This window comes from Triticum dicoccoides, chromosome 7B, assembly GCF_002162155.2.
Source record: "Triticum dicoccoides isolate Atlit2015 ecotype Zavitan chromosome 7B, WEW_v2.0, whole genome shotgun sequence".
NCBI lineage: Eukaryota > Viridiplantae > Streptophyta > Magnoliopsida > Poales > Poaceae > Triticum > Triticum dicoccoides.
The window spans coordinates 419,576,716-419,648,804 of NC_041393.1; the positions used below are offsets into that span (position 1 = coordinate 419,576,716).

Genomic DNA, 72,089 nt, shown 5'->3' on the forward strand with positions numbered 1-72,089 from the left:
TTCTTCTCTCTCTTTGATTCTCAATACCATGTTCTCCTCGATGTTCTTGGAGATCTATCCAATGTAATCTTCTTTTGCAGTGTGTTTATCGACATCCGATGAATTGTTGATTTATGATCAGCTTATCTATGAATATTATTTGAATCTTCTCTGAATTCTTATATGCATGATTTGATATCTTTGTATTTCTCTTTGAATTATCGGTTTGGTTTGGCCAACTAGATTTGTTTTTCTTGCAATGGGGGAGGTGCTTAGCTTTGGGTTCAATCTTGCGTGATTTCACCTAGTAACAAAGTACGGGTAGCGAGACATGTATTGAATTGTTTCCATCGAGGATAAACATATGGGGTTTTTCGTCATATTGCTTGAGTTAATTCCTCTACATCATGTCATCTTACCTAAGGCGTTACTCCGTTCTTTATGAACTTAATACTCTAGATGCATGCTGGATAGTGGTCGAGGTGTGGAGTAATAGTAGTAGATGCAGGCAGGAGTCGGTCTACTTCACATGGATTTGATGCCTATATTTCATAATCATTGCCTTGGATATCGTCATAACTTTGCGCTTTTCTATCAATTGCTCGACAGTAATTTGTTCACCCACCGTATTATTTGCCTTCATGAGAGAAGCCTCTAGTGAAACCATGGCCCCCGGGTCTATTTTTCATCATATTAGTTTCTTATCTTCTATTTCCATCATATTTGTTTCCAATCTACTATTTTTGCAATCTTTTATTTTCAGATCTATAAACCAAAAAACCCAAAAATATTTTATCTTTTGTTTAGTTTTATCTATCTCTATCAGATCTCACCTTTGCAAGTGTCTATGAAAGGATTGGCAACCCCTTTATCGCGTTGGGTGCAAGTATTTGATTGTTTGTGTAGGTACATCTATTGGGGACTTTCTCGTTTCTCCTACTGGATCGATACCTCGGTTCTTAACTGAGGGAAATACTTATCTCTACTATGTTGTATTACCCTTTCCTCTTCAAGGGAAAAACCAGTGCATGCTCAAGAAGTAGCAATAAGGTGGATGGATCCACAGCGACCCAGGTAGTTTTGGGATACTACTCAGGCTTCCAGTAGGACCCATCAGCATTCATTTTCCTCTCAAAACCAACACCATCTTTTCTAGGGTTTCGGTTCAGAATCTTCTTCTTGAGGACATCACATAGAGTCTGATCCCCTTTCAGGCTTTTGTACATGCCTGTTTCAAGCAATGTCTTCAACCTAGCATTCTCATCAGCAATAGTAGTGGTATCCTCATATGAGGGATTAGTTACCACATCAGCAGTTGAAGATATTGCAACTTCAGAAGCATTTGAACATTCAGCAGTAGAGATAGCATTATCACACTCAAGACATTTTAATCAAGGTGGCACAAACTCTTCCTGAGCAGTACTAATCTGTTGAGCGAGTAGTGAATCATTTTCCTTTTGAAGATCTTCATGAGACGCTCTCAGTTTATCTAGATCTTGATTCCTTTTGAAGATAATCATAGGAAAGCTTCTCATGATCAGCTGAGAGGGTTTCATGATGACTTGCTAGGTCCTCATACTTAATTTGAAGATTTTTGATGTCTTCGATCAAGGACTGAGTTCGATTCATTTCCTCGTCCAGTAGGTCATCGCTTGTGTCTAACAATTTTTGAATCTTTTCCATAGCAGTTTGTTGCTTAGTTGCAATTTTAGCGAGGGTTTTATAACTGGATTTGGATTCACATTCAGAGTCATCTTCACTAGAGGTCTGAAAGTAAGCATCTCGCAAGTTTACCGTAGCACCTCTTGCCATGAAGTAGTAGGTAGGAGTAGATTCGTCGTCATCATCGGCTTTAGTGTTGGCGACGTGACCACTTTCTTCAGTGTTGAAGATGGACTCGGCGATGAATGCAGAAGCTAGAGCGATGCTTGCCACGCCTAAATCAGACTCCTCTCCAGACTCCACTTCTACCTCCTTAGATGCAGACTCCTCCTCTGAATCCATTTCCTTCCCAATGAACACACGAGGCTTGCCAGATGAGCTCTTCTTGTGAGATGAAGACTTTGAAAAAGACTTTGAGGATTTCTTCTTATTTTTGTTGTCAGAATCATATTCCATGTTCTTCTTATTTTTCTTGGCTTCATGTTCCCATTGAGGACATTCATATATGTAATGGCCTGGTTTCTTGCATTTGTGACAGATTCTCTTCTTGTAGTCACGAGTGGAAGCCTCAACATTTTTGGAGCTGGATTTTGAAGACTTTCTGAACTGATTCTTCTTGGAGAATTTCTGGAATTTTCTCACAAGCATTGCTAGCTCTTTGTCAATGACTTCAGGATCATCATAACTGCATTCAGACTCTTCAACTGAGGAAATAGCCTTTGCCTTCAAAGCACGGGATCGGTCATAATTGGGGCCATAAATATCTCTCTTCTCGGATAGCTGGAACTCATGTGTATTGAGCCTCTCAAGTATGTCAGATGGGTCGAGATCCCTGAAGTCAGGACATTCTTGGATCATCAATGCTAGAGTGTCGAATGATCTATCAAGTGATCTCAGTAGCTTGTTCACAACCTCATGCTTGGTGATCTCAGTGGCGCCAAGAGCATGCAATTCATTGGTGATATCAGTAAGATGGTAAAAGGTTTGCTAGCCGTCTTCGTTGTCAAGCCATTTGAAGCGGTTGAAGATATTGCGAAGCAAATCATTTCTTGAGTCTCTCTGAGTTGAGACGCCTTCGTTGACCTTGGACAGCCAATCCCAAACTAGCTTCGTAGATTCCAAAGCACTCACTCGGCCATACTGCCCTTTGGTGAGATGACCACAGATGATGTTCTTAGCGGTTGAGTCCAGTTGCGCGAATCTCTTCACGTCAGCAGCGGTGTCACCTTCACCGACTTTGGGAACTCCAGTCTTAACGACATACCAGAGGTTGTTGCCAATGGCTTCAAGATGCATGCGCATCTTATTCTTCCAGTAGGGGTAATCAGTGCCATCAAAGATAGGGCACGCATCGGATACCTTGATTATCCCTGCAGTCGAGATAGCTAAAACTCTAGGTGGTTAGACTGAATCACACAGAACAAGGGAGCACCTTGCTCTGATACCAATTGAAAGTGCTAGTTATTGGCTAGAGGTGCAGTGAATAGGCGATTTTTATGAAAGTCTTCAAGACAGGCAATGTCTTCGAAGACAGACAACCAAATACAACCTACATAGTATACAATGAAGATAAACTACACTAGCCATACCATAGTCTAGGAAATAGTACTAAGTAAACACGAAGACAAATAGCAGCTAGGTAGAGTGGATTAGATTAGGAAGATAGTATGAAGCCAAATAGGTTAAACAGAAAGAATGTCTTCACACAGTGAAGTCAAACAGAGCAGACAACCAATGACTTCATGAAGCAAAACTGTAAGTAAAGGTAAAGTGATACAACCAGTTGCTTGACAAAGACAAGGATTTGGTAGACCAGTTCTAGTTGCTGTCACAACTGTACATCTTGTTAGGGAGGCTGAGATTGAACTCAGAAGACCGCGTCTTCACCTTATTCCCCTTGAACTAAGGACACTTAGTCCTTGCCCAATCACCCTGGTAAGTCTTCAAGGTAGACTTCCAAACCTTCAAAGACTTCGTTCACCGGCGATCCACGATGACTCTTGGATCCTCAGAACGCGACGCCTAACCAACTGGAAGATACACAGTCTTCAAGTGTAATAAGTCTTCAGATCACGTGGACAGAAAGACTTCAGTGATGCCAAACAGTCTTTGGTCTTTGGGTGTTTTGGGCTTTGTACTTGCAAGGATTCTCTCTCAAAGGCTTCGGAGGTGGGTTGCTCTCAAGTGACAAAAGCCGTGCACTAACTCTGAGTAGTCACCGATTTATGGTGGAGGGGGTGGGCTATTTATAGCCAGGATGCAACCCGACATGATATGTCCGAAATGACCCTGGGTCACTAAGGGACTAACACGTGTCCAATGGTCGAATTTCAAACACATGCGGCAACTTGACTTGGGCTACAAGCCAAGCTGACCGATCCAACTCTGGATAAGATTTTCTCTCATTGTCTTCACTCGAAGACATAGGATTTGGGTTGAGCATCACATCAGTTTCTCTCTGGAGCCCACTTAACAGTTTGGTGGTTCCTATGACTCAAGGAAGAAGAAAATGAAACTATGAAAGAAACTACGTCTTCGCACTCCATTATCTTCAAACGAATGTCTTCACACATCATTATCTTCGACGTGAATGTCTTCGCGAACCACCATTGTCTTCAATGTCTTCATACATTTTTAGGAGTCATCTCTTGTAGGTAAACCGAATTTATGAGGGACGTCTACCTGTGTTTGCCTGCGAGTCTCACAAACACATTAGTCCCTCAACCACGTTTGTCATCAATACTCCAAAACCAACTAGGGTGGCACTAGATTCACTTACAATAACAACAATGCATGAAAGATTTTAGCAAAGACTCAAATAATATTCATGGATAGAACTGATCATAAACTCACAATTCATCGGTTCCCAACAAACACACCGCAAAAAAGAGTTACATCAAATAGATCTCCAAGAACATCGAGGAGGACATTGTATTGAAGATCAAAAAGAGAGAAGAAGCCATCTAGATGCTAACTACGGACCCGTAAGTCTGTGGTAAACTACTCACGCATCATCGGAGGGGCAACAAGGATGATGAAGAACCCCTCCGTGATCGTTGCCCCTCCAGCAGAGGGTCGAAAATGGCCTCTAGATTGGATCTCATGGTTCTGGATCTTGCGACGGAGGAAAAAGTCTTTCGTCGACTCCCCTAGGGTTTTGGGGATTTTAGTGTATTTATAGAGGCAGAGGTAGGTCAAGGGGGTGCCTATGGGCCCCACTACCCACCAGGGCATGCCTGAGGCCCATGGCGCCCTGGTGTCTAGTGGGCCCCATAGGCCTCCTCTCGTGTCCTCTAGAAGCTTCCTTGGTGTCTTCTGCCCAGAAACAAATCTCCAAAAAGTTTCGTGGCATTTGGACTTTGTTTGGTATTGATATTCTGCAAAGTAAAAAACAAGCAAAAAACAACAACAGGCACTCGACACTATGTCAATAGGTTAGTCCAAAAAAATGATATAAATTTGCTAGTAAATGTATATAAAACATCCAAGTTGATAATATAACAACATGGAACAATAAAAAATTATACATATCACCTATTATTTTCTCGTGAAATAGGAATTTATAGTGTTGAGGTTAGGGTCAGCGGGCCTCATGGGCCCCACGAGCCACCAGGGCGCGCCCGAGGTGGCTGGGCACCCCTTGGTGCCTCGTGAGAAGTAGGTGGCCCCCTCCAATGGGTCTTTGCTCCAGTATTTTTTATTTATTTCATAAAAAATCTCCAAAAAGTTTTGTCCAATTTCGAGAATATTTCTGCACAAAAAACAACACCATGGTAGTTCTGCTGAAAACAGCGTCAGTCCGGGTTTGTTTCATTCAAATCATGCAAATTAGAGTCCAAAACAAGAGGAAAAGTGTTTGATAAAGTAGATACGACGAAGACATATCAACTCCCCGAAGCTTAACTCATTGCTTGTCCTCAAGCAATTTAGTTAACAAACTGAAAGTGATAAAGAAAAACTTTTAGGAACTCTTTTGTTCTTGTATCTATACTTTTAGGAGTACCTAGGTTTTCAGCAAAGATCATAACTAACAATGCAAATGATAACTCTTAGAATTTATATTCACTCATACCAATGGCATAATCAACTAGCGAGCAATGATAATATATCTCAAATGCCAACACTTTGTCAAAACAATCATGATATAATATGACAACATGGTATCTCGCTAGCCCTATTTGAGACTGCAAAACATAAATGCAGAGCACCTCCAAAGTTCAAGCAATGACTAAACATTGTAAGTCATGGTAGAAGAGATCCTGTCATGATGCACACAATATTAACTATACACAATGCATAAGAATGACAATAGTGCTTTGAGGACTGGTGCTTGTTTGAGAAGGTGTTGAGTCAACAATACATGTAAAATAATATAAAATTAAATACATAGACTCATGTGTGTCCAGTTTATCTATAAGTTTTTATTGTTCCATGCTGTTATATTATCAATCTTGGATGTTTTGTATACACTTCCAGGCAATTATATATCATTTTTTGGGACTAACCTGTTAACTTAGTGCCCAGTATCAGTTGCTGTTTTTGCTTGTTTTTTGTTTCGCAGAATATCAGTACCAAACGAAGTCCAAATGCCACAAAACTTTTTGGAGATTTTGTTCTGGAAAAAGAGACACTAGAAGCTTTAGGGTAAGACCAGACAATGAACCATGGGCCCACAACATACCTGGGAGCGCCCAGGGGGTTAGGCGCGCCCTGGTATGTTGTGGGGCCCACATGGCTCTGTTTGACCTAATTCCGCCACTATAATGTCTCTAAAATCATGAAACCAACACAGGAGTGCATGAAATACTTTTTTCGCTGCCACAAGTTCTATAACCACGAGATCCCATCTAGAGGCCTTTTCCGGCACTCTGCTAGAGGGGGATTCGACCATTGAGGGGGCTCTTCATCATCCTTGCTACCCTCTGATGATGCATGAGTAGTTTACCACAGACCTACACTCCATAGTTAGTAGCTAGATGGATTATTCTCTCTATTTGATCTACAATACAATGTTCTCCTAGGTGTTCTTGGAGATCTATTCGATGTAATGACTTTTTGCAGTGTGTTTGTTTGGATCCGATGAATTGTGAGTTTATGATTAGATCTATCCATGAATATTATTTGAGTTTTCCCTGAACTCTTTTATGCATGACTATTATAGCCTCGTATTTCTTATCCGATTTATTGGTTTGGTTTGGCCAACTAGATTGATTTATGTTACCATGGGAAGAGGTGCTTTGTAATGGGTTCGATCTTGCGGTGCTCAATCCTAGTGACAGAAAAGGACATGACATGCAAGTGTCATTGCCATTAAGGGTAAAAAGATGTGATTTATTTCATACGCGAGTTTATCTTGTCTACATCATGTCATCTTGCTTAAGGCATTACTTTCTTCCATGAACTCAATACACTAGATGCATGCTGGATAGCGGTCGGTGTGTGGAGTAATAGTAGTAGATGTAGAATCATTTCGGTCTACTTGTCTCAGACGTGATTCCTATATACATTATCACTGACTTGGATATCGTCATAATTATTTGCTTTTCTATCAATTGCCCAACAATAATTTGTTTACCCACCGTATGCTATTTTTATGAGAGAATCCTCTAGTGAAAACTATGGCCCCCGGGTCTATCTTTTATCATCTATTAAAACTAAAAACACCTTGCTGCAATTTTCCTTTATTTTATTTTATTTTGCATTTTTGTCTGATCTATCTATCAAAAACTATACAATTTAATCTTGCTCGTAACCGTCAAGGGATTGACAACCCCTTGTTCGCGTTGGGTTGCAAGTATTTGTTGTTTGTGTGTAGGTGTTGTTCACTAGTCGTTTCTTGGTTCTCCTACTGGATGGATAACCTTTGTTGCACAACTAAGGTAAATACTAATCTCTATCTTACTACATCATCCTCTCCTCTTCGGGGAAATCCCAACACAGCTCACAAGTAGCAGGAAGAATTTCTGGCGCTATTGCCGGGGAGACATCATCAACAACTATCAAGTACCTACGCATAAACTTTCATCTTCTTGCATTTACATTATTTTCCATTTGCCTCTAGTTTTCATCTCCCCCACTTATAAAAAGTTTTTACAAAAAATACAAAAATATTTTATATTTTCCTTTTTCTCGTTTACTTGCTTGCTTGTTTCCTTTACCTTCTTATGCGCACTTAAAACAGAAAATGAAAGAGAAAAATTAAGATGACCATGGATCCACTTAAAGTTTTCTACTTGGATCATCTTTGATCTATATTTTCTCGTGCTGAAACCCCGACAAGTTTAGTTGAGCAAAAATCATTAGATGACCATGCTCATTTTTTGTGCCACTGTTTGTCTCAAAAAGGGAGACTCTTATGGAATCAAATAAATTGTTTATGATGCTATGCTTGGAATCTATGTGAAATTTATGATTTTACTTGTTGCTCTAAGAATTCTCGGAAACACCTTCCCTACCTATGTGAGTTTAATGATAATGAAATCTTGTCTTCTTATGCCAAGAGTGTTTGTAGTTACTATGATATTGAACAAAATTGAAGAATTTTTTGCTTTTAAGGGTTCTTATGAAGTTGCCTCTTTGATTTGGAAGTATGATATCACTCTCTACAAATCTAATTTTTTGACATGCTTAAATATTGCTATGAAAACTATGCTCCTAATGCCTATGTTAGTGAATTTATTAAGAGATTGTTTGCTACTTTGAAACAAAAAAGCGATATGCATAAGTCTATAGGTAATATTGATTTTGTTGATTCGATTGGAATATACCCTCTTGATGAACGCGATGCTTGCTATTCTTATGGCCATGATGCCAATATTAATGATGCTTATGGAGATGAATTTGCAATAGTTCCTTATGTTAAAAATGAAATTATTGCTATTGCACCCACACTTGATAGCTCCTTGAATGAAAAGCACGATTGCAATGATATTATTATAAATTCTATTAATGTCAATTGTTTTGGTGATATGAAAAACCCAAGCTTGGGGATGATGATTTTGGTATGTTCACTACTTATTGCAATGATCATGATTGGGGTGATAATGATTCTTATGATCCTAAAAATTTATTTAAGCCTCATGATGAATATGTTTGCAATAGTATTAAAAGTAGGTTTGGAAGAGTGTCAACTTTTGGTAAAAATAATCCCACATATTTGGAGAGTGTTCAATCTTATGAATTTTTTTATAAAATTGGGTTTGGAGAGGTCATGGCTTTAGTTGATGTTAATCCCACTATCTTGGAAGATTATAAAACTTTTATGGATGTAGATCATGAAGAGAAACTTTTACATGATAGCTATATTGTTGAATTTGATTATGATCCTACATGTAATTATTAGGAGAGATGAAAATATGGTTGTAGAAATTTTCATGTTACTAAATTACCTCTCGTTATGTTGAGATTGTCAATGTATTATTCCTCTCCTTTGCATATGCTAGATATTTTTTGTCTTGATAATTATTTTGCATATAGAATGCCTATGCATAGGAAGTATGTGAGACTTAAATGTGTTTGTCGCATGTATTATGATGCTCTCTTTGTGCTTCAGTTCTCATCTTTCATGTGAGCATCATTGAAATGTCAAGCCTATCTTAGTGGCTATAAAGAAAGAGCTTGTTGGGAGATAACCCAATAGTTATCTTTTCTATTTCTTGTGTGCACACAATTATGCTACTGTTATGATTGTGTTTTAGTGTTTAAATTAGTGTTTGTGCCAAGAAAAGCCTTTGGGATGATTTGGGTGATAGTTGCTTCGATTTTGTGCATTAACAGAAACTTTTGCGCCCAGTAGCAGAATTGTGAAATTTTGCTAGAGCGTGATAAAATTTTGAAGTTTCTACACAAGATTGATATAACGGTAATGCCTCCTTTCTTAGGGACAACAGTAATGCTTCCTTTCTTAGGGACACAATGAACATGACTTACCCATCTACTATCAGCTATGGGATAAATTATACCTACTTCCAGAAGTTTTAATATTTTAGTTCTTACACCTCTTCCATCTTAGGATTTAATCATCATTGATGATTGATAACTCCCTTAGCATCGGGCTCCATATTAATCTTGTGCTGACATAGAGTGGGACTAATGCCCTTAAGATCATCAAGAGTATATCCAATAGCGGCATAGTGCTTCCTCAGAGTTTTTAGTAATCTCTTTTCTTCATGCTCTGAAAGGTTGGCACTAATAATAACAGGATATATCTTCTTTTCATCAAGATAAGCATATATCATTGTATCAGACAATTGTTTTAATTCAAACACAAGATCACCTTTAGGTGGAGGAGTACCTCCAACTGTTTCAACAGGCAAATTATGTTTCAGGATAGGTGGTTGATCAAATAACATCTGATCTATTTCATTTATTTCATTCATATGCATATCGTTTTCATGCTCTAGCAAATATTGTTCTAATGGGTCTGTAGGAGGTATGGGAATAGAAGCAAGACCAATAATTTCATCCTTACTAGGCAATTCTTTATCACGAGGTTTTCTATGAAAATTAGAGAAATTAAACTCATGAGATATATCACCAAAGTTGACACTGACAATTTCTTTAGCTCAGTCAATCTTAGCATTAACGGTGTTCAAGAAAGGTCTACCAAATATAATGGAACGAAAATCATCTTGTGGAGAACCAAGAACAAGAAAATCAGTAGGGTATTTTATTTTTCCACACAGGACTTGAACATCTCTAACAATCCTAGGCGGTGTAATAGTATCTCAACTCGCAAGCTTAATATTAACATCAATATCTTCTATCTCAGTAGGTGCAATATCATTCATAATTTCTTGATATAAGGTAAACATGATAGAACTCACACTAGCACCCAAATCACATATGATATGATAAAATGATCTCCTATCTTAACTGAGACAACATGCATGCTAGCAACATAGTTATTATTGTCTTTAGTATCGGGTTTAGCAATTCTAGTAGCTTCATCACAGAAGTAAATAACATGCCCATCAACATTATCAACCAAGAGATCCTTAACCATAGCAACATTAGGTTAAACTTTAATTTGTTCAGGGGGGTCTAGGTGCTCTAATATAACTTTTGTTAACCATAGTTGAAACTTTAGCATGTTCCTTTATCCTAACAGGGAAAGGCGGTTTCTCAATATAAGCAGTAGGCACAAGTGGATCAACATTGTAATTGATAGTTTCATCTTTACCTATAGTGGGTTCTTCAATCTTTTCTTTAATAGGGGGATGATATTTAAACCACTTCTCCTTAGGGAAATCAACATGAGGAGCAAATGATTCACAAAAGGAAGCTACTATCTCAGAGTCAAGTCCATATTTAGTGCTAAACTTATGAAAAAACATCGGTATCCATAAAAGATTTAACACAATCAAACTCAAGTATTATACCTACCTCATTATCTTTGTTGAGTTCCCAATATTTAGATTTGCGTTTAATTTTTTCCAGAAGATCCCATCTGAAGTCAATAATTTTCTTCATAAAGGAACTAGTAGAAGAAAAATCGAGCATGGTTGAGCATAAAAATTATGTAAGATAATTTCTCTTGAGAGCTCATGATTGGGGCATGTGTACATCATGTATTGAAGCCTCCCCACAAGCTTCAACGATGCTTTATCCTACACGAGACCAAAAATTATATATATAATTCCGATCACGATTACCAGATGCATAGGATAAAACTTTTGATGAAATTCCTATTTCAATCTGTTACAATCCCAAACTCCAATATCATCACATAGCCTATTGATACGTCTCCAACGTATCTATAATTTTTGATTGTTCCATGCTATTATATTACCCGTTTTGGATGTTTATGAGCTTTACTTTACACTTTTATATCATTTTTGGGACTAACCTATTAACCCGAGGCCCAACCCATATTGCTGTTTTCTTGCCTATTTCAGTGTTTTGAAGAAAAGGAATATCAAATGGAGTCCAAACGGAATGAAACCTTCGGGAAAGTTATTTTTGGAACGGAAGCAATCCAGGGGACTTGGAGTGCACGTAAGGGAAGCTTCGAGGTGGCCACGAGGCAGGGAGGCGTGCCCTCCCCCCGCTAGGCGCGCCCCCACCCTCATGGCTCCCCTGACCGAATTCTTTCACCTATATATGTCCATATACCCTAAAAACATCGGGGATAACAATAAATCGGGAGTTCCGCCACCGCAAGCCTCTGTAGCCACCAAAAACCAATCGGGACCCTATTTCAGCACCCTGCCGGAGGGGGATCCCTCACCGGTGTCCATCTTCATCATCCCGGCGCTCTCCATGACGAGGAGGGAGTAGTTCACCCTCGGGGCTGAGGGTATGTACCAGTAGCTATGTGTTTGATCTCTCTCTCTCTCTCTCTCTCGTGTTCTTGAGGTGATACAATCTTGATGTATCGCGAGCTTTGCTATTATAGTTGGATCTTATGATGTTTCTCCCCCTCTACTCTCTTGTAATGGATTGAGTTTTCCCTTTGAAGTTATCTTATCGGATTGAGTCTTTAAGGATTTGAGAACACTTGATGTGTGTCTTGCCGTGCTTATCTGTGGTGACAATGGGATATTCACGTGATCTACTTGATGTATGTTTTGGTGATCAACTTGCAGGTTCAATGAACTTATGCATAGGGGTTGGCACATGTTTTTGTCTTGACTCCCCGGTAGAAACTTTGGGGCACTCTTTGAAGTACTTTGTGTTGGTTGAATATATGAATCTGAGATTATGTGATGCATATCGTGTAATCATGCCCATGGATACTTGAGGTGACATTGGAGTATCTAGGTGACATTAGGGTTTTGGTTGATTTGTGTCTTAAGGTGTTATTCTAGTACAAACTCTATGATAGATCGAACAGAAAGAATAGCTTCGTGTTATTTTACTACGGACTCTTGAATATATCGATCAGAAAGGATAACTTTGAGGTGGTTTCGTACCCTACCATAATCTCTTCATTTGTTCTACGCTATTAGTGACTTTGGAGTGACTCTTTGTTGCATGTTGAGGGATAGTTATATGATCCATTTATGTTATTATTGTTGAGAGAACTTGCACTAGTGAAAGTATGAACCCTAGGCCTTGTTTCCTACCATTGCAATACCGTTCACGCTCACTTTTATCGTTAGTTACCTTGCTGTTTTTATATTTTCAGATTACAAAATCCTATATCTATCATCCATATCGCACTTGTATCACCATCTCTTTACCGAACTAGTGCACCTATACAATTTACCATTGTATTGGGTGTGTTGGGGACACAAGAGACTCTTTGTTATTTGGTTGCAGGGTTGTTTGAGAGAGACCATCTTCATCCTATGCCTCCCACGGATTGATAAACCTTAGGTCATCCACTTGAGGGAAATTTGCTACTGTCCTACGAACCTCTGCACTTGGAGGCCCAACAATGTCTACAATAATAAGGTTGTGTAGTAGACATCACCTATACCATGTCAATGCCTTTCCCTTCAAACATAAAGGGAAAACCTTCTTCTTAACTTCATCTCCGGGTAGACCTGCAAGCTTAAATAATCTACAAACTTCATCCACACAGATTAGGTGCATATCAGGATGTATTCTTCCATCTCCTACATAAGGGTTAGCTAGCAGTTTCACTATCATACCCGGAGGAATCTCATAATAAATATTTTCAGTAGGCATAGTAGGTTGAGGGGCAACTCTTTGTGCCTCCGGTCGAGGTGGAGATACTCCGAACAAACCCCTCTAAGGATTACTTTCCATAGTAACAAGTGACAATAAATTTCAGCATTCCACATAAATGTTTCCTTACCAAATTCCACTCACCAAAAGGCATAAGAATTGTATTATAAATTGAAATAACAGTCCATAATGCAATAAATATCAACATAAAAACATGATGTAAAATGGACATATCAGCAGCCAATTATATGGAAATAAAATTCTCCTCTATGTTATCATGTATATGGTTTAATTTTCCACCTTAAACATTTGTTCCTGCAAGAAAAAAAGGTAAGTGAGATTTTAAAATCATTGATTTTATTAGTCATTCGTGAGGAAATTGAAGTGATAATATAAAAAACATCTGAGAATATCCAGTTTAAAGAGAGTTAAAAATGAGTGTAAATCCACTCATCAACTAATAAGTAACGATAAAACTAGAAGGTAATGAGTTCGTAGCTCATATAACATGCGGTCAAAAGTGACTATTGTGGCCTCGGGGCTCGACCCAACCCATCACCTTGTACCATCTTTTTGGGTCCACGTAGTATCTTATCTATACTTACTAATAAAGGGATTAGTGCTTCAGCCCGTCTAGCGCTGTTTTGTGAAAAAGCCGGTCGGTGTCAAAACCGGTGGATCTCGGGTAGGGGGTCCCGATCTATGCGTCTTAGTCTGATGGTAACAGGAAGCAAGGGACACAATGTTTACCCAGGTTCGGGCCCTCTCGATGGAGGTAAAACCCTACTTCCTGCTTGATTAATATTGAAGATATGAGTAGTACAAGAGTAGATCTACCACGAGATCGTAGAGGCTAAACCCTAAGAGCTAGCCTATGATGGTATGATTGTAATTGTGATCGGCCTTCTAAGGACCAACCTCTCCGGTTTATATAGACACCGGAGGGGGCTAGGGTTTACATGGAGTCAGTTACAAGGAAGGAAACACAATATCCGGATCGCCAAGGTTGTCTTCCACGCAAAGGAGAGTCCCATCCGGAGACGGGCCGAAGTCTTGAGTCTTGTATCTTCACCCTTCAACAGTCCGGACGATGTATACAGTCCGGTTGTCCAGATACCCCTTAATCCAGGACTCCCTCAGTAGCCCCTGAACCAGGCTTTAATGACGATGAGTCCGGCGCGCAGTCTTGTCTTCGGCATTGCAAGGTGGGTTCCTTCTCTGAATACTCCAAAGTAATTATCAAACATGTAGACCGTGTCCGGATCCACAAAATGATCTTCACATACCGCTATAGAGAGAGAACGATATTTCACAAATGCAATCTGCTGACAACTTTTTAGACAACATGACATGTCATTAAGGTCGGGTTATTATTCGAACCGTTCTCCTACAACCAGCCCGAGGCGGTTTTCTTGACACGTCTTGTCAAAGCGGAGATCGTGCGCCCTTATCACGGGATTCTCATCAATACGGGTATGGGTAATCCCACCATGCCATCAATCGTGGCGCTTGGGAGGGGAGCGATTCCCAACGGGCGAGTGGGGGGGGGGCGCACCACTTTCGTAGCCTCTATAAAGGGATAAGAGTTCCCCATTTTTACCCACGCCTTCTTCCTCCTTTGCCCACTCTTGCCCTCTCGAGCTCCAGCACCCTAGCCCAAGTCTTCTCCGCACAGCTAAACATGTCCGGAGCAGGAGGCAAGTGGGTGGCTTCCACCGTGAAGGAGAAGGATATCGCAAATCTTCGAGCGGCCGGATACTTGGCCGCAAACATAGCGCACCGGCTACCAGACGACGGGTAGGTCATTCCAACCCTAGGACCCCACGAGAGGGTCGTGTTTCTCGCCCACTTCGTTCATGGACTGGGGTTTCCACTTCACCCCTTTGTCCGCGGGCTCATGTTCTACTACGGGCTAGATTTCCATGATCTAGCCCCGAACTTCGTCCTCAACATCTCGGCGTTCATCGTCGTATGCGAGGCCTTCCTCCGCATCAAGCCTCATTTCGGCTTGTGGGTGCAAATCTTCTGCGTGAAGCCGAAGATTGTGAGCGGCCAGCAAGCGAAGTGCGGAGGAGCCATGGTGGGCAAGATGCCTAACGTCACGTGGCTTGACAGTTCCTTTGCGGAAATCGTGAAGGGGTGGCATTCGGGGTGGTTCTACATCACCGAGCTGCGCCGCGCCAACTGGGCGGCGGCCCCCGAGTTCCGATCCGGAACCCCCATGCGGCTCACCTCCTGGAAAAAGAAGTGCCTGTCCTGGGGCGAATCTACAGAGCTGACCGGACTCCAGACCTGCATCAAGAGCATGAAGGACAAGAACATCAAGCTTGTCAACGTGATCTAGGTCATGCTCATTCGCCGAATTCTGCTGTGCCAAAGGTGGGCATTCAATCTTTGGGAGTTCGTCCCGGCCGAACACCAGATGCTTCAGAGGCTCTACGGCATGAAGCACAAAGACGCATGGAAGGCGTTGTTCAAGGCCTCCGAAGTACCTCCTCCCACATCCGAGGACCATGGGCTCCACGCCGCGCGACCTCCTAGTCAGGTGAGTTTTCAGGCTACCACCAGATTCGGTTCTTCCCAATATATTCATGGGGGAGCCTTAAGTAATTGTGCATATTTGCTCAGGATTATGTGGAGACAGCGGAGTCGATTGATTGTCCGGCTCCGCTGCCAGAAAGCCCAGCTGATGCTCTCCTGACGGAGATGCTGGTCCCGGTGTCCTACAAGGTGCCGGAGAAGAAGGCCGATAAGAAGGCCCCGGGGATCCGAAAGGGTCTCCGACGTAAGGTTGCGCTAGAAGTCTCGTCCGAAGATGACGAGGCACACTCCTCCCCCAAAGGGGAGGAAGAAGAAGGAACCACCCCACCCGGAGAGGGTGAGGGGCCCGAGAAGGCGAACCAGGGGGCCGGGAAAGGCCCTCGGCGCAAGGCCGTCATACCCACGTCGTCTGACGATGACGAGACAGATTCCTCCCGCGGAGGCGGGGGGAAGCAAGAAGAAACTCTACCTCCCCGCACTGAGGAGAAAAAGAGAAAAGCCGCCCCGGAGGGGGAGGCTGGGACATCCAAGAAGGGAAAGGTGTCCCTTTCGGACTACTCCGCCACGACCGCCCATAGCGAGGATGGGTGGCTGCCCAGGGGGAAGCCCCTAGTGCAATCGTAAGTATCCGCGCTCTATCATGACTTTACTTCTCAGTCTTTTTATAACACCGAACATATATGCAGTCCGGCCAGGGTTCATCCCGAGGTATCTTCTTCGGATGGGTCCTTGAGCGATTCAGCGATGAACTCGCTCCCGACGACCACTACTCCTCAGCCCGCGGATGACACAGAGGAGTTGTCCTGAAGGCTCCCAGAGCGGGGGGAGGTGACTCTGGAGACGCCCCGAGGCGGGATTCCAGATGTCGGACACGAGGGGTTCAAGATCCCCGCGGATCATACCGATGAGAGCCGCAGCAAGCCGGACTCTCATCCGGATACTGTGTCGGAGCCTTCAATGGCTCCGGATGCGGGAAAGCGGCCACTCGCTAGGGAGGGCGAGCCGTCCGTGCCGATGATTTCCGTCACGTGAGAGGCGTCGGATAGTCTGCTGGAAGCGCTTCGCGGCGCTTCCATGGATGATGAGCACCGTACTCTTGTGGGTGTGGTGATTTAGAAGGTTCTGTCCGCCAAGAGCGGACTGACCGAAGCGTGTACCAGCCTCCTGACGGGCTTTGAGGTAAGTAATAAAAATGTATGAAATTACCACCCGATAGGTAGTAGCCCCTGATACTCTGTTTGGTGTTCAGAAGGAAAAGCCAAACAGAGGGTCAATTATAATCCACAGGAGTCTAATAATAAATATTCATGTGAATAAGCAGGTTGTGCTACTTGCCGCTGCTTCCCGCACAGCCGAGGTTGCCAAACTAAAGCGGGACCTGGAGCATGCGTAGGGAGAGCTCGACCTCACGAGGAGGCAGCTTGAAGAGAACAAGGGTAAGTGATTCCCCGCTCTTATGTATTTAAGGATAGACAAAATTGGTTAGTCTAACGCCAAAGCGTCATGACTGTGTAACAGGGGCCACCGCCGAAGTGGCGTCCCTGAAGAAAGCACTGTCCGAGGCCAAAGACAAGGCGGCCTTGGAATGCAAGGAGCGCAAAAAGCAAAGTGCTAGAGTGGGCGAGGTACAACAAGAGCTCCGGGACCTCGGCAAGAAGTTCGAGTCCGTGGAGCATGATCTGAAGATGAAAGAGGTCGAGCTTGCGAAGGCCCTTGTGACTATGAAAGACGCCAAGGCCAAAGCCAAGAAGGCACATCAAGAAATCCAGGAGGCCAAAAAGATAGCGGCGGGTAAGAAATTCTTTATGCAAAGCAAACATGTGGAGGAGGCGTTTCTTTTACTTACCCGAATTCGGAGCTCTCCAGGGGCATTCGCAGATCTGCCACGCAACGTACCAGATGCCGCGGAGTTCTACCGTGCCCAGGAGGGGAGCTCAACGGAGAAGCTGTTCTGGTCCCAGTATACTGGGGCCAAACACCCAATGCCTCTGAGTGACCAACTGAAGCAGTTGGTCAAACTCCACAGGGCGGCCGAAGCAGCTATGAAAGATTGCATAGTCCGGATGTGGCCTGGCGAGCCCCTGCCGGCTAGCTACTTCGGCCAGATCAAGCGGATGGTGAATGCCTGTCCGCGGCTCGAAGTCATCAATCGATCCGTTTGCATTGAAGGTGCCCGCCGGGCCTTTGCCCGCGGGAAGGTGCATTGGGGCAAGCTGGATGCGGGGAAGCTGGTGAAGGACGGGCCGCCGGAGGGCAAGGCGCATCACTATCCGGAGAAGTATTATGATGGCGTTATGAAGGGCGCTCGTCTCATGGCCGATGAATGTACCAAGGACACCATTTTAGAATGAATTCACTTCTGTCATGTTTGTAATTTAAGGACGAAGTTACTTGCGTTATATAGCGCTTTTGTTATTTAAAATATTACCTTCTGTGCGGCTGTTTATAAAATTCTGAAAGTAGGCCAGTCGTCAGCTTCTGCCCCCACGTAACTAGTACTGGGGTGTTCGTGGAAAACCCGGACACTCTTTATCCAAATGTTTGGTCCCTTAAGGAGGTGTCCGGTGCAGCGAACAAGGCAATCGGACTATGCGGCTTTATTACTTTCACTTAGCCATAGAAGTCTACAATTTTAAATTTCGGCGAAGCCCCTAGAATCTAGAAGGCAGAATTGGGGCGCTATATACGTCTAGATCGGATGAAGCCGATTTATCACATAAAGTGGAAAAATCTTTAAGGATTTTAAGACCTCTCGAATAGCGACCAGCTCTCGCCACATCATGCCAGTCAGTTTTCGGCTTTCTCTACTGAGGTGCTCGTCCGGAAGAACCGGGACACAATTGCAGTAGTTCTCCCTGCGCTACCTTAGACGATATAATGGAACGTAAGGTACCAAAACAAGGGAGCTGGGCTAACCCAACTGTAGACCCAAGACATGATTCAGAGCTGATGCATATAGTGCTATAAGTTCGGGGTGCCGCACTGTTGAAAGTGTTCGGACTTGTATTGCCATATTATGGGGCGCCATAGGAAGCCCCTGGCAGACTGAAGTACCAAGGTGTACGGATGCAATATCAAATAAACATTTCTGAGAAAAAAAATTCTCAAATAAGACTGATAAGCTGACGCTATATGTGATCTCCCATTAATGAATAATACGTTTAAGCGTATGTTTACAATGAATGCATTAAGCGGAGATAGATAGGACTATTTGACATGTCCTATCCAGGGGTAGGTCGCGTATAGATAGATAAAACAGGTATAACGATCGTAAATAGATTCCACCTGGGTGTGTCCTTCTGTGCGCAAATCCTGTTGCCTCCTTGGTTTTCTCTCCTATATAGGTCCGTCAATCCGGCTCTTCTGAAGGGGCTGCACTAAAGCAATGTCCTGAAAGGTGAAAGGGAAAGATTATGAAGGTTTGCTGCGGTGATACCGCACTGTTTGACTGAGTCACTGTTGCGCCTCCGCCTGTGCCCATGGTATTTTGAGTGCGTAATTGTGTACGCGTGGCGTGAATGCTGCTTTAATGGGGTTTGAGCGAAGGCCGGACTGCTAATCACGCTCTTGGCGTGCCTGATGATCCTGTTGCGGGGTGCTCCAGACTCGCTTGGCGGTGCTTGATGTTGTCGTCGCCGGATTGGTGGTTTGCCGGAGGAGGCCGCATTGTACTTCTGCCGCGAGGGCTGCAGTATGTTCTTCTGTACAAAGAGAGCGGTCCATGTTTCCATTGACTGTTATGACCCCACGCGGGCATGACATCTTGAGCTTGAGGTATGCATAGTGTGGTACCACATTGAATCTAGCGAATGCGGTTCGTCCAAGCAGTGCGTGGTAACCACTACGAAAAGGGATGATGTCGAAGATTAACTCTTCGCTTTGGAAGTTGTCCGGAGGTCTGAAGACCACTTCCAATGTTATGGAGCCCGTACAGCGGGCCTCTACTCCAGGAATTACACCTTTAAAGGTGGTTTTGGTGGGCTTGATCCTTGAAGGGTCGATGCCCATTGTGCGCACTGTGTCCTGATAAAGCAGATTCAGGCTGCTGCCGTCGTCCATAAGGACTTGCGTGAGGTGGAATCTGTCGATGATTGGGTCTAAGACCAATGCGGCTGAGCCGCCATGATGGATGCTAGTAGGACGATCCCTACGATCAAAGGTGATCGGACAAGCTGACCATGGGTTGAACTTGGGGGCGACTGGCTCCATCGCGTAGATGTCTCGTAGTGCTCGCTTCCGTTCCCGCTTGGGGATGTGAGTGGCGTACATCATGTTGACCGTTTTCACATGGGGGGGGGGGGATTTCTTCTGTCCCCCTGTGTTCGGACGCCGGGGCACCTCGTCATCATCGCTGTGCAGCCCCTTGTCCTTGTTTTCAGCGTTTATTTTGCCGGCATGTTTGAATACCCAGCAGTCTCTGTTGGTGTGGTTGGATGGCTTGTCCGGGGTCCCATGAATTTGGCACGAGCGCTCCAGTATACGGTCCAGACTGGACGGTCCCTGATTGTTTCTTTTGAACGGCTTCTTCCGCTGACCGGACTTGGATCCGCTGAATCCGGCGTTTATTGCCGTGTCTTCAGTGTTGTCGCCGTTGTTCTGTCGCTTATGTCTGTTGCGTCGTGGCTTGCCGTTATTGTCGCGGACAGCCGAAGTGCCAGAATGTGGCGTGGTGCCGCTACGAGCCAACCAGCTGTCCTCGCCCGCGCAAAAGCGGGTCATTAGTGTTGTGAGAGCTGCCATGGACTTGGGTTTTTCCTAGCCGAGGTGTCGAGCGAGCCACTCGTCACGGATATTATGCTTAAAAGCCACCAGGGCTTCAGTGTCCAGACAAGCGACTATTTGGTTCTTTTTAGTTAGGAACCGAGTCCAGAATTTCTTGGCTGACTCTCCGGGCTGTTGAGTAATGTGGCTCAAGTCATCAGCGTCCGGAGGTCGCACATATGTGCCCTGGAAGTTGTCGAGGAATGCGTCTTCCAGGTTTTCCCAACTGCCAATGGAATTTGCTGGCAGGATGTTTAGCCAGTGTCGGGCTGGTCCTTTGAGCTTAAGGGGAAGATACTTGATGGCGTGTAGATCGTCTCCGCGGGCCATGTGAATGTCGAGAAGGAAATCTTCGATCCATACTGCGGGGTCTATTGTGCCATCGTATGATTCGATGTTTACGGGTTTGAACCCTTCTAGGAATTCATGATCCATCACTTCGTCAGTGAAGCAGAGGGGGTGTGCGGCGCCTCTGTGCTGAGCTATGTGACCACGTAGTTCGAATTGGTCTGGGTTGGTGTGTTCGGCCCGGCCGGACTTGTTGATGATGTATCCGGCGTGATGGTCATCATCACGCGCTGGGGCGCGCCCCCGCGATCCGTTGATCGATCTTGGCTGTCCTGCTTTGTTTTCCAGAATATCTTGCAGGTCTTGCCTATTGCCCCGGGCTGTAGTGTATTGGCATGGGGGTGCGGGCTGGTATTCGGGCTGATATCCTGTTTTATATCAGCCACGGGGTGGCCGGTCAGCCGTTTGGCGCTTGAGTCCGTATTCCTCGGCTGCCAAGACTTCAGTCCATCTATCTGTGAGCAGGTCTTGATCAACTTGGAGTTGCTGCTCCTTCTTCTTCAGGCTCCTCGCAGTGGCAATAAGCCAGCGCTTGAAGCGCTCCTGCTCCACGAGATCCTTCGGCACGCCGAACTCGTCGTCGCCGAGGCTAATCTCGTCTTCGGAGGGGGGCATATAGTTGTCCTCCTCCGGATATCCGTCAGTCACCTGTTCGTCTGGGCTGACCTTCTCATCTTCCTGTTCGGCCTGCTCGAAGGCAGGCTGGTCAGGGTTGTATTCCTCTTCGGCACCATCCGGATTGCTTTCATCTCCGGGGCCGGTGTTGCTGTGGCGGGGCTTGGAGCGGAGCCGACGACACCCATGCTTTGCTTTTCTCCCTGAGGGGTTATCCTCCATTGCCTCGTCGCCATTGGTTTCCTTCGGAGTGTCCACCATGTATATATCGTATGAGGAGGTGGCCGTCCACCGCCCTGTTAGCGGTGGCTCCTGTAATTCTCCTGCATCGTCGTCCATACCGTCGATGTCTTCGGAGTCGAAGTCAAGCACGTCGGTTAAATCATCGACCGTGGCAATGAAGTGGGTGGTGGGTGGGCAACGAATTCCTTCATCGCCCGCTTCCCACTCAAGCCGGACATAGTTCGGCCCAGAGCCTCCTGACAAAGAGAGAGACTTTAATGAGTTAAGCATGTCGCCGAAGGGCGAGTGCTGGAAGATGTCCAACCAGGCTCGGCTGGCTCGAGGGTGTGCGGACCGGAACCAACAACCGGATACGAGTCCGGGGGCCCGGGGTTACAGGCTTCACAGAGGTGAGACCTGTGTTCGACTCCACGGCCGATGAGTGTGTGGTCTGCAAGGCGGGGTCCACCCCTCCGTCCTTAGGCAACCCAACTTGCTCCGAATTTAGATCCGAGGCTACTGCAGGGGTGATATCCCGAGCTTTGTCCCACAACAGGTCTAAGCCATGCTCGTCGTGACTGTTTGGTGCTCCTGGCGCAGGCCCAAATCCGTCGAAGATCAAGTCTCCGCGAATATCCGCTGTGTAGTTCAAGTTTCCGAACCTGACCTGGTGGCCGGGGGCATGGCTATCGATCTGCTCCAGATGGCCAAGCGAATTGGCCCATAGTGCGAAGCCGCCAAACACGAAGATCTACCCGGGGAGAAAAGTCTCCCCCTGGACCGTGTTGTTCACGATTGAAGGCGCCATCAAGCCCTGTAGAGACGACATAGAGGAACTCTCAATGAAAGCACCAATGTCGGTGTCAAAACCGACGGATCTCGGGTAGGGGGTCCCGATCTGTGTGTCTTTGGCTGATGGTAACAGGAAGCAAGGGACACATTGTTTACCCAGGTTCGGGCTCTCTCGATGGAGGTAAAACCCTACTTCCTGCTTGATTAATATTGAAGAGGCTAAACCCTAAGAGCTAGCCTATGATGGTATGATTGTAATTGTGATCGGCCTTCTAAGGACTAACCTCTCCGGTTTATATAGACACCGGAGGGGGCTAGGGTTTACATGGAGTCGGTTACAAGGAAGGAAACACAATATCCGGATCGCCAAGCTTGTCTTCCACGCAAAGGAGAGTCCCATCCGGACACGGGCCGAAGTCTTGAGTCTAGTATCTTCATGCTTCAACAGTCCGAACGATGTATACAGTCCGGCTGTCCGGATACCCCTTAATCCAGGACTCCCTCAAAGCCCTCGCCTTTTTAGAAAATCAAACCGCAATACAACTTTAAGGTAGATTTTCGCTTTTGTACAAAACCACTTGCTATTTCTATGAATGAACCTGTAGTCTAGTTTAATTTAGATTTTCGCTTTTGCATTAAAACACCTGATGTTTCTGTTAATTAAATGTAATCCAATTAGTTAGATTTCACTTGTCAAAAATATCCTTATATTTTAAATTGTAACTCAAATTTAACTTGTTATATATAGGATTTGATTAGAATCTGAATATGATCTTATTTTAACTATTAACTATTTTTAAAATGTTATTTAAGTGCAACCATAATCAATAGTGCATGATCCATGTTTCTTTCATACTAGTGGCGATCTGGATTTGAAATAAACACCTACGCAAAACCAGATTGGAGACAAAAGAAACCATCTATAACGACAAGGGCGGAGATGGGCCGCGGGCACCCAGGGCCCAGGCCCGGGGCGTGGAAACTTTAACAGGCTATAAATATATATGTGTTTATGCACGTCTGGGTGCAACCCAAAGAAAAAGAAGAGGCCCAAAGCCATGCTCGGCTGTCTTACTAGTACGTCTCCAATGTATCTATAATTTTTTATTGTACCATGCTGTTATATTATCGTTCTTGGATGTTTTACAATCATTTTATAGCAAATTTATATCATTTTTTGGGACTAACCTATTGACATAGTTCCCACTACCAGTTATTGTTTTTTGCTTGTTTTTCACTTATATTATTTTGAGTAGTATAAGAGTAGATCTAACACGAGATCGTAGAGGCTAAACCCTAAGAGCTAGCCTATGATGGTATGATTGTAATTATGATCGGCCTTCTAAGGACCAACCTCTCCGATTTATATAGACACCGGAGGGGTCTAGGGTTTACATGGCGTCGGTTACAAGGAAGGAAACACAATATCCGGATCGCCAAGCTTGTCTTCCACGCAAAGGAGAGTCCCATCCAGACACGAGCCGAAGTCTTGAGTCTAGTATCTTCACGCTCAACAGTCCGGATGATGTATACAGTCCGGCTGTCCGGATACCCCTTAATCCAGGACTCCCTCAAAGCCCTCGCCTTTTCAGAAAATCAAACCACAATACAACTTTAAGGTAGATTTTCACTTTTGTACAAAACCACTTGCTATTTCTATGAATGAACCTGTAGTCTAGTTTAATTTAGATTTTCGCTTTTGCATTAAAACACCTGATGTTTCTGTTAATTAAATGTAATCCAATTAGTTAGATTTCACTTGTCAAAAATATCCTTATATTTTAAATTGTAACTCAAATTTAACTTGTTATATATAGGATTTGATTAGAATCTGAATATGATCTTATTTTAACTATTAACTATTTTTAAAATGTTATTTAAGTGCAACCATAATCAATAGTGCATGATCCATGTTTCTTTCATACTAGTGGCGATCTGGATTTGAAATAAACACCTACGCAAAACCAGATTGGAGACAAAAGAAACCATCTATAACGACAAGGGCGGAGATGGGCCGCGGGCACCCAGGGCCCAGGCCCGGGGCGTGGAAACTTTAACAGGCTATAAATATATATGTGTTTATGCACGTCTGGGTGCAACCCAAAGAAAAAGAAGAGGCCCAAAGCCATGCTCGGCTGTCTTACTAGTACGTCTCCAATGTATCTATAATTTTTTATTGTACCATGCTGTTATATTATCGTTCTTGGATGTTTTACAATCATTTTATAGCAAATTTATATCATTTTTTTTGGACTAACCTATTGACATAGTTCCCACTACCAGTTATTGTTTTTTGCTTGTTTTTACTTCGCAGAATATCGGTACCAAATGTAGTCCAAATGCAGCGAAACTTTTTGAAGAATTTTTCTGAACCAGAAGAAACAAGATGGGCCAAAAAAGTACCAAAGGGGTGGCCCGATGGGAGCACAACCCCCAAGGGCGCGCCCAGGAGCCCAGGCGCGCCCTGCTGGGTTGTGCCCACCTCCCGCACAACCACTTCGCTCTATAAATACCCCAATATTCCAAAAACCCTAGGGGAGTCGACAAAACACAATTCCAGCCGCCGCAAGTTCCAGAACCTAGAGATCCAATCTAGACACCATCACAGAGGGGTTCATCATCTTCATTGGTGCCTCTCCGATGATGCGTGAGTAGTTCATCAAAGACCTGCGGGTCCGTAGTTAGTAGCTAGATGGCTTCTTCTCTCTTTCTGATTCTCAATACAATGGTCTCTTGGAGATCTATTTTATGTAACTCTTTTTGCGATGTGTTTGTTGGGATCCGATGAACTTCTAGTTTATGATTAGATCTATATATCCATCAAAGTTATTTGAGTTTCTGATCTCTTATATGCATGATTACTAATAGCCTCGTATTTCTTCTCCGAATCTTTGGTTTAGTTCGGCCGACTAGATCGATTTTTCTTGCCATGGGAAGAGGTGCTTTGTGATGGGTTCAATCGTGCGGCGTTCTTTCCCAATGACAGAAGGGGCAGCAGGACATGCATGTATCGTTCCTATTAAGGAGAACAAGATGGGGTCTATTCCTACATGAATAGATATCATCTACATTATGTCATCTTTCTTATTGCATTACTCTGTTTCTCCATGAACTTAATACACTAGATGCATGCCGGATTGCGATCGATGTGTGGAGTAATAGTAGTAGATGCAGGCAGGAGTCGGTCTACGAATCTTGTATGTGATGCCTATATAATGATCATTGCCTAGATATCGTCATAATTATTCGATGTTCTATCAATTACCCAACAGTAATTTGTTTACCCACCGTGTGCTATTTCTTGAGAGAAGCCACTAGTGAAATCTAGGGCCCTCGGGTCTATTTTCCCATCATATATTTGCAGATCTATATTGCTATTTGCCTTTTTCTTTATTTGCATTTTTTAGATCTATATTATCAAAAACCCAAAAATACCTCGCTGAGTTTTATTTGCCATTATTTGCATCTATCAATCTACCACAATTTTTAATCCGTCAACTTGACAATTTCTGGCACCATTACCCGAAAGGGATTGACAACCCCTTTTCACGTCGGGTTGCAAGTATTTGTTCTTTGTGTGGAGGTAGGGTTTACATAGTGTTGCTTGGTTCTCCAACTGGTTCGATAACCTTGGTCTCATAACTAAGGGAAATACCTACTGTAAATGTGCTGCATCATCCCTTCCTCTTTGGGGAAATACCGACGTAGTTCAAGCAACGTCAGAAGGAATTTCTCGCGTCGTTGCCGGGGGGACATCATCAACATATATCAGGTTCCTAATCACAGGTCTCATCTCCTTGCAATTTACATTATTTTCCATTTGCCTCTCATTTTCATCTTCCCCATTTCACACAAAAATGCCGTTTTATTCGACTTCTTTTTCGTTCGGCTTTTCTGGTCTGATTTGTTTGCAATCTTGCTTGCGTAGTCATGATGACTCAAGAAAACATGAAGTTGTGTGATTTTTCCAATACCAATGACAATGATTTTATTAGCACGTTGATTGCTCCTCCCGCCACTTTTGCGGAATTTTGTGATATTAATGCCGCTTTGTTGAATCTTGTTATGAAAGATCAATTCTCCGGTACTCCTAATGAGGATGTCATGTCCCATCTAAACACATTCATAGAATTGTGTGATATGCAAAAGAAAAAAGATGTGGACAATGAAATTGTGAAGTTGAAATTATTTCCTTTCTCTTTGAGGGATCGCATAAAAAATTGATTTTCTTCTTTGCCTCGCAATAATATCGATTCATGGGATAAGTGCAAAGATGCTTTTATTACCAAGTATTTTTCGCCCGCGAAAATTATTTCCCTTTGAACTCAAATCATGAATTTTAAGCAACGGGAGCATGAATATGTTGCACAATCTTGGGAAAGAATGAAATTGACGCTAAGAAATTGTCCTACTCATGGTTTAAATCTTTGGATGATCATACAAAAAAATATGCAGAATTGAATTTTGTTTCTAGAAATCTTTTAGATTCCACCGCGGGTGGCAATTTTACGGAAATTACTTTGGGTGAAGCTACTAAATTGCTAGATAATATCATGGCAAATTATTCACAATGGCATAACGAAAGTGCGCCTACTAGTAAAAAAGTTAATTCGGTTGAAGAAATTAATTCTTTGAGTGAAAAAGTTGATGCTCTTATGAGAATGGTTGCTATTAAAAGTGCGCCTATTGATCTTAATGATGTGCCTTTGTGTACTTTGACTGAACAAAGTAGTTATGTCGTAGATGTGAATTTTATCTCGCGAAATAATTTTAAGAACAATGCTTATAGAGGTAATTTTAATCCTAGGCCTTTTCCCGGAAATTCCTATAATAATTATGGTAATCCCTATGGTAATTCTTCTTACAATAATAAGAGGAACCCCTCTGATCTTGATAATGTTAAAGAATTTATCAATACTCAAAAGGTTTTCAATACTACGATAGAGGAAAAGTTGAATAAGATTGATGATATGTCTAGAAGTATTGATATAATTTCTCATGATGTAGAAAAGTTAAAAAAAATTGTACCCAAGTTTTATGAATCAATTAAGGTTCTATATGTTTTTATGGATTAAACTAAGAAAGGAACCGCTATGCTAAGAGCTAAAAGAGAATTTTTAGAAAGAGCGTTTTCTAGTGATTGCTTTCATAATAATGATGAAGAGCTTAAAGTAATTGGTGTTTCTTCTATTGATTCCTTGTTTAGTAAAATTAAAATTGTTGATAAAGGGACTGGAGAATAGTCAACTTTAACTAGAAGGCATGTCGATAATTTGGAGGGTGAAAATCTTGATGAAAAGATCGATAAAAGTGGGTTTCGAGAGGTCAAAACTTTAACTAGTGATGTGCCCACTCTTTTGGATAACAAAGACTTTAATTATGATAGTTGCTCTTTGATTGAATGTATTTCTTTGTTGCAATCCATGATAAATTCACCTCATGCCTATGAACAAAATAAAGCTTTTACTAAACATATTGTTGATGCCATGATGAAAGCTTTAGAAGAAAAGTTGGAACTAGAAGTTTCAATTCCTAGAAAATTACATGATGAATGGGAACCTACCATTAAAGTCAAGATTAAAAATTATGATTGTTTTGCTTTATGTGATTTGGGTGCTAGTGTTTCCACAATTCCGAAATATTTATGTGATGTGCTTGGCCTTACCGATATCTAAGAATGTTCTCTTAATATGCACTTGGCGGATTCTACTATTAAAAAGCCTATGGGAAGAATTAACGATGTTCTTATTGTTGCAAATAGGAATTATGTGCCCATATATTTTATTGTTCTGGATATTGATTTCAATTTGTCTTGTCCAATTATACTTGGTAGACTGTTTTTACAGACTATAGGTGTCGTGATTGATATGAAAGAAGGCAATATTAAACTCTAATTTCCACTAAGAAAGGGTATGGAATACTTCCCTAGAACAAGAATTAAGCCACCATATGAATCAATCATGAGGGCATCCTATGAATCAAAAACTAAAGATGGCAATGCTTGACTCTATGAATTATGCCTAGCTAAGGGCGTAAAACTATAGCGCTTGTTGGGAGACAACCCAATCTTTATCTTTTTTGCCTTTTGGTTTTCTTGATGTTTTGCAATAAATATACAAATATGCCTCTTATTAGATGTGTTTTAATGATTTAATTAGTTTTTGTGCCAAGCTAAGCCTTTGGGATCATTATGGGTGATGGTTGATTTGATCTTGTTGAAAAAAAGAAACTTTCGTGTCCAGTAAAATAACTTTCATAAATCATAGAAACATGATTTTGCTCTAACTTCTTTACACACGATTTATATATAAATTTCCCATGTTGTCCTAATTTTTTAGAATTTTTGGAGTTACAGAAGTATACGAAGTTTCCTGGTAACTACAGACTATTTTGTTTTTGACAGATTCTGTTTTCGTTGCATTTGTGCTTATTTTGATGAATCAGGGGTTATAACCCATGGTAAAGTTATAATACAGTAGGTATAATGCAATAATAAAATATTAATGGGTCTGCAACAATACTTAGAGTAGTGATTTGCTTTCTTAGACTAACGGATCTCACGAAGGTTTTGTTAAGTTTTGTGTGATTAAAGTTTTCATGTTTTGGGTGAGATGACGATGGATGGAGGAATAAGGAGTAGCAAGAGCCTAAGCTTGGGGATGCACCATGGCACCCCAAGATAATATTCAAGGAGAAACAAGCAACTAAGCTTGGGGATGCCCCGAGTGGCATCCCCTCTTTCTTCTAACGACCATCGGTATTTTACTTGGAGCTATATTTTTATTCATCGCATATCATGAGTTTTGCTTGGAGCTTCTTGTATTATATGAGTCTTTGCTTGCTTTGTTTTTTAGTTTTTCACAAGTATCCTTTCTGGAAACACCTATTTGAGAGAGCCAAAATTATGCTACGATTTATTAGAATTGCTCTTTATGCCTCACTTAATTTTTCTGAGCTATGGAATTGCTCTAGTGCTTCACTTATATCTTTTTGAGCATAGTGTGCTTTAATATTTTTGAAGAAATTCTTTCATGCTTCACTTAGATTTATGTAAGTTTTAGTAATTTTGAAGAAATTCTCTCATGCTTCACTTATATTATTTTGAGAGACGAAAAACAATTTATGCTCATATTCTTCACATAGATTTGTTTGAGCTTGTCAAAAGCAATTGCAATATGTAAAACTAGTCCCAAAGTGATAGATATTCAAGAGGGATATAATAAAAACTTTCATGAAGATCATTGGACAAAATAAACTTGATTCTTTGTAATAGTTTTGAGATATGATGATAGTGATATGTCAGTCATGTTGGTGAGTAATTATGCTTTACTAAGAATATTGGTGTTAAGGTTTGTGATTCCCTATGCAAGCACGAAAGTCAATAGTCATGCAATCAAATTAAATCCTACTTGTGGTGCATTATTTGGTGTTAGTTATGCTTAATTCTCGCTTATGAGATTTTTCATTTCTTGGTTGGTTGCTAGCCTCCACTTGTACTAAGTAGAGGTACTACTTGTGCATCCAAAATCCTTAAAACCAGTTTTGCCATATGAGTCCACCATACCTACCTATATGCGGTATTTTCGTGCTGTTCTAAGAAAATTTGTATGTGCCATCTCTAGTTTCAAAATAAATTTCCTTTTTTTGTGCTCGTACCGCTCATGAAGCGGCAGAGGGTGGCCAATATTTTCCATGCTAGATGTGTTATTCTCAAGATGAGTGTTTATTTCTTGTCATTGCACAAGAGTACGACAGTAATAGGGATGCCCAGTCCCGAAATGAAAAAGAAATTTACTTTATGTTGTCAAATAATAAATTCCTTGGAAAGCGTTGGTATGGAATGCACCCGTGGATACGGCTAGCCATGGATTGTGAAAGAATGGTGGAAAAAGGAATAAACTTTATTTTCTATTTGGGAACCGCCTATGATATATCTAGCATGGAAAGTGTTGGGAATTACTCGGTCGTTTTCGTTGATGGGAAAACTATGCCTCTCAAAAAAAATATCTCTCAATTTAAGCTTTGAGCTCTGCCACCTCTACACATCCCTACTCCCTCTGCGAAGGGCCAATCTATTTACTTTATGCAATTTTTATTTTTGTTTGCATCTCCATCTTCTCTTATAAGCACCAACTAAGGGGCACTATGATCGTACTTGAGCATTGGATGTAGCTAATATGCGAGCCTGTTTCATGAATGGATCAATGATTGAGCATGATGGGCTAGGGATAACTTGCTTTATTGTTGATATTTTGAAAGACATGGTTTCTTGTTGATATGCTTGAGTATTTAAATCTTCATGTCAAAACTAGACTATTGATTTGAATCATATAGTCCATGCTACTAAAGAAAAGAATATGTGATGAACATGTTAGGCAGCATTCCACATCAAAAATTATGTTTTTATCATTTACCTACTCGAGGATGAGCAGGAATTAAGCTTGGGGATGCTGATACGTATCGAATGTATCTATAATTTTTGATTGTTCCATGCTGTTATATTATCATTCTTGGATGTTTTACAATCATTTTATAGCAACTTCATATCATTTTTTGGGACTAACCTATTGACATAGTGCCCAGTGCCAGTTACTATTTTTTGCTTGTTTTTACTTCGTGGAATATCATTACCAAACAAAGTCCAAATGCAGCAAAACTTTTTGGAGAATTTTTCTGGACCAGAAGACACAAGATGGGCCAAAGAAGTACCAGAGGGGTGGCTCGAGGGGAGCACAACCCCCCAGGGCGCGCCCAGGCGCACCCTGGTGGGTTGTGCCCACCTCAGTGGCCTCCTGCACCGCCTCTTCGCTCTATAAATACCCCAATATTCCAAAAACCCTAGGGGAGTCGACAAAACACAATTCCAACCACCACAAGTTCAAGAACCACGAGATCCAATCTAGACACCATCACGGAGGGGTTCATCATCCACATTGGTGCCTCTCCAATGATGCGTGATTAGTTCATCAAAGACCTACGGGTCTGTAGTCAGTAGCTAGATGGCTTCTTCTCTTTTTTTGATTCTCAATACAATGGTCTCTTGGAGATCTATTTTATGTAATCCTTTTTGCGGTGTGTTTGTTGGGATTCGATGAACTTTGAGTTTATGATTAGATCCATATATCCATGAAAGTTATTTGAGTTTTTGATCTCCTATATACATGATTACTTATAGCCTCGTATTTCTTCTTCGAATCTTCAGTTTAGTTAGGCCGACTAGATCGATTTTTCTTGCCATGGGAAGATGTACTTTGTGATGGGTTCGATCGTGTGGTGTTCTTTCCCAGTGACAGAAGGGGTAGGAAGACCCACATGTATCATTGCTATTAAGGATAACAAGATGGGGGCTATTCCTACATGAATAGATCTCGTCTACATCATGTCATTGTTCTTATTGCATTACTCTGTTTCTCCATGAACTTAATACACTAGATGCATGCTGGATAGCGGTCGATGTGGGGAGTAATTATAGTAGATGCAGGCAGGAGTCGGTCTACTAATCTTGGACGTAATGCCTATATGATGATCATTGCATGGATATCGTCATAATTATTCGATGTTCTATCAATTGCCCAACAGTAATTTGTTTACCCATCGTGCGCTATTTCTTGAGAGAAACCACTAGTGAAATCTATGGCCCCCGTGTGTATTTTCCCATCATATATTTACAAATTTATATTGCTATTTGCTTTTTTATATTTGCATCTTTTATTTTCAGATCTATATTATCAAAAACCCAAAAATACCTCGTTGAGTTCTATTTGCCATTATTTGCATATATCAATCTACCACAATTTTTATCCCGACAACTTGACAATTTCTGGCACCGTTACCCGAAAGGGATTGACAACCCCTTTTTCACGTCAGGTTGCAAGTATGTGTTCTTTGTGTGCAGGTACCGTTTACATAGTGTTGCTTCGTTCTCCTACTGGTTCGATAACCTTGGTTTCATAACTGAGGGAAATACCTACCATAGATGTGCTGCATCATCCCTTCCTCTTTGGGGAAATACCGACGTAGTTCAAGCGACATCACTTACAGAAGCATGAGCAGCCATACCCACGAGGCAACCAACCCACGATCTGGTACGCACGAGCAGCCTACCACGAGCCACGAGGCACAGGACTCAGGAGACGCACCACTATTGCTAAAACAAAAGGATACGCAACCCTCGCGTGCCCGCCACCGAAATCGATCTCCAGACTCCAGCGCTTGCGCTGCCGTCCGCCATGGCGTCGCCTTCACCCCCAACCCCCTCCTCCGGGTTCCCGATTGCCGCAATCATGTCTGGTGCACCACCCCCTGCTGGGCGTTCACTGCCGGCTGCTGAACATTGTCTTTTCTTAATTTTCTTTTTGGTGCTTTTCCTATTGTCTCCTCCATGCTTTCCACAATTCCACTTGTACCGTGTTATACTTGTGTGCATCAGTGTATAAATTGCTTTGAACAGAAAAATAATGTGTTTGTGTGTGTATGTATCTAGTCATATATCGAGGGTAATGTTGACTCAAATTGATGGAATTGACAATTTTATTTCATAATGTAGAAAAAGAAGATGAAGAGATTTTTTTATTCTGATGTCTTGAAGGTGTTGGCTCTTCGTCCATTGCTCATAAGGTTATGCGAGACATTGATGAAGCAAACCAATGATTTGGTACTCTTCTTTTGTCATGTACTGTTCTTTATAGTTTTTGTCATATTTTTATCTATGTTATTTTATCGTTAAGTATTGAGTTTAAATTCTAATTTTTTCTTTCAATTGAGACATATTCCGTATGGGGTATCTTGTGAGGTAGCTAAAAGCCTTATGGACGTTAAGTTTTTCCCTCGCGGTGAATTTTTTTTAGGACCGGGGCTTGCTCCAATCCTGGCTCCGCCATTGTATAACCACACATGCACGCCTCATCAAAACATCATAGAAAAAAGAAGATTACTCAACTTATGTCGAGAGAGAGACCTTAGGATTGACCACATTGAAACACGTTGTTACCGTATGAGCACTATGGCTACTGTCGGCGAGGGTGGGAAGGAGGATAAACGTATATACATATGGGATTCCATGTGCTGAAATAAAGGACATAAACCTATTGGGGGTCTTAAGTTATGGTTATTGAGTTAGGGGCCTGTGGTATTTTTTCTCCCGTTGCAACACACAGATTCTTTTGCTAGTTAGAACTCATGCTACTAATACATTTCTTTTCGTGTCTCTTTATGAACCATTCATCCAAGTTTACACTCAATTCTCCCATGCAGCCTGAGGCTATCAACCCAGTTATTATCCGGGCAGGAAAACTCTAAACAAAAATACAATTAGAACATGCCTAGAACCAGCCAACAACGACATTATTATGCATCGTCGAACCGCGGTGCCTTCAAAAGAGTAATTTTGAGACTCTCAGATGTTTTTTTGCAAAATATTCAACAACTCCTGCGGACCATCAGATCTGAGATACAATGTCCCAGGAGCCCGTATCATGGTATCACGTAAGAGCCGGCAGCACCTAATGATTTCCCTTCAAAAGCGTCCAAGGCCTTGTGTTTCCCGTTCAAGGATCCAACATGCTCTAGAATGCTTTGGGGCACAAAATTACTCCACCTATGGACAACACTTACAGAAAACTGCCCTACAGACAGACGCGGGGGCCTCTAATTCATCCCTCCTCCCCAATGTAATGATGGCACCTTTGTCCGTAAGTTTTCATCTGTAAAAAATGCATGTAAGCCTAGCGTTGCTCCTTGGAGCATGGGTCCTTGATGTCACAAGTGAAAGTATCAATGGGGAACTACTAGTCCTACCCGAATGAGATCTCGGTTCAAAAGTCTTGGGACTTTCGAGTGCCTCACCCAAGGATCCATGGCTCGAAAGGTACCTTGGAGGTTCGAATCCTCAGTTTACACACATTTGAGGTTGCTCCCATATAGCACAAATGATACTAAGAAAGACTCGCAAGAATCTAATACTTCGCTACGATGAATGAAAGCCTATATAGGCAAGGCTAACCGCTCAAAGCCACTAGCAAACTCTAGTACTTCGCCACACGAAAAGAAATAAAACCTATACGGTCAGAGTTAACTGCTAACCCAAAAAAATTAAGGCTCTCGAAAGAAAGAAAAAAGTCTGCAAGCCAACCAGAATGACCTTTCGAGGTTCGCACATCACTACAAATAGGATCCATGAGGCTGAAAGGTGAGGATTAATGTTTTAGTCAGTGGTAGCTCTTCTGTCGAGGTTTATTGGGCCTCATCGTATTACTATATAGAATTTAACCATATATATGACTAACCAAAATACGAGGAATATGCTTCAAAATGTCTATCAGTTTTGCTAAAGCACATCTAGATGTGCCATAAGTATTGCACATCTAAGTCCTATGTCATTGATCTTACACGAAGATTCATATGAATATCTTTTGTTTTCTTTTCCTTTACTTTTTTATACTTGATTGAGTCACTTAAATGTGCAAGATGTGCCCTAGACAACCGCAGTGTCTATTACTGGATTTGTATTCGAAAAATGTTTCTGACAGTATATTTTCTATGACATATATTATATTTGTTAGTTATAATTATGATTAAAATTTGACACAAAATACGAGGGGTTTAATGATAAGTAGCCAAACAATGAAACTCCCTCCATTCAAATATACGAGGGAGTACACTTCTGAAAATTCAATGCAACACCCAGATGAACAATAAAATGGCAAACATTGTTGAATGTTTCACATACGTGCAAGTTTCATGATGAAACAATACGGACGAAAAAAAGAAATCAATACTAAAAGAATGTTAGTTTTGGAGATACTCTCGAGCACCTTTTTGTTTTTCTCCAGATCTCCATGAATGTCCTTATATTATGAAATTTTACACACGGGTGAAATATTCAACGATGTTTGTTGAAAAGATCATAATTTATGTAATTATTTTATTATTTTTCGTACTGTTCATCCCACAGAGGATACAGATCTCTGAGTCTCCGCTTTCCTCGCCGCGGCCGCCAACAACGACCTTTTGCCGGACTGGCACGCGCACTCTTGTCAAGTTACTGTTCTGTAAATCCAAAGAGGCAGAGTAGTAGTCCGACAGGGAAGAAATCTCTCTGTATCCGATTGCCTTGCCGCAAAAATAAAGAAAAAACTGCCTCCCCATCGCCGCCAACGAACGACGCTTTGCCTCATTGGCTCATTGCTCAGTTTGAGTCAGTTCCCTATGGCCAGCACGCCCACCGTTACCAAGTCGCCGCCGGCGCTCATCCCGCCGGCGGGGCCTACCCCCTGCGGCACCCTCCCGCTCTCCTCCATTGACAAGACCGTCGCCGGCTCCGGCTTTGTGAACCTTATGCAGGTCTTTCCCCCGCCCTCAATCGACCAGGGCACCGTCGCGGCCGTGGCCGCAATGCGCAACGGGTTCGCGAGGGCGCTTGTACCCTACTATCCAGTGGCCGGCCGCATCGCCTCGAGCGGCCTCGCGGTGGACTGCACCGGGGAGGGCATCTGGTTTGTGGAAGCCGCCGCGAGCTGCACGCTCGCTGACGTCGACGGCCTCGACTGCTGCCCGCTGCTCATCCCAGGAGAGCTCCTCCTCCCTCGCCCTCCCCCCGGCGAGAAGCTCAACGACCTCATCCTCATGGCCCAGGCGACGAGGTTCACCTGCGGTGGGTTCGCCGTCGGGATCCGCTTCAGCCACGCGGTTTTCGACGGACATGGGGCTGCGCAGTTCCTTACGGCGGTGGGGGAGCTAGCGCGGGGCCTCAAGGCGCCGTCAGTGGCTCCGGTGTGGGACCGCGACGCGATCCCAGACCCTCCAAGCCCGCTGCCGGGGCAGCTCACGGAGTTCAGGCTGGTGACCCAGGTGGTCGACATCTCGGCGGAGAGCATCGCGCGCGTGAAGGACGAGTTCAAGCAGGCTGCCGCGACATCGACGGGGGAGGTGTGCTCCACCTTTGACGCGGTGACGGCCGTGGTGTTCAAGTGCCGCGCGCTGGCGCTGGCGTCGGCGCTCCCTGAGGACGTCGAGGTCCGGATGGCCTTCGCCGCCAGCACGCGGCACCTTCTCCGCGGCGTGCTGCCGACCGTGGAGGGCTACTACGGCAACTGCGTATTCCTGGCGTGCGTCACTAGGACAGGCAAGGCTGTCCGGGAGGCGGCGCTGGCGGAGGTGGTCGGCGCGGTACGGGAGGCGAAGGAGGCGGTTCCCGCTCGGTTCGCCGGCTGGATGCGCGGCGTCGAGCAGTACGACGTGCCGCCGCTCGACTACAGCACAGTGACGTTGTCGGACTGGAGCCGTCTCGGCTTCGACGAGGTGGACTACGGCTTCGGTGCGCCTGGGTACGTGTTCCCGCTCAACGACCACGTCAACTTCGTCGCGGCGCTCAACTACGTCAGGCCGCCGGCACCCAGGCGTGGGGGCATCCGGGTGGTGCTCCGCTGCGTCGAGGAGCCTCATGCGGCCGCGTTCGCCGTCGAGCTCGCCAAGTTCGCCTAGATGCAACGCATTGATGGTTCCCATTTCCTGGACATGTCCGTCCATTAATGTGAGACTGCGCAGTTCAGGGAACACATTTTTCACATTTTTTTTCTCTCGGGAGCCAACACGTTGTATCTCCATTGTATGGTCGTATAATAAGAATAATACTTTATCTTTTTTCCTCTCGGGATAAGAATAATACTCCATAAAAATTGAACCTGTGTTTAGCCAATCCAACACCGACCCGCAAACCTCTCGCATGCGTTCGGACCGCGCTGTCCAAACAGCGGAAGCCATTAAAAGGGGGTCTGTATCAGTCCACGGAGCGGTCTAGACGCGATTTCTCCAACAAATCGGAGACAAACGTGGAGGGCTTTGCAGGAGTACGGACCGATCTCACGCCCGCTTCTGACCGTCCTGGCCCATTAACCCCCCTCCCGTGCGTTTTCGGTCAGCGCCGCCCTAGAGCGTCAGCGCATGCATTCATGCCCAGCCAGAGCGGACGCTACCGCTCACTGGCGCCGGCATTGAAGCTGCGCGCCGGCCGAGAGAGCGCCGCCCATGCCGCTTCTTGGTGCAGGCGACCGCCGCACGTTCAAATGACACGACGGCCGCCCGTCTGCCCATTTGTCGCTCACATTGATGGCATGCGGTTGCCGAGGCATCTCCTCCCACGCCACCCATCCGTCCCTCTGCCGCTCACTATTGCTAACAAAACTGATGCCCTAGCCATAGCCGCAGTCATCCACCTCCGATCCCTCTCCGCACCACTCTCACCATGGATCCCCTCCTGTCAAAGCTCTCTGGGATGGGTTAACGTCGGACGAGAAGGAGATGGCTGCCATTGTGATACGTCCATTTTGTATCATGTTTCCCTATTGTTATTTATAGTGTTTTTATTCAATATAATACTTTGTTGGGTAATTCTAATGCTTTTTCACTCATAATATGCAAGGTTTACACAAAAAGGAAGAATGTCCGCAGCTGGAATTCTGGACCTGAAAAAATTACGTTAGAGATACCTATTTTGCACATCTCCAAATGAGCTCAAATTTTACAGAGAATTATTTTAAAATATATGAAAAAATACTATAGAAAAGAAATACCAGAGGGGGCCACCCGGGTGCCCACTATGCACCAGGGCGCGTCATCCCCTCCAGGCGCGCCCTGGTGGGTAGTGGGCTACCTGGCCCACCTCCTGTGTCCATCTTCCAGTAAATAAGGTCATTTGACCTAGAAAAAATAAGGAGAGAACTTTCGGGACGGAGCGCCGCCGTCGCGAGGCGGAACTTGGGCAGGAGCATTTTTGCTCTCCGGTGGAGCGATTCCCCGGGGATACTTCCCTCCGGGAGGGGGAAATCGAAGCTATCGTCATCACCAACAACCCTCTCACCTTGGGACGGCCAATCTTTATGAACATCTTCAACAACACCATTTCATCTCAAAATCCTAGTTCATCTCTTGTGTTCAATCTTTGTACGGGAACCTCAGATTGGTACCCGTGGGTGACTAGTAGTTTTGATTACATCTTGTAGTTGATGCTAGCCAGTTTATTTGGTGGAAGATTATATGTTCAAACCCATTATGATATTTATCTCTCCTCTGATCTTGAGCATGCATATGTTGTGTGAGTAGTTAATTTTGTTCTTGAGGACATGGGAGAAGTCATATTGCAAGTAATCATGCGAATTTGATATTCATTCGATATTTTGATGATATGTATGTTGTGATTCCCTTAGTGGTGTTATGTGAACGTCGACTACATGACACTTCACCATCTTTTGTCCTAAGGGAATACATTGTGGAGTAGTTATTAGATAATGGGTTGCTAGAGTGACAGAAGCTTAAACCCTACTTTATGCACTATTCCGTAAGGGCTGATTTGGATCCACATGTTTAATGTTATGGTTAGACTTTATCTTAAGTAGGAGGCTTGTTCAAGTAAGAATAACACCCAAGCACGGATCCACCCACATATCAAATTATCAAAGTAGCGAATACGAATCAAACCAACATGATGAAAGTGCCTAGATGAAATTCCCGTGCTCCCTCAAGAACGGTTTACTTACTATAAGAGATCATTTTGGCCCGTCCTTTGCTACAAAAAAGATTGGGATACCTTGCTGCACCTATTCCTACTATTGCTACTTGTCACTTGTTACAAATTATCTTGTTATCAAACTACCTGTTACGACAATTTCAGGGCTTGCTCATATTACCTTGCTGAAAACCGCTTGTCATTTCCTTCTGCTCCTTGTTGGGTTCGACACTCTTACTTATCGAAAGGACTATGATTGATCCCCTATACTTGTGGGTCATCAAGACTCTTTTCTAGCGCCGTTGTCGGGGATTGAAGCGCTCTGGGTAAGTGGAATTCAGTAAGGAAAAGTTATATAACAAGTTGAAATTTACTGTTACTTGTTAATATGGAAAACAATCCTTTGAGGGGTTTGTTCGGGGTATCTTCACCTCGACCGGAGACACAAAGAGTTGCCCCTCAACCTACTGCACCTACTAAAAATATTGGTTATGAAATTCCTTTGGGTATGATAGAGAAACTACTAGCTAATCGTTGTGCAGGAGATGGACCACCACATCCTGATATGCACCTAATTTATGTGGATGAAGTTTGTGGATTATTTAAGCTTGCAGGTTTACCCGGAGATGAAGTCAAGAAGAAGGTTTTCCATTTATCTTTGGGGGGAAAAGCATTGACATGTATAGGCCATGTGATGGTATTGGAGCTTGGGACTGGAACTGATTGAAATTGGAATTTCACCAAAAGTTTTATCCTATGCATCTATTTCATCGTGATCAGAATCATATATTAAATTTTTGGCTTCGTGAAGGAGAAAGTACTGCTCTAGCTTGGGGGAGGCTTAAATCAATGTTATATTCATACCCCAATAATGAGCTTTCAAGAGAAATTATTATACATAATTTTTATGCTCGACTTTCTCGTAATGATCAATCCATGCCCGATACTTCTTGTACTGGTTCTATTATGAAGAAGACTATTGAATTCAGGTGGGATCTTTTGGAAAGAATTAAACACAATTCCGAAGATTGGGAATTCGACTAAGGTAAAGAGTCAGTTATTAATCTTCAGTTTGATTGTGTAAAATCTTTTATGAACATCGATGCTTTTCACAAGTTTAGCACTAAATATGGACTTGACTCTGAGATAGTAGCCTATTTTGTGAATCATTTGCTACTCATGTTGACCTCCCTAAGAAGAAGTGGTTTAAATATCATCCCCCTATTAAGGAAAAGATTGAGGGACCAGTTACAGTTAAACATGAAACTATCATTTACAATGTTGATCCAGTTGTGCCTAATGCTTATATTGAAAAAACCACCTTTCCCTATTAGGATAAAGGAACATGCTAAAGTCTCAATCGTGGTTAAGGGAAGTAATATCAAAACACCTAGACCCTCTGAACAAATTAAAGTAGAACCTGGTATTGCTATAGATAAAGATCTCTTGGTCGATAATATAGATGGGCATGTTCTTTATTTCTGTGATGAAGTTGTTAGAATTGTCAAACCTGATACTAAAAATAAAAAAACCTTGTTGTTGGCATGCCTGTCGTCTCAATTAAAATTGGAGATCATTGCTATCATGGTTTATGTGATTTGGGTGCTAGCGTGAGTGCTATTCCTTTTACCTTATATCATGACATCAGGAATGATATAGCACCTGCTAAAAAAGAGGATATTGATGTCACTATTAAACTTGTAAATAGGGACACCATCACACCACTTGGGATTCTTAGAGATGTTGAAGTCTTGTGTGGGAAAATAAAATACCCGACCGAAATTCTAGTTCTTGGTTCTCTAGAAGATGATATTTGTGCCATAATATTTGGTAGACCTTTCTTGAACACTATCAATGCTAAGATAGATTGCCATAAAGAAACTGTAAGTGTCAATTTTGGTGATGTGTCTCATGAGTTTAATTTCTTTAAGTTTCGTAGACATCCTCGTGATAAAGAATTTCCTAGTAAGGATGAAATAATTGGTCTTGCTTCTATTGTCGTACCTCCTACTGATCCACTAGAACAATATTTGCTTGACCATGAAAATGATATGCACTTACATGAAAGAAACGAAATAGATAAAGTATTCTTTGAACAACAACCTATCCTTAAACACAATTTGCCTATTGAAACTCTAGGAGGTCCTCCTCCACCTAAAGGTGATCTTGTGTTTGGATTAAAACAATTGCCTGACACTTTGAAATATGCTTATCTTGATGAGGAAAAGATATATCATGTTATTATTAGTGTCAACCTTACAGAACATGAAGAAAAGATATTATTAAAAATTTTAAGGAAGCACCATGATGCTATTGGATATACTCTTGATGATCTTGAGGGCATTAGTCCCACTCTCTATCAGCACAAGATTAATATGCAACCTGATGCTAAACCTGTCATTGATCATCAACAATGATTGAATCTAAGATGAAAGAAGTGGTAAGAACTGAAATACTAAAGCTCCTAGAAGCAGGTATAATCAATCCCATATCTGATAGTAGATGGGTAAGTCCTGTTTATTGTGTCCCTAAGCAAGGAGGTATTACTGTGATTCCTAATGACAAAAATGAACTCATTCCAAGCAGAAGGTGATTATTCATTTCTTCATTCTTTTTCCTCCATTTTTGGATAGATTTTGAGTGATGCTACAAGCTACATCATCAGATCCATTCTTGGTTCATTCGCAAAAAAAAATCCCATTATTGGTTCTAAATGTACATAGAAAATTTTAAATGTCTGCTCTGTAAGAAAAGTACAATTCCATGGTTCTAACATTGCATCAATTTCTGGCATACCTAGAATTGTGACTGGCTATAGAATGGTAATTGATTTTTGAAAATTAAATAAAGCCACTAGATAACATCATTACCATTTACCTTTTATTGATCAAATGTTAGAAAGATTATCAAAGCACACACTTTTGCTTTCTGGATGGATATTCTGGTTTCTCTCAAATACCTGTATCACAACCAGATGAACAGAAAACCACTTTTACTTGCCATTTTGGAACTTATGCTTATAGGCGTATGCCTTTTGGTTTATATAATGCACCGACTACCTTTCAAAGATGTATGACTGCTATATTCTCTAACTTTTGTGAAAAGATTGTTGAGGTTTCAATGGAAGATTTCTCCATTTATGGAACTTCTTTGAGAATTGCTTAAGCAACATTGATCGAGTTTTGCAGAGATGTGAACAAACTAATCTTGTCTTGAATTGGGAGGAGTGCCACTTGATGGTGAACGAAGGCATTCTCTTGGGGCATAAAATTTATGAGCGAGGTATTGAGGTGGATAAAGCTAAATTTTCTACAATTGAGAAAATGCAATGTCCTAAAGACATCAAAAGTATTCGTAGTTTCCTTGGTCATGTTGGTTTCTATAGAGGTTTATAAAAGACTTCTCTAAAATTTCTTGGCCTCTAACTAATCTTTTGCAAAAGGATGTACCATTTGTTTTTTATGATGAGTGTGTAGAAGCCTTTGAAACACTTAAGAAAGCCTTAACTTTTGCACCTATTGTTCAACCAGCTAATTGGAACTTGTCTTTTGAAATTATGTGTGATGCTAGTTATTATGCTGTTGGTGTTGTTCTAGGACAAAGAGTTGATAAGAAATTAAATGTTATCCATTATGCTAGTAAAACTCTAGACAGTACCCAAAGAAATTATGCTACTACTTAAAAAGAATTCTTAGCAGTTGTGTTTGCTTGTGATAAATTCAGATCTTACATTTTTGATTACAAAGTAATTGTTCACACTGATCATGTTGCTATTAAATATCTTATGGAAAAGAAATATGCTAAACCTAGAATCGTTAGGTGAGTTATTTTGCTACAAGAATTTGACTTGCACATCACTGATTGGAAAGGAGCTGAGAACCCCATCACTAAAAACTTGGCTAGGTTAGAAAATATTCTTGATGACCCACTACCTATTGATGATAACTTCCCTGATGAACAACTAGCTTTCATAAATGCTTCTCTTAATACTCCTTGGTATGTTGACTATGCTAATTATATTGATGCTAAATTTATACCACCTAATTTCACATACCAACAAAAGAAAAAAATTCTTCTATGATTTAAGCCATTACTTTTGGGAAGACCCACATCTTTATAAAGAAGGAGTAGATGGTATTATTAGACGTTGTGTACCTGAGCATGAACAGGAACAAATCCAACGTAAATGTCACTCTGGAGCCTACGGAGGGCATCATGCGGGAGATGGAACTGCACACAAAGTATTACAATCTGGTTTTTATCGGCCTACTCTTTTTAAGGATGCCCATAAATTTGTCTTATCTTGTAATGAATGTCAAAGAATTGGTAATATTGGTAGACGTCAGGAAATGCCTATGAATTATTCACTTGTTATTGAACCATTTGATGTTTGGGGATTTGATTATATGGGACCTTTTCCATCCTCTAATGGGTATACACATATTTTGGTTGTTGTTGATTATGTCACTAAGTGGGTAGAAGCTATTCCAACTAGCAGTGTTGATCATAATACCTCCATTAAAATGCTTAAAGAAGTTATCTTCCCGAGGTTTGGAGTCCCTAGATATTTAATGATTGATGGTGGTTCATATTTTATTGATGGTGCTTTCCGTAAATTGCTTGCTAAATATGATGCCAACCATAGAATTACATCACCTTATCACCTTCAATCTAGTGGACAAGTTGAACTTAGCAATAGAGGAATAAAGTTGATATTAGAAAAAAATATCAATAGGTCCCGAAATAATTGGTCTAAGAAACTTGATGATGCTCTTTTGGCCTATATAACTGCTTATAAAAATCCTATGGGTATGTCTCCATACAAAATTATTTATGGAAAAGCTTGTCATTTGCCTCTTGAGTTAGAACACGAAGCATACTAGGCAATTAAAGAACTCAACTATGACTTCAAACTTGCCGGTGAAAAGAGGTTATTTGACATTAGCTCACTAGATGAATGGAGAACTCAAGCCTATTAAAATGCCAAACTATTTAAAGAATTTTTTTAAAGATGGCATGACAAAAGAATCCAAAAGCGGGAATTCAAATTTGGTGAATATGTTCTATTGTACAATTCTCGTTTTAGACTTTTTGCAAGAAAACTTCTTTCCAAATGGAAAGGACCTTATATCATCGAAGAAGTTACCGCTCTGGAGCTATTAAGATAAATAATGACGAAGGCACTAATAATAAGGTGGTCAATGGACAAAGAATTGAGCACTATATTTCAGGTATGCCTATTAATGTTGAAACTAATATTATTCAAACCATGACGCCGTAGAAATACATATAAGAGACCTTCGAGAACCGTCTAGAATCCTGAAAAGGAAGAGGTACATGATACACTAAGTAAACCAACTCCAAAAATTCCACAAAAATACTTTCTGTCAGTTTTAGAATATTAGAAAAAACACCCGAGAAGGCAACCCGGGTGCCCACTCTGTCACCTTCCCGACTTCGCTGTCCCGTAATATACTTGTTTCCCAAGATTAAAATTCTTTTTATATACCCACAGGCACCTTCCTGACTTTGCTTTCCTGTAGTATACTTGTTTCCCAAGATAATTTTTTTATATACCCAAGGACAATTTGACCACCATATCGCGGAGAAATCCTCTGTTCTTATTTCATGTTGTTTTCTGCCAGATCTATCAAGCCAGGCATCATGTCTTCTCCCTCCTCCAACAACATAGAAGAAGATGCTTGGCTACTAAAGATGGAGCTAAAGAGGGAGGAACCAAACGAAGCCACCAAGGAGGACAAGGTCAAGGAAGTTGTAGGAGATCAGGCTCAAGAAGGGGGGCAAGCCATGCTCATGGGGGAGGCTGAGAAAGAGGAAGACATCCTTCAACCCTACTATAATCATCTCACCTCTACTGAAATTGAGGCTTTAAGGGCCTTTGAAATAGCACGCATTCAGAATACATATCTCACTCATGCAGTTATTTTGTTGGAAGAGCAAAACATCGCCGTTCGGAGCATCAACCATAGATTGGAGTACCTGCTGAAGTTGAGGTGCAAAGCCTCTACTACCTCGTCACCACCACCATCACCATCATCACCAAAGAAGGAGACTTAAGCACATGGGTATGGGCACTCCCCTTGGCTTTTGCCAAGCTTGGGAGAGATGCCACGATATCGTATCACCATCACTTTTATTATCTTCACCAGCTTTTAGTTCGATCTTTAGTTATTTCATGATTTAGTTAAATATAAGTTTAGTATGATCTATTTTTGAGTGCTAGTTTCATGATGTACCCATCTATGTAATCGACTTGAGAGTCATATAATAAAGTTTAGTTCGAGTTTTTGCTTCTTTACTTTCTTGTTTCAATGAAAATAAAGGAAATAAAGAAAAACATCGTATGCTAATCTTATGGTAAGTAATGACATCACATAAGGAAAAGTATAAGTGGTAAAATTTATTGGAAGTTGAAAACATAGCATTGGTTAATGATGCAATTCATGAAAGAATTAATAAAAGAAGAGAAGATTCACATGCAAATATACCATCTTGGACATCTTTTATGATTGTGAGCCCCCACTAAATATCTTATGCGAAATTGTTGACGTTGGACAAGGAAGACAACATAATGATTTATGTTTGTTCATATTCACATAGAAATTATATTATCATAGATCATCCAACATGTGGTGCTTGCACAATACCTTTGCTAGCCGAAAGTCCGCACTAAGTAGAGATACTACTTGTGCATCCAAAAACCTTAAACCCAAATCCATGTTTTGAGAGTCCACTATACCTACCTATGGATTGAGTAAGATCCTTCAAGTAAGTTGTCATCGGTACACAAGGTAATAAAAGTTGCTTCTAAATGTGTTTCATCCTTTAGTGTAAAGGAAAATAAGCATTGTAAGAACTTGTGATGGCAAAGCAATAAAAGCGACGGACTGCAAAATAAAGGTTTCTGTCATAAGGGGCAATATAATGTAACATTCTATTGCATTAACAGATTGTGCATACAAAACCAAAAAGCTCATGACAACCTCTGCTTCCCACTGCGAAGGGCTTATCTTTTACTTTTATGTATTTACTTTTTATGCAAGAGGAAAAGTGTTCTACTTTATTCCTTTCTATTTACTCTCTTGCAAGCATCATGTGGCAGGGAAAGATCTAGGCACATATACCCAGTTGGATATGAGTGGTCATGTGTTATTATTGTTGACATCACCCTTGAGGTGAATAAGTTGGGAGGCAAACCTATAAGCCCCTATCTCTCTATGTGTCCAGTTGAAACTTTTCGATCCATATATATGTTGTGAGTGTTAGCAATCATAGAAGACTAAATTATGATTGAGTATGTGGACTTGCCAAAAGGCTCCGATATGAGACCCTTCCTGGAAATATGATGAATTGCAATGGCAAAGTTGACTGAGAAAATAGTTTGTTAGTTTTCAATAAAGTTTATGCTTTATACTTTGATGTTGTGATGAATTGTTCCTTGTGCATGAGAAGTTTTATGATAATAATTGTTGTTGTTATAATAATGATAATGATGCTACTATGTCCGTATTTTGTTTTTATCAACACCTCTATCTCTCTAACATGTGGACATGATTTTCGATATCGGCTTTCACTTGAGGACTAGAAAGGTATAAGCTTGGGGGAGTTGATACGTCCATTTCGCGTCATGTTTTCCTATTGATATTTATATTATTTTTATTCAATATAACTCTTTCTTGAGTAATTCTAATGCCTTTTCTCTCATAATATGCAAGGTTTACACAAAGAGGGAGAATGCCATCAACTAGAATTCTGGACCTGAAAAAGCTACGTCAAAGATGCCTATTCTGCACATCTCCAAATGAGCTAATATTTTATGGAGAATTATTTTGGAATATATATAAAAAAGGGAGAAAATAAATACTGGAGGGGGCCACCCAGGTTCCAACTAGGCACCAGGGCGCGCCACCTCACTTTGTGCATTCGGTTTATTCAGTTTACATGGTTCGGTTTATACAGTTTTTTGGTTTGTACGATATTAATACTTCGGTAAATATGGTATGAAATTAAAATACGTTCGGTTTTGGTATATACCAAATTATTTCGGTATGGTTTCGGTATATGCCATAATAACCAAAGTTGACGCGAATTTGAAATGACATAATAACACTTTACAAATTTATGACTCAAAACACATACTATTTTACACAAATAGTATATAACTATATATACAAGTATATATGCATGAATGGATTAATCCCTTGATAGTTATGGACGTTGAGGGAGTCCTGGATTAGGGGGTGTCCGGATGGCCGGACTATGACCTTTGGCCGGACTCCCGGACTATGAAGATACAAGATTGAAGACTTCGTCACGTGTTCGGATAGGGACTTTCCTTAGCGTGGAAGGCAAGCTTGGCGATACGATATGAAGATCTCCTCCCATTGTAACCGACTCTGTGTAACCCTAGCCCTCTCCGGTGTCTATATAAACCGGAGGGTTTTAGTCAGTAGGACAGATAACAATCATACCATAGGCTAGCTTCTAGGGTTTAGCCTCTCTGATCTCGTGGTAGATCAACTCTTGTAATACCCATATCATCAATATCAATCAAGCAGGAGTAGGGTTTTACCTCCACCGAGAGGGCCCGAACCTGGGTAAAAACATCGTGTCCCTTGTATCCTGTTACCATCCGCCTAGACGCACAGTTCGGGACCCCCTACCCGAGATCCGCCGGTTTTGACACCGACATTTGTGCTTTCATTGAGAGTTCCTCTGTGTCGTCACCTTTAGGCCCGATGGCTTCTTCGATCATCAACTAGGACGCGGTCCAGGGTGAGACTTTTCTCCCTAGACAGATCTTCGTATTTGGCGGCTTCGCACTGCGGGCCAACTCGCTTGGCCATCTGGAGCAGATCGGAAGCTACGCCCCTGGCCATCAGGTCAGGTTTGGAAGCTTAAACTACACGGTGGACATCCGCGGGGACTTGATCTTCGACGGATTCGAGCCACGGCCGAGCGTGCCGCACTGTCTCGATGGGCATGATCTAGCTCTGCCACCGGACAGCGCCCAGAGTGCCGCTCAGGTGTCCGCTGCGACCGTTAGCTCGGAGCCGACTGCGCTAGTCGGGGACGGACGGTTGGACGCCGCCCCGGGAGCCGCAATATCTACGACGATAGAGCCGAATACCAGCCTAGTCCTTTGCAAGGCCCGTGACTCCGAGGTGCCGGACTCTGTTCCGGACTCCGAATACTCCGCACCCCTTCCGATCGAACCCGATTGGGCTCTGATCATGGAGTTCACCGCCGCGGACATCTTTCAGCACTCGCCCTTTGGCGATATCCTGGATTCACTAAAGTCTCTCTCTTTGTCAGGAGAGCCCTGGCCGGACTATGGTCAGCAGGGTTGGGATACGAACGACGAGGAAATTCAAAACCCACCCACCACCCACTTTGTAGCCACTGTCGACGATCTAACCGACATGCTAGACTTCGACTCCGAAGACATCGACGGTATGGACGCCGATGAAGGAGACAACCAAGAACCAGCACCTATAGGGCACTGGAAGGCCACCTCGTCATATGACATATACATGGTGGACACCCCCAAAGCAGGGGATGGAGATGAAAAAGCGGAGGATGACCCCTCCAAGAAGCAACCCAAGCGCCGACGTCAGCGGCGCCGCTCTAAATCCCGCCAAAGAAAGAACGGCGAATCCGGCACCAGAGACGTCAACACCCCGGACAGTGCCGAAGACAACCCCCTCCAGCAGGATTCAGCGCGGGAGGACGAAGGAGCCAGCCCTCATGAGAGAGCTGCAGACAAAGAGGTTGAGGACGGCAATTATATGCCTCCCTCCGAAGACGAGGCAAGCCTCGACGACGACGAATTCGTCGTACCATAGGATCCCGTCGACCGAGAGCGTTTTAAACGCAGGCTTATGGCCACGGCAAGCAGCCTCAAGAAATAATAGCAGCAGCTTAGAGCTGACCAAGACCTGCTGGCCGACAGATGGACCGAAGTCCTGGCAGCCGAAGAGTATAAACTCGAACGCCCCTCCAAGAGTTACCCAAAGCGCAGGCTGCTACCCCAACTAGAGGAGGAAGCAACTAAACCTACATCACCAGCGTACGATGCGCCCGATCGGCCACCCCGTGGCCGTGACAGAGAGGCCTTTCGGCCCTCAAACCAAGCCGCACCCCGGCACCGCTCTAAAAATACCAGAGCACGGGGGAACGCAACAGACCTGCGAGACATATTGGAGGATAAGGCAAGGCAAACAAGATCGATCTATGGATCACGTGGGCGCCCCACATCACGGGACGATAACCATCACGCTGGATATGATAAATACGGCCAGGCCGAATACAACAGACAAAGCTCATCCGAGCTACGTCGCGACATAGCCCAGTACAGGGGCGCCGCACACCCACTGTGCTTCACAGACGAAGTAATGGATCATCAAATCCCCGAGGGTTTTAAACCCGTAAACATCGAATCATACGATGGCACAACTGATCCCGTGGTATGGATCGAGGATTATCTCCTTCATATTCACATGGCCCGTGGCGATGATCTACACGCCATCAAATACCTCCCGCTTAAGCTTAAAGGACCAGCTCAACATTGGCTTAATAGCCTGCCAGCAGAGTTAATTAGTTGCTGGGAGGACCTGGAATCCGCATTCCTCGACAACTTCCGGGCACTTACGTGCGACCACCAGACACCGATAACCTAAGCCACATAATCCAGCAGCCAGAGGACTCGGCCAGACAATTCTGGACACGGTTCCTAACCAAGAAAAATCAAATAGTCGACTGTCCGGATGCCGAGGCCCTTGCAGCCTTCAGGCACAACATCCGAGATGAATGGCTTGCCCATCACCTAGGATAGGAAAAGCCGAAATCTATGGCAGCCCTCACGACACTCATGAGCCGCTTTTGTGCGGGCGAAGACAGCTGGCTAGCTCGTAGCAATAACATAACCAAGAGCCCTGGCAATTCGGATACCAAGGAAAACAATGGTAGGTCACGTCGCAACAAGCACAAGCGCCGCATTAATGGCGACAACACTGAGGATACGGCAGTCAATGCCGGATTCCGAGGCTCTAAACCCGGTCAGCGGAAGAAGCCATTCAAAAGAAACCCTCCGGGCCCATCCAACCTAGACCGGATACTCGATCGCTTGTGCCAGATACACGGCACCCCCGAACAACTAGCCAACCACACCAACAGGGATTGTTGGGTGTTCAAGCAGGCAGGCAAGCTAAGTGCCGAAACCAGAGACATGGGGCTGCGTAGCGATGACGAGGAGGAGCCCCGGCCGCCGAACAATAGAGGACAGAAGGGCTTCCCCCCCGCAAGTGCGGACGGTGAACATGATATACGCAACCCACATCCCCAAAAGGGAGCGGAAGCGTGCCCTCAAGGACGTCTATGCGTTGGAGCCAGTCGCCTCAAAGTTCAACCCATGGTCCTCCTGCCCGATACTTTTGATCGAAGGGACCACCCCACTAGCATCCGTCATGGCGGATTCGCCGCATTGGTCCTAGACCCAATCAGTGACGGATTTCACCTCACTAGAGTCGTCATGGATGGCGGCAGCAGCCTGAACCTGCTTTATCAGGATACAATGCGCAAAATGGGTATAGAGCCGTCAAGGATTAAACCCACAAAGACAACCTTTAAAGGCGTCATACCAGGTGTAGAAGCCAGCTGTACAGGCTCGGTTACACTCGAAGTGGTCTTCGGATCCCCGGATAATTTCCGAAGCAAAGAGTTAATCTTCGACATAGTCCCATTCCGCAGTGGCTATCACGCCCTGCTCGGACGAACTGCATTTGCAAAATTCAATGCGGTGCCGCACTACGCATATATCAAGCTCAAGATGCCAGGTCCTCACGGAGTAATTACAGTAAATGGAAACACCGAACACTCTCTCCGAACGGAGGAGCACACAGCGGCCCTGGCGGCGGAAGTACAGAGCAGCCTCTCAAGGCAGCTCCCCAATCCGGGTGTTAAACGTCCGGACAACGTCAAGCGCGCCCGAAGCAACCTCCAACAAAGCCGGCTGGCACGATCCGAGTGAGCGTAGCAGTGCGGCCCCAATCCCAGCCCTCGCCAGATGGTGAAATCGGTACCACGCGTACATAATTACGCTTTGAAAATACCATGGCTATAAGGGGAGGGGCACAACTACGGCATGCCCAGAATGCGGCTCAACCGCACTTAGGGGCTCCCTATTCCGCTGTTTTCCTTTTTTATTATATACTTTCAGGACCCAATTATCCGGAAGGCCTGTCCGGCAGTACACTTGTCGAACACATGATGCAACAGCCAAGGCGAGAACAAGCTGCGTTGAATGTCCAGGTGGTCTCTATAACGAGTTAAATACCTATTTTTACTTAAAGACCCGCAGCTTGCCCCTGGAGGGGGACATGTCAAATAATCCCATCCTTTGCTTATCTCACTATTTGTATCATTCTGCTTTCATAGCAGCTCTTTTTAATAAACAGTACACAACTCTTATCTATTATTGTATTCATTTATTTTTATACAAATATGTTCAGTCATGACATTATGCAACCGTACACTTTGGTACGACCAATACACCAGGGGCTTAAGCACCCCATAATATGGTTTGAGAAGACCGAACACTCTCATGAGTGCGGCACCCCGAACTTATAGCACTATATGCATCGGCTCCGAATCATGTCTTGGGACAATAGTTGGGTTTGCCCGGTTCCCATGTTTTGGTACCTTACGTTCCGCATTGTTGGCTAAGGTAGCGCTGGGAGAACTACTGCGATTGTGTCCCAGTTGACCTGGATTAACACCTCAGTAGAGAAAGCTAAAACTGACCGTCATGATAGTGCGAGAGACCGGTCGCTGTTCGCGAGGTTTTTCGAGTCCTTAAAGACTTATGCCGCTTAGAGTGAGGAGCCGGATTTATCTGGCCTAGGCGTGGATAGCGCCCCGAACTCGGTCTTCCGAATACTAGGGGCTTCACCGAAATTTAAAATTATAGAATTCTATGGCTAAGTGAGAGTGATAAAGCATTATAAGTCTGACGGCCTGGTTCGTTGTGCTGAGCGCCTCCCTAGATGGACACAATAATGGGAACAAGAGCGCTCAGGTTTATCCTGAACACCCCAGCACTCGTGGCATGGGGGTAGAAGCCGACGACTTGCATCTCTCAGATTTGATAAACGGCCGCACAGAAGGTAATATTTTAAATTAACAAGCGTTGCTTAGCGCACATGAACAAAGTTTTCAGCGCACAGGATAACAACATGCGAGTCTACTAAAAAATTACATCTTTGGAGCACTCACCCGCTATAATGCGGGCACCCTTCAGGACGCCCTTATAATACATCTCGGGCGTGCGATACTCCTTGCCCAGCGGTGGCGGGTCCGTCACAAGCTTCTCCGCGTTCAGCTTGCCCCCAGTGCACTTTAGCACGGGCAAGGGCCCGACATGCACCCTCAATGCAGGCGGAGTGCTTGATGACCTCAATCCATGGACATGCGTCCACCAGCCGCCGCACCAGACCGAAGTAGCTCCCAGGCATCGCCTCCTTAGGCCACAGCCGAACTATGAGACCCTTTATGGCCTGTTCGGCCACCTTGTGGAGCTCGACCAGCTGCTTCAGCTGGTCGCTAAGGGGCACTGGATGTCCGGCCTCAGCATGCTGAGACCAGAATACCTTCTCCGTCGAGCTTCCTTCCTCGGCCCGGTAGAATGCGGCAGCATCGGACACACTACAGGGCAGATCTGCGAAAGCTCCTGGAGAGCTCCGGATTCGGGTAAGTAACAGGTAATTCACTTTCACGTGCTTGCTTTGCATGAAGAAGGCCTTACCCGCCGCTATCTTCTTTATCGCCTCAATTTCCTAGAGGGCGTTTTTGGCTTCGGCCTTGGCAGCTTTGGCACTCTCAAGAGCCGAGGCAAGCTCAGACTCTTGAGTCTTCGAGTCATGCTCCAAGCCCTCGTATTTTTCCACGAGAGCCTGGAGCTCTTGCCGCACCTCCGCCACCCGCGCCTCTTGCTTCTATCGCTCGGTGTGCTCCAAGGCCGCACCGCTTTCGGCCTTGGACACCGCCTCCTTTAGGGTCGCCACCTCATTCGTGGCCCCTGTGATACCCACGTTATTCCTATCATTTTTTGCAACCAAATCCTTTTCTATAAGGTACTACTTTAATAAGGTATCACTTACCTTCCTTGTCCTCGAGCTGCTTCTTGGCACGGCCGAGCTCGTTCTCGGACCGCTCGAGGCTCTGCTTCAATGCATCGACCTCCGCAGACAGTGCAGCAGAGGTTAGCAGCGCAGCCTGCATTCCCATATTGACATATTCCTGTTAGACTCCTGCGTATATCTTTTTAGATTCTCAGCTTGGCTTTTCTTTTCGAACACCAAACCGAGCATCAGGGGCTACTGTCTATGCGGTAATATTCTTACATATCCTAAAAACTTACCTCAAAGCCTGTTAGAAGGCTGGTACATGCTTCAGTCAGCCCGCTCTTGGCGGACTGAACTTTTCGGATCACCCCACTCATAACAGTGCGATGCTCCTCGTCGACGGAGGCGCCGTTAAGCGCCTCCAGCAGATTATCTGGCGCCTCCGGTTGGACTGAGGCCACCGGCGTCGCAGTCTTGCCCTTCTTGTGAAGGGGCCGCCCGCAAGACTCCAGAACCACTGAAGGTTCCGGTACGGAGTCCGGCACAGGGCCGGACTTATAGCACTCTGGGGTTTTAGCCCCCTTGCGCCCGGTGTCCGGGAGGTTGCCTTGTGGCGCCTCCAGGACCACCTCCTCTTGGTTGGGCCCCTTTTGGGACTCGGCCGTGGTGTCTTCTGCGTCGCGAGGGGAGGAGGCCATCGGAAGTGAAGTACTATTCACATCCGACGAACCCAGGGAGCCGCTCGACGAAGCGGGAAACTCATCCTTGGGCAGGCTACATGGTTGTATTCGGTGCTAGAAGACATTATGCGACAAATAAAAAATCATGAGTTATTTTGGAATCCAGACTTTTACGATCTCGCCAGGGGCTTGGCCCTCGAAGGCCACTCCTCTTCGCCGTCGTCGGCATTGGTAGAATAGTCCGGAGGAAGGGTCCTTCCCTTCTTGGACCCTCTGGCCTCCCCAGTTGGGGAGGCCTTCCTTTTCTTCTCTCCCCCTGATGGGGAAGAAGCGTCTTTCTTCTCCTCCTCGTCTTCGCGGGAGGAGTCCGCCTCGGAGTCATCAGATGATGAGTCTGATAACACCTGACGACGAGAACTCTTTCGAGTTCCCGTGGCCTTCTTCTTGGCCTTCTTCTCCGGCACCATGTGAGGTGCCGGAACTAGCAGCCCCGTCAAGCGGGCATCCGCTGGGTCTTCGGGCAAAGGAGCCGGACAATTAACCTGCTCGACCTTCTTCAGCCAGTCCTGTCAAAGGTAAGAGAGTTTAGATCCCGCATAGTGTCAAACAATGAAAAAGTGTCCTGTAGAGGGTGAAATAGCTTACCTTGTCGGCTTTATGCCGCGAGCTGAATCCGCGATCTTCGGTAGCAGATGCAGGAGCCTCGGCGCCCTTGAACAGCACCCTCCAGGCATCTTCGTGCGTAGTGTCGAAGAGCCCGCTCAAGGTTTGGTGCTGTGCCGGATCCCACTCCCACTCCCACAATTTGAAGGCCCGTTGTTGGCACGGGAGGATCCGGCATATGAGCATGACCTGGACTACGTTGACAAGCTTGAGATTCTTGTTCACCAGCTTTTGGACACAGGCTTGGAGTCCGGTCAGCTCTTCCGAATCTCCCCACGTCAGGCCCGTCTCTTCCCAGGAGGTAAGCCGTGTGGGGAAACCAGATCGGAATTCGGGGGCCGCCGCCCATTTGGGGTCGCGCGGCTCGGTGATGTAGAACCACCCCGATTGCCACCCCTTTATTGTCTCCACAAAGGAGCCCTCGAGCCATAGGACGTTGGCCATCCGTCCCGCCATGGCACCTTCGCACTCCGCTTGGTGGCCGCCCACTACTTTCGGCTTGACATTAAAAGTCTTCAGCCATAAGCCGAAGTGGGGCTGGATGCAGAGGAAGGCCTCGCACACGATGATGAACGCCGAGATGTTGAGGATGAAGTTCGGGGCCAGATCGTGGAAGTCCAGGCCGTAGTAGAACATGAGCCCTCGGACGAACGCATGAAGAGGAAAGCCCAATCCACGGAGGAAATGGGGGAGAAAAACAACCCTCTCATGGGGCCTGGGGGTGGGGATGAGTTGCCCCTCATCTGGAAGCCGGTGCGCGATGTCGTCAGACAAATATCCGGCCTTCCTCAACTTTTTGATTTGCCCCTCCGTAACGGAGGAGGCCACCCATCTACCTCCTGCTCCAGACATGATTGGAGAAGGTTGAGGTAGGAAGTGCGAGCTTGGGCGTTGGAGCTCGAGTACGCAGGGACGGATAAGCACCGGAGGAAGAAGGCGTAAATGGAAAGGGTAGATCCTTATCCCCTTATATGGGCGGCCGAAGCTACGAGCCCCCACCGACCTAATAAAACTCGCTTATCCCGCAAGCGTCACGGTTAATGGCACGGTTGGGTTATCCACGCCCGTATTGATGAGAATCCCGGAATAAGGGGACACGATCTCTACTTTGACAAGACGTGCCAAGGAAACCGCCTCACTAAACACGCTGAGGTGGAACAGTAAAACGATTCGAGTAAAGGCTTGATCATGGCATGGTGTCACGCTGCGGAGTACGTCAGCAGATTAGATTTGTGTGGAAATTATTCTCTCTACAGTGGTATGTGGAACTTATTTTTGTAGAGCCGGACACTATCCCTGTGTTCAACATCTTCTATGAAGTATTCAGAGGAGGAACCCGCCTTGCAATGCCGAAGATAATTTGCGCGCTGGACTCGTCGTCATTGAAGCCTGGTTCAAGGGCTACTGAGGGAGTCCTGGATTAGGGGGTGTTCGGATGGCCGGACTATGACCTTTGGCCGGACTCCTGGACTATGAAGAAACGAGATTGAAGACTTTGTCCCGTGTCCGGATAGGGACTTTCCTTGGCATGGAAGGCAAGCTTGGAGATACGATATGAAGATCTCCTCCCATTGTAACCGACTCTGTGTAACCCTAGCCCTCTTCGGTGTCTATATAAACCGGAGGGTTTTAGTCCGTAGGACAGATAACAATCATACCATAGGCTAGCTTCTAGGGTTTATCCACTCTAATCTCGTGGTAGATCAACTCTTGTAATACCCATATCATCAATATCAATCAAGCAGGAGTAGGGTTTTACCTCCACCGAGAGGGCCCGAACCTGGGTAAAAACATCGTGTCCCTTGTCTCCTGTTACCATCCGCCTAGACACACAGTTCGGGACCCCCTACCCGAGATCCACCGGTTTTGACACTGACATACGTTCTTAGCATTTTTTAAAGAGAAAAATAACTATTTTAAGAGAAAATGTACGTGCTTGGCAGTGAATTTGACTCATGTAGAGGAAAAATGATAACTTGTATGGTTGTTCGCCTCAAGAAATATAAATTTACTTGTTTACTCCGGTTTATTCGGTTAACCGTTCGGTTTTTTGGTATATACCATAAAAACAAAAGTTCAAAACGGTATGAAAAGTTCATACCATATCAAAACCATAAACCATAAAAATCGTAAAAATGGTGCGGTTCGCTTTATTTTCGGTATGGTTTTTCGGTTCGGTTTCAAAATGCACAGAGTGAGCGCCACCCCCTCCAAGCGTGCACTGGTGGGTAGTGGGCTACCTGGCCCACCTCTGGTGCCCCTCTTCTGGAACATAAGTTCTTTTGACCTAGAAAAAAATAAGGAGAGGACTTCCAGGACGGAGCGCCCCCGTCTTGAGGCGGAACTTGGGCAGGAGCATTTTGGCTCTCTAGCAGAGCGATTCCGCTGGGGATACTCCCCCCGGAAGGGGGAAATCGAAGCTATCGTCATCACCAACAACCCTCTCACCTTGGGAGAACCGTCTTGAGGCGGAACATGGGCAGGAGCATTTTGGCTCTCCGGCGGAGCGATTTCGTTGGGGATACTTCCCCCCGGAAGGGGGAAATTGAAGCTATCGTCATCACCAACAACCCTCTCACCTTGGGAGTGTTAGCATTCTAGGAACCAGGGTACCCAGACTTGCCTGCTTGTGGCCCACGGCGTGGCTCCATCGGCGGTCCGGTACGGCCCATCTTCAGCACCTTCAAGACAAGACCCTCGCGAGGAGCCAAGCCTCGCGGGGCAGATGACGCCAAGACCTCCTTAGGGAGTGGCCTCTTCAGTCTGGCTCCTGAGGAGCGGAGATTCCTATGCAAGTGCCCATCTCATGAGGTTCGGATGACGCAAGCCATGATGACCAAGGCCAGGCGGGCTCTAGCAGGCGCATAGTAGCAGGTTTCCTCTTTGGTGCTAAGGAGGCAAGCACATGCACAGAGTCCCGAGGAATCACCCAAAGGTTTCCATTCCCGTGCTACAAGACCAAGACCGCCAGGTCGGCAGGACGGATGTCATCACCGAGCCCACCATGGCGTCATGAGAAAGGGCTTTACAGGCGAAGACCACCTTTCGCCAGGATAAGATGTACTTCTTGTCCCCTTTCAAACTGGCCGTTGTGGAATCCCTTCCCGCCTACATTTTGGGGGAAAAGGACCGGGGCCTCTATATATATAGGTTAGCCACCACCATAGGGAGGGATAAAAAAACCTCACCACTACAAACCCAAGGCTCAGGAGCTTGTTCATCCTCTGTACTAGTTCATCCTCAGCTTCCCGCGAGTCTAAAACACACCAAAGGAGGAGTAGGGTCTTTCACGGCAAGGAGGCCCAAACCTGGGTAAACTGCTGAGTCCCTTTCCTTCATGTTCATCGAGCGAGGCTGCGAGGACGGCGAGTTGGTATGCTGGGGAGGTTGAGTTCTTCGCACACACCCCAGAGTTTGAGCCTTTCTTGGGTCTGCGGAGCCCTGAATCCGACATTTAGCGCGCCAGCTAGGGGCGTGTCGAAGCCTTTCTTCCGTCGACCATTTTGCCGCCGTTCCACCGTTCTCATAGCCGACGCTCGTCGAGTTCATGCAGAGCGACGGGCGGCTCTCGCCGCGCGCGTTGCTTGGACAGCACCAGCGGGTGACAGCGCCCCCTGAGGGAGTCCTGGATTAGGGGGGTATCCGGACAGCCGGACTGTGTACAACGTCCGGACTATTGAAGCACGAAGATACGAGACTCAAGACTTCGGCCCATGTCCGGATGGGACTCTCCTTTGCGTGGAAGACAAGCTTGGCGATCCGGATATTGTGTTTCCTTCCTTTTAACCGACTCCATGTAAACCCTAGCTGAGGGAGTCCTGGACTAGGGGGTGTCCGGATAGCCGAACTATCATCATCGGCCGGACTCCAAGACTATGAAGATACAAGATTGAAGACTTCGTCCCGTGTCCGGATGGGACTTTCCTTGGCGTGGAAGGCAAGCTTGGCGATACGGATATGTAGATCTCCTACCATTGTAACCGACTCTGTGTAACCCTAGCCCTCTCCGGTGTCTATATAAACCGGATGGCTTTAGTCCGTAGGACGAACAACAATCATACCATAGGCTAGCTTCTAGGGTTTAGCCTCCTTGATCTCGTGGTAGATCTACTCTTGTAACACACATCATCAATATTAATCAAGCAGGACATAGGGTTTTACCTCCATCAAGAGGGCCCGAACCTGGGTAAAACATCGCGTCCCTTGTCTCCTGTTACCATCCGCCTAGACACACAGTTCGAGACCCCCTACCCGAGATCCGCCGGTTTTAACACCGACATTGGTGCTTTCATTGAGAGTTCCTCTATGCCGTCGCAATCAGGAAGGATGCCTTTTCCCGTCTTTAAAGACGGCGCCGTCGTCAAGGGAGCTTTGGCCGCCGGCCAAATTATCCGGCTATGTGGTTTTCTTATGACCGCCTGTTCGGCCACCACTCCGACGATGACCTCTCAGGTCATCAAAAGCGATCTTCACGTCAGCTCGGAATTCGCCGAGCAGCTAGATCCGATTGAGCTCTCCTCCGTAAACGAGCTCTTGGATCGCATCTCCACCCTGGGAGTCGCTACAGACTACGATCAGATTGGTCTTAAAACCGATCAGAGAGAAATTAACTCTCCCCAGGCTACCGACCACGTTGTTGTGGTAGAGGAACAATGCGGCGACTCTTCTTCTATGTTAAAAACCAGCTATGTCCGGATTCCCGATCCCTCCATGCCGGATTCCCGCGGAGGGACGGACGTTAATCAAATACTAAACCTAAAGTCAGGCATCGGACCAGATTTGTTGGAAGGCATCCAACAAACCAAGCTTCCAAGTCCGGAAACTTGTTGGCCTTTGAGCCTCAGGTCGGGCGGGGTTCCGAACTTAATTCCACCCGCCCACCCAAGCATAAGCGATCTATCTCAAATACGGCAAGAGCCCTCTGAAACAGTACATCATTACTGGGCCAGATTCCTCCTGGTCATGAACATGATAAAGGACTGCCATGAAGAAAGCGCGATTTCAATTTTTTGCAACAATTGCACGGACAAGGGAATCATAAACGCCATAAGTCGTCGCGAAGTTACACGCTTCGCCGACCTAGCGACCATTGTACAAAAATACTGTGTGATGGAGAGCGCCTGGAAAACCAAAACCAGGTTTTGGGACAATCCGGCCCTGAATACAACCCCAGTCCGGAATAAAAGGGTGCATCATACTCAAGCACCTGGATTAAAAACCAAAAAGCAAAAAAACCCCTAAAGGGCACGGAACCGTACTGGAGGGATGGCTCAACGGACCCTGCAAAATCCACAGTACGGAGGGTGCCACTCCAACACATAGCCTTCGAGCATGTTGGATACTACGGCAGGTGGCCAAAAGTGGCGAAGAATTTCTAGCCCCGGACAACCAGCCCAACAGTACCAGTACGGTATTAACAGTCTTCGAGACTTTCACATCAAATAACATGCGGAAACAAAAAATCCGCAGCCTCACCGAAGTCTACCAAGTAGCAACAACGCATCCATGGAGTGACACAGCTATCACCTTCAATGCCAGCGATGAACCTAAATTCCGAATAGCTCGAGCACCAGCCGCATTGGTCCTCAGTCCGATAGTGGACGGCTTTCGTCTTACCAAGGTACTCATGGATGGCGGCAGCGGATTAAACCTCATCTATGAGGAAACTCTTCAAAAAATGGAAATTGACTGGAGCCGCATTGAGCGAAGTAGCACAACCTTCAGGGGAATAATCCCTAGTCGAGAAGTATGCTGCACAGGAAAAATCACACTAGACGTAGTGTTCGGCTCGCCGGACAACTACAGGTCCGAAGAGGTCACGTTCCAAGTGGCCCCATTCGGCAGCGGATATCACGTCTTGTTAGGGCGAGAGGCATTCACAATCTTCCAAGCTATACCCCATTACGGGTACATGAAGCTCAAAATGCCCGGGCCCAATGGAATAATCACTCTCGTCAGTGATCCAGATATAGCACTCCGCGCTGAAAATAAGACAGTCGCACTGGCCCTAGAGGCATTATCCGAAGCCCTAGCGGCAGAGGAACTCACTGCGCTGCGCTCCATGGTGGATAGGGACGATGTGATACTCGATAAGAGGTCTAAGTCCACCTCTTTTAAACCAGCAGACGAGATAGTCAAATTCCAGGTCCATCCAACGGACCCCACAAAGACGGCCTCCACTGGGGCACAATTAAATCCTGATGTAGAAGCCGCACTACGAGAATTCCTTCGGGAAAATTGGGACATTTTTGCCTGGCACCCTTCAGACATGCCAGGAATCCCACGCAGGCTGGCAGAGCACAGCCTCAATATCCTAAAAGGATTCAAGCCAGTCAAACAAGCTCTTCGGCGATTTTCTGAACCCAAAAGACAGGCAATGGGAGAGGAGCTAGCCAAACTCTTAGAAGCCGGATTCATTAGAGATATAAAACATCCGGACTGGCTAGCCAACCTAGTAATGGTACCAAAAAAGGACAAATCCTGGCGCCTTTGCGTCTATTTCAAAGACCTTAACAAGGCATGTCCAAAGGACCCTTTCCCTCTCCCTCGCATCGACCAAATCATCGATGCTACCGGGGGCACGATTCATTGTGCTTCCTCGACGCATACTCCGGATACCATCAAATCAAGATGGCGGAAAGAGACCAGGCTGCAACGGCATTCATTACTCCATATGGGCCATTCTGCTTCAACACAATGCCCTTCGGACTCAAAAACGCCGGCACAACATATCAGCGCATGATTCAGACATGTCCGACTACCCAGATAGGCAAAACAGTAGAGGCATACGTAGACGATGTGGTCGTCAAGGCCAAACACGTCGAAACTCTAGTAGACGACTTGAGGGTGACATTCGACAACCTCCGAGCATATGACATTAAGCTCAACCCGGAAAAATGCATTTTAGGCGTACCAGCCGGAAAGCTCTTGGGCTTCATTGTATCCGGTAGAGGAATTAAAGCAAACCCAGCCAAGATCCGAGCTCTGTCACAATTGGATATCCCAAAAGACCTCAAGCAAATACAAAAACTAACTGGATGCATGGCGGCTCTAAGCCGCTTCATCTCCCGTTTGGGAGAAAAGGCACTGCCCCTCTATCGCCTCCTCTGGCGAACCGAACATTTCGAGTGGACGGATGCTGCCATGGCCGGACTCGAAGAAATAAAGGCCGTATTGGCAACAAATCCGGTCCTGGCCACGCCCAACCTGGGCGAACCAATGTTGTTATATATCGCAGCAACACATCAAGTTGTCAGCGCGGTACTCGTCGTCGAACGAGAAACAGAAGGGCACAAATTCCCTCTTCAAAAACCAGTGTACTACGTATCCACTGTCTTAACTCCATGCAAGTCCCGGTACCCACACTATCAAAAGATAGTGTACGTGGTGTTCATGGCATCTCGGAAGTTGCGACACTACTTTCAAGAATGTTCCATAATGGTGGCCTCCGAAGTACCTCTCAACGACATTATAAACAATCGCGATGCGATGGGCAGGATTGCAAAATGGGACATTGAGCTCATACCATTTGATATAACCTACAAACCACGGCGAGCTATCAAGTCGCAAGTTCTGGCTGACATCGCCGAATGGACCGAAGCCGAACTCCCTAAAGAGTACGGCGCATACTCCAATTGGATCATGCATTTCGAAGGCTCCAAAATGTTGGCTGGCTTGGGAGCTGGCGTCGTCTTGACATCAACCGGAGACACAGTCCAATACGTGCTTCAAATAATGCACACGGACTCCAACAACACAGCTGAATACGAGGCACTTCTACATGGCCTCCGGATGGCAATCTCCATGGGTATTCGACGCCTAGAGGTGCGTGGGGATTCAAACCTCGCAATATCCCAAGTAAATAGAGACTTTGACGCCAAGGATCCGAAAATGGAAGCCTACCGAAACGTTGTCCTAAAAATGTCAGCCCGGTTCGAAGGACTCGAATTCCACCATGTAGCCCGGGATAATAACCAGGCATCAGACGTGTTGGCACGCATCGGCGCAAAACGCGATGCCGTCCCTCCAAACATCTTCCTGGAGTGGCTCTTTAAGCCATCCGTATTATGGGAAGAGGAGTCCGGAAATAACAATCCGGAACCAACTGCATCACCTAACGCAGAACATTCTGACACAGTCGGTGGCTCAGCCAATGAAATAACAGATTCAGCCCACGAAATACTGGCAGTAATTGCCCCGTGGACGGAACCATTCCTAGTCTACTAACCCGGCAGGAACTTCCCGAAGACCAAAATGAGGCCCGCTGCATAGTTCGGTGATCTAAAGCCTACAAGGTCCATGAGGGAGAACTTTATAAGAAAAGCACAACCGGAGTCCTTCAAAGGTGTATCTCCGAAGAGGAAGGGCGAAATCTCCTGGCTGAAATTCACGCCGGACTCGGCGGGCACCACACCGCCGCCCGGGCCCTTCTAGGCGAGGCCTTCCGTACAGGATTTTATTGGCCGACCGCCCGGGCAGATGCTCAGGACTTAGTCCAACGATGCGTCGGTTGCTAACTCTTTGCTAATCAGAGCCACATGCCACCCACCGCCCTCAAAACTATACCCATTACTTGGCCGTTCGCAGTCTGGGGGCTTGACATGGTTGGACCCCTTAAAGGGGGAACCCACAAGCACAAATACTTATTGTTCATGGTGGACAAATTCACCAAATGGATAGAGGCCAAGCCAGTTAAAACGGTAGAATCCGGACCTGTGATAGACTTCATATCCGGGGTAGTACACCGTTTTGGCGTCCCCCACAGCATCATCACTGATAACAGCACGAATTTCACGACCGACAAGGTTAAACTCTGGTGCAAAAACATGGGCATCAAGCTCGACTACGCTTCAGTCTACCATCCTCAAACTAATGGTCAAGTGGAACGGGCAAATGGTCTCATTATGAGCGGCATTAAACCCATATTAGTGCGGTCCCTCACGGAATCTAACACGCACTGGGTAGAGGAGCTCGACTCCGTACTCTGGGGGCTGCGGACCATGCCAAACCGCACAACCGGATTCACACCATTTTTTATGGTATACGGCGCTGAGGCAGTTTTGCCCTGCGATATAATTCATGACTCACCTCGCGTGCGCATGTACGAGGAAAGAGAAGCCGAGCTGGATCGGCAGGACAGTTTGGACGCTTTAGAGGAGGAGCGCGACGGGGCAAAATCCCGTTCGACATTCTATCAACAGCAGGCTCAAAGATATCAAAGCAGAGAAGTACGGGCCAAAACTTACAATGTTGGCGAGCTAGTTCTACGCCTGCCGGACAAGAAAAAGGACAAACTTAAGCCCAAATGGGAAGGTCCCTTCATCATTGACCAAGTCCTTACCGGCAGTGCATACCGTCTACGCAACACATCTGATAACCGACTCGAGCCAAACCCATGGAACGCAGCCCGTCTCCGAAGATTTTACGCCTAGCGCCGGACTTAGGGTTCGTCTCCTTCCTCCGTCCACCTTTCATGTTTTTCGCTGTCTTTGTTTTCCCTCCCTTTTCCTCCCTCTTTCAGTACAAACCTCTTGAGGGCTAATCTGCACTTTGTTTGCACTCGCTCGATGTGCTACTCGCACTCGTTATACCTGGGGGCTTCTTTAACAGAAGCTTATTTATATGGGCTTCATGCCCACCACATGTGTAACACTTCCGCATGTACCTTTTGATGACAATTATATGCATCAATATGACTTAAGTTTTGGCCAAGCCGGGTTGCCTGGCTCCTGTTCTTACCCCTACGTTCCCGATTGTTCGGCTAGGAGGTAAAGGGAGCACCTCTGCGATTGTTACTGCCGGGTGAGCCGGATGTGTACCTCAGACTGGGTGAAGCCGAAGGCTAGCGTTCTTAAGGGAATATTCGGTCGGTGACCTGAAAGATGATTTATTACTTACTTACTTATCTGCCCCTAGATGCTTTTTCTGCTATTTTCGCAGTCCAGACATGCACTTTAGGGCATGCCTCCCAGGGAAAGGAACCCTTAACGGAACTATTCTCCCTGGAAGATGTTTCTTACTAACCATGTAATATAACATAGCTAGTTGGGCACTTGTCTGATAAAGCAATTATGACCCCTACGCCTTGTCTCCATGCATGCCCCGGTTCTTTTATAACCGTCAGGGTATTCGGACACACTCCGAACTGTTGGGTCCCGAGGTTGAAGCGAAAAGGTCCGCAAAGGCAAACGATCTACAATCCGGCTAGAAGGCATTTTACATGTCATTTTAAAATTACATCGTCAAACTGACTGATTGTACTCCTCTTCAATCCCATCTAACAGGCTGTCTAATTTACAGTCCTGTTGGGAATATTTCGCGGCTAGCTCTACTTGGCCATACATCAAGCTCACAGGGATCTCCTTCCCATCAGGCCCTACAGGTCCGACCTCGGCCATGTGGTTTGGGTCAGCCTTCGGGTACCGCATCTTCACCATGGCCCAGGCCTCCCTGGCGCCTTGACGGCAGGCCGATATCTTCCACAGACGGAGACATCGTCGTACTCCCTGAAGCTTCTCAGCAAGCCCTCCAAGGCCCTCAGGTAGGGAGACAGAAGGCCATAAGGCCTGAACGACGCCACTCATCGCCTGTCGAACACGTTCAAGCAGGTGCACCAGCTCGGGAAGTTGGTCACCCGTTGAACCAGGCATTTCCTCGATAGGGCGACCTGTGAGCACACCTACAGACATATTTCTGTCAACCGACTTCCTCGCCAAACTCTTGTTTTCAAAAGAGTTTTCTCAAGCACTTACTATAGATGTCGCGATGAAGCCGCTGATTCTCCTTCAAGGAGCCAGACAGCTGGGCCCGAACACCTTTTAGCTCTTCTCCAAGCTGGGTGTGGGCATCTTGGAGTTTGTTCCTCTCCTGCTGCACCTTTATAAGCACCCTCTCGCCAGCCTTCAACTGGCGCAGTAGCTGTTGCTTGTCCGGATCAAGTCCGGCAACATCTACAATATTATTGTCAGATTTATACGCACGCCGCACGCCATAAAACATTTTTGAAATATGTGTTACCGGAGGGGGTCTCTGTGTCTCCTCCTGCGGCGGTCAGTGCGGCCTCAAGTTGGGATTTGCACTCTTGAAGCTCCTGGGACAGGTGGGTATTCTTCTCCGTAAGATCCTGCATAATAAATGATCCTTAAATCTGTTATTTTAACTATTTTAAGTCTTGGGGGTTACTGGCATATATAACTATTAAAATTACTTACCCGTATGTCCTTCACATACTGCTCCGTGGCTCTGGTTAAACCATCTTGAGCGGCACGGAGGTGCGCGTCTCCCGCTTCAAAGGCATTCAACGCCTCCGGGGAGAAACACGTGTCACGAAGAACTGTCCGGCAACGCCTGTGATTCATGGCGCTCTCCACCTCAGAATGGGTGGCGGACAGCCTGTCGGCATCCTCCGTTGGAGGAGCATCCGGCTCATGCCTTGTGTTCGCCTCCCCTTCCGGACCACGCGTTGGAGGATGGCTGGCGGAGGCTTGATTGGCAACCTCTCCGGACATTGTCCGGCGAGCGCTCTTTCTCTTGGAGAAGTTATGGGCATTAATATACCTCCTAGGGATCCTTCCCTTAAAAACAGCGGTGTGCCGTACCGTTGCGGCGATGTTTCGATTCGTGTCGCACTCCTTTTCCGCCTGCTGGGCCGAACTAACCCTTGCTGGTCAGCCGCCGCGGGTTCGGCTTCTCACCTTGAGAGCACCTCCTGCAAGACACCGTTGGTATACGGTGATCTGAAATACGCAAGGACGAAGTAATGGTGTCAGGACTCCGGTCATAATTACCTGAGAAGCCGGACATAAACCGGGGTAGTCAGCCGTAATGGCGACTAAAGCATTGTCCATGTTGAGTTGGTGGAACACCCCGTCAATTAGCTCCACCTTTATGTCCGGATCCTCTTCGGAGGCCGGATCAAGGGATCTTCCCGGATCCTCGGGTTGTGGAGCCATACTGTGTATGCCCTCCACATCCCGACGCAGTTCCTGCGTCAAAATCATAAAGTAAGGCATTTAACTTCGAAAGCACGGGTCGGATGAATAAACGTTCGCTTACCCAGCTCCGAGGGTTATTCATGGAGAACCCATTCAATGGGATCGTCTAGAGGAAGTCCTCCTTCTCCCCCTTGTACAAGCAGGACAAGATCTTCACCAGATCCGCGGCCGATCCCGGCCCCTTGCGGCCATGACGGGTGGCGTCGTTCTCCCGTTGAAATCCCACATGGGGTGGCCCCTATATTGGAGCGGCTACACCCCTCGCATAATGCAAGTGGCCATGATTCCAATCATGGTCAATCCGGAGTGGGCCAGTAACCTAATCCAGCCCATCAGATAATGGACGCTCCCATCATCCTCCCGTTGAGGGCTCCGCGGGCGCCAACTCAGGCGTTTCTTCAAGGGAGCATTGCTGAACTCCGGGAGGCCGATCCGAACTGGATCCGGCAGAGGGGCGTCCTCCATGTAGAACCATTCCGAAGGCCAGTCTTCAGACGCCTTCTTCGGGGTGCCGGATAGATATCCGGTCCCGGCGATGCGCCATATTTCGGCTCCGTCCACTTGATATATCGACCCCTCGTGAGAACGGGGTACGAGGCAAAACAATCTCTTCCACAGCGCAAAATGGGGCTCGATGCCCAAGAACAGCTCGCAAAGAGCTACAAAGCGCGCGATGTCCAAAATGGAGGCACATGTAAGGTGGTGAAGCTGGAGTCCGTAGAACTCCAGGAGCCCCTAGAGAAACGGATGTATGGGAAATCCAAGTCCCCTTATTAGATAAGGGACAAAGCATACCCGCTCTCCTTTGGAGGGGTTGGGAACACTCTCCGCCTGCTTTCCACCCCTGAAGGTCGCCAGTCCGGCTCGAACCGGAACCATGAAGGCCAGGGGAAGATATCCCTAGGTTTGGAGCGCCACTAGCTCGCTGTGTGGAATTGAGCATCTCCCCCAATCTCCTGGCTTAGGGCTGGGAGCGCGAGAGGAGGAGCCGCGTCGACTATCCATGATAGAATGGATTTTTGTCAGAGGCGCTTCGATGAGTACTTGCGGAAGGAGGATGGTGTGAGTTGGATCTAGATCCTCGCCTCTTTTATAGGCGGCTCGTTCGCACGGCTAGGGGAAAAATGTAAAAATACCCTAGCTTTTCGCATTCATACGACACGTGGAAGAAGGCCATTATTGGGCGTAGAAGCCAAGGAGCGTAACATTTATAAGGAAGCCGGACACTATTCGACAGGAACATGAAGTTTGAGGGAGAACCCGCCTTGCAACACCGAAGACAATATACGCGCCGGACTCGTCGTCATTGAAGCCTGGTTCGGGGGCTACTGAGGGAGTCCTGGACTAGGGGGTGTCCGGATAGCCGAACTATCATCATCGGCCGGACTCCAAGACTATGAAGATACAAGATTGAAGACTTCATCCTGTGTCCGGATGGGACTTTCCTTGGCGTGGAAGGCAAGCTTGGCGATACGGATATGTAGATCTCCTACCATTGTAACCGACTCTGTGTAACCGTAGCCCTCTCCGGTGTCTATATAAACCGGATGGCTTTAGTCCGTAGGACGAACAACAATCATACCATAGGCTAGCTTCTAGAGTTTAGCCTCCTTGATCTCGTGGTAGATCTACTCTTGTAACACACATCATCAATATTAATCAAGCAGGACGTAGGGTTTTACCTCCATCAAGAGGGCCCGAACCTGGGTAAAACATCGTGTCCCTTGTCTCCTGTTACCATCCGCCTAGACGCATAGTTCGGGACCCCCTACCCGAGATCCGCCAGTTTTGACACCGACACTAGCCCTCTCCGGTGTCTATATAAACCGGAGAGGTTGGTCCTTAGAAGGCCGATCACAATTACAATCATACCATCATAGGCTAGCTCTTAGGGTTTAGCCTCTACGATCTCATGGTAGATCTACTCTTGTACTACCCATATCTTCAATATTAATCAAGAAGGAAGTAGGGTTTTACCTCCATCGAGATGGCCTGAACCTGGGTAAACATCTATGTCCCTTGCTTCCTATTACCATCAGCCTTGACGCACAGATCGGGAACCCCTACCCGAGATCCGCCGGTTTTGACACCGACATTGGTGCTTTCATTAAGAGTTCCTCTGTGTCGTCACCGCAAGGCTCGATGGCTCGTCTCGTCATCAAGGACGACATCACCTCAGAAGGAGCTCTGGCTGTAGGCCAAACTCTCCGACTCGGCGGCTTTATCATGGCCGCCCCATCGGCGGTAGCACCGACGATGGCCCCTCGGGTCGTCAATCATAACCTTCACGTTAGGTCAGAACTCGCCGAACAGATGGATCCAATGGAGCCCTCCTCCCTCAATGAGCTCTTGGATCGCATCGCCGCTCTGGGAGTCGCTACGGACTATGATCGGATCGGGCTTAAACCCGACCGGAGGGACATTAGATCCCCGCCGGCCACCCATGAGATAGAGATAGTGGAGGAACCTCACACGGACCGTCCCTCGACTTTGAGGCCGAATCATGTCTCGATCACCGAACTCTTTGAGCCGAAAACCTGCTCAGAGGGAGACATGACCCAGGTCCCGGACTCAGAATCGGGCATTGGGCCGAAGAAATTGGGCGATACCCCGAATCTCGAGCTGTCGGGCTCGGAGCTTCCCGCGCCCCTGGGTGTTAGATCGGATCAGAATCCGGATTCAGCTAACAACACCTACAAGGACATAAACCACCTCTCCCGCATCCGGCAAGAGCCCCAGGAGACTGTACATCACTACTGGGCCAGATTCCTCCTTGCGCTTAACAAGGTCAAGGACTACTGTGAGGAGAAGATAGTCTTACTCTTCTGCAAAAACTGCACGGACAAAGGACTCCTCAATGCTATAAGCCGCCGTGACATAGTACACATCGCAGATTTGGCAATCATAGTACAGAAGTACTGTGCGATGGAAAGCGCCTGGAAAACCCAAACTGAATTTTGGGACAGTACGGCTCTCACCAAGACCTTTGTCTGAACTAAACAGGCGAACTCCCGTAAGCCGGCCAATCCTGTCCCCAAGAGACCAAAGTACACCCCAGGACAGGGAACCGTATTGGAAGAATGACTCAATGGACCATGTAAACTCCACAGCATTCTGGAGTTGACACCAACTCATAGCCTTAGAGCATGTTGGATACTCCGTCCGGTTGCAAAAAGTGGCGAGGATCTTCTCGCAAGCCATAAAGGAGAACAACATCCCGCCAACAAACACAATATTGTATTGACTGCCTTCGAGACTTTTGCCTCAAACAATAGGCGCAAGCGAGCTCATCGAAGCTCCGCTGAAATTTGCCAGGTGGCAAAGACAAACCCCTAGAACGACACTGCTATAACTTTCAATGCCGGTGATGAGCCTCGATTCCAGACTGTCCGGGCACCGGCCGCTCTGGTCCTTAGCCCAATCGTGGACAGCTTCCGGCTCACTAAGGTACTCATGGATGGCGGAAGTGGATTGAACTTGATCTATGAAGAAACGCTCAACAAAATGGAAATTGATAAAAGCTGCATTGAGCAAAGCGGCACCACCTTCAGGGGAATCATCCCCAGTCGGGAAGCATGGTGTGCGGGAAAAATCACACTCGATGTGGTGTTTGGCACTCCGGAAAATTACAGGTCCAAAGAAATCACATTCCAAGTGGCCCCTTTTAGCAGCGGATACCACGCCCTTTTGGGGCTGGACGTGTTCACAAGCTTTCCAGCCATACCCCATTACGGGTACATGAAACTTAAAATGCCCGGGCCCAATGGAATCATCACTCTAGACAGTGATCCGGACGTCGCACTCCGCGCCGAAAACAAAACCGCAGCAATGGCCCTGGAAGCATTATCCAAAGCCCTAGTAGCCGAAGAATTGACAATGCTACGGGCCACCGTGGACAGGGACGACGTGATACTCGACAAGCGACCCAAGTCCACCTCATTTAAACCCGCAGACGAAATAGTCAAATTCCAAGTCCATCCAACGGACCCCATGAAGACAGCCTCCATCGGGACACAGTTGAGCCCCACAATAGACGCCGCACTACGAGACTTTTTACGCTAGAATTGGGATATTTTTGCCTGGCACCCATCGGACATGCTGGGCATCCCGCGTGGATTGGCCGAGCATAGCCTTAACATACTAAAGGGATACAAACCTGTCAAACAGACCCTAAGGCGATTCTCAGAGCCCAAACGACAAGCAATGGGGGAAGAGCTAGCCAAGCTACTAGAGGCCGGATTCATCAGAGATATTAAACATCCGGATTGGCTGGCAAATTTGGCGATGGTGCCAAAGAAGGAAAAATCTGGCGCCTATGCGTCGACTTTAAAGACCTCAACAAGGCTTGCCCCAAGGATCCCTTTCCCCTCCCTCATATCGATCAAATCATCGATGCCACAACTGGACACGACTCGCTGTGTTTTTTCGACGCATACTCTGGATACCATCAAATAAAGATGGCAGAGTCCGACCAAGCTGCAACAACCTTCATAACGCCATATGGCCCTTTTTGCTTCAACACTATGCCTTTCGGGCTTAAGAATGCCGGCGCAACCTATCAACGCATGATTCAAACATGCCTAGAAAAACAAATCGGCAAAACAGTAGAGGCATATGTGGGTGACGTGGTCATAAAAACAAGACACGTCGAAACCCTAATAGACAACTTGAGGCTTACATTCGATAACCTCCGGACATACGACATCAAGTTGAATCCGGAAAAGTGCGTTTTCGGCGTCCCCTCGGGGAAGCTGTTGGGCTTCATTGTTTTAAATAGAGGAATTGAAGCGAATCCGGCAAAAATCCGAGCTCTGTCGCAGTTGGCTATACCAACAGACCTCAAGCACATCCAGAAACTAGCTGGATGCATGGCCGCTTTGAGCCACTTTATATCCAGGTTGGGAGAAAAGGCATTGCCTCTTTACCGCCTCCTTCGGTGCACCGAACACTTTGTGTGGACGGATGCAGCCACGGCCGGACTAAATGAAATAAAGACCTTATTGGCCAGTAATCCATCCTAATAGCGCCAAATACCAGCGAACCTATGCACTACAAAAAAATACACTTCCGTGATGGTACGTGTTTGTCATAGTAGGTCGCGTTTTTTGTCATGCATGTACATCCATGAGAAATTTATGACAGAATGAAGATAGTCATACCTGTGCTGTCGTAGAAGTGTTCCATGACATTACCAAAATTATCATCACGGAAGTGTCCACTTCCATGACGATAAATCACGCATCACAGAAGTGCTTTCGTCAAGGGTGACCGACACGTGGCATCCATCGTAACGGAACGCCGTTAAGCTATCGGGTCGGGTTTTGGATCCGATAACCCGTGAACAGCCTCGACCAATGAGGATTTTCCATGTGTAAAATCATCATTGGCTAGAGGAAACACGTGTCGGCTCGTTGTTGGGACAGATGTCATCCACTCATTGGACAGAAGGCGCCTATGATACGTCGACACGTGGCACGACCCAACAGAGGCCCATTCCTGTGAAAAGGCCGGCCCGTTTGACTTGGACAAAAGGTGACGGGCCGGCCCATGGAAAGCC

General features: G+C 45.5%; 1 protein-coding gene across 1 annotated transcript; it reads left to right on the forward strand.

Annotated features, from left to right (window-relative positions):
- The first annotated feature begins 35,693 nt into the window (after window positions 1-35,693).
- LOC119340533 (acyl transferase 7-like) lies at window positions 35,694-37,163 on the forward strand. The gene has a single exon (XM_037612455.1). The coding sequence runs from the start codon at window positions 35,761-35,763 to the stop codon at window positions 37,033-37,035; it is 1,275 nt and encodes a 424-aa protein (XP_037468352.1). The 5' UTR covers window positions 35,694-35,760; the 3' UTR covers window positions 37,036-37,163.
- Window positions 37,164-72,089: the final 34,926 nt, after the last annotated feature.

What these genes read in the sequence shown, in the direction of transcription:
- LOC119340533 (XM_037612455.1), top strand. Translation starts at nt 35,761, where the DNA reads ATGGCCAGCACGCCCACCGTTACCAAGTCGCCGCCGGCGCTCATCCCG.